At 43.1% G+C, this 72,089-nt stretch overlaps 1 non-coding gene across 1 annotated transcript; it reads right to left on the bottom strand.

Annotated features, from left to right (window-relative positions):
• Positions 1-50,721: 50,721 nt before the first annotated feature.
• On the bottom strand, positions 50,722-50,795 carry Trnas-cga. The gene has a single exon. It is a non-coding gene; the product is annotated as a tRNA-Ser (tRNA).
• Positions 50,796-72,089: the final 21,294 nt, after the last annotated feature.

Here is a 72,089-nt window from a genome sequence, read left to right as displayed (position 1 = left end):
GAGCACTTTGGAGACCGCATTCTGGCTCTGGGGTGCCCAGAGGCCACTGGCAAGGTCCTCGATTGGCCCCCATATTGTTCGGATCTGAACATACGCGACTCCTTTTAGTGAGGCTCTATTAAAGACAAGGTGTACAATAATCACCCTAAAATCAGAGCTGATCTGAAAACAGCCATTCAGGAGGTCATCAACAGCGTCGAAGTTCCGACACTCCAGCGGATCACGCAGAATTTCGCTATTCGTCTGCGCCACAACATCGCCCATAATGGCAGGCGTATCGAATAAATCATAACCTAAATCCGAATATCTGTAGTAACGTTTAAATGTTGAATAAAGTGTGTGCACGCCGTAGTTTCTCATATAATTAAAAATTTTCACCCTGTATATTTCCCATCCCCCTCATGAACCATGGACCTCGCCGGTGGTGGGGAGGCTTGCGTGCCTCAACGATACAGATAGCCGTACCGTAGGTGCAACCACTACGGAGGGGTGTCTGTTGAGAGGCCAGACAAACGTGTGGTTCCTGAAGAGGGGCAGCAGCCTTTTCAGTAGTTGGAAGGGCAACAGTCTGGATGATTGACTGATCTGGCCCTGTAACACTAACCAAAACGGCCTTGCTGTTGTGGTACTGCAAACGGCTGAAAGCAAGGGGAAACTACAGCCGTAATTTTTCCCGAGGGCATGCAGCTTTACTGTATGGTTAAATGATGATGGCGTCGTCTTAGGTAAAATATTCCGGAGGTAAAATAGTCCCCCATTCGGATCTCCGGGCGGGGACTACTCAGGAGGACGTCGTTATCAGGAGAAAGAAAACTGGCATTCTACGGATCGGAGCGTGGAAAGTCAGATCCCTTAATCGGGCAGGTGGGTTAGAAAATCTAAAAGGGAAATGGATAGGTTAAAGTTAGATATAGTGGGAATTAGTGAAGTTCGGTGGCAGGAGGAACAAGGCTTCTGGTCAGGTGAATACAGGGTTATAAATACAAAATCAAATAGGGGTAATGCAGGAGTAGGTTTAATAATGAATAAAAAGATAGGAGTACGGGTAAGTTACTACAAACAGCATAGTGAACGTATTATAGTGGCCTAGATAGACACGAAGCCCATGCCTACTACAGTAGTACAAGTTTATATGCCAACTAGCTCTGCAGATGACGAAGAAATTGAAGAAATGTATGATGAGATAAAAGAAATTATTCAGGTAGTGAAGGGAGACGAAAATTTAATAGTCATGTGTGACTGGAATTCGACAGTAGGAAAAGGGAGAGAAGGAAACATAGTAGGTGAATATGGATTGGGGCTAAGAAATGAAAGAGGAAGCCGTCTGGTAGAATTTTGCACAGAGCATAACTTAATCATAGCTAACACTTGGTTCAAGAATGATAAAAGAAGTTGTATACAGGGAAGAATCCTGGAGATACTAAAAGGTATCAGATAGATTATATAATGGTAAGACAGAGATTTAGGAACCAGGTTTTAAATTGTAGGACATTTCCAGGGGCAGATGTGGACTGTGACCATAATCTATTGGTTATGAACTGTAGATTAAAACTGAAGAAATTGCAAAAAGGTGGGAATTTATGGAGATGGGACCTGGATAAACTGACTAAACCAGAGGTTGTGCAAAGTTTCAGAAAGAGCGTAAGGGAACAATTGACAGGAATGGGAGAAAGAAATGCAGTAGAAGACGAATGGGTAGCTCTAAGGGATGAAGTAGTGAAGGCAGCAGAGGATCAAGTAGGTAAATAGACGAGGGCTAGTAGAAATCCTTGGGTAACAGAAGAAATATTGAATTTAACTGATGAAAGGAGAAAATATAAAAATGCAGTAAATGAAGCAGGCAAAAAGGAATACAAACATCTCAAAAATGACATCGACAGGAAGTGCAAAATGGCTAAGCAGGCATGGCTAGAGCACAAATGTAAGGATGTAGACGCTTATCTCACTATGGGTAAGATAGATACAGCCTACAGGAAAATTAAGGAGACCTTTGGAGAAAAGAGAGCCACTTGTATGAATATCAGATGGCAACCCAGTTCTAAGCAAAGAGGGGAAGGAGTATATAGAGGGTCTATACAAGGGCGATGTACTTGAGGACAATATTATGGAAATGGAAGAGGATGTAGATGAAGATGAAATGGGAGATAAGATACTGCGTGAAGAGTTTGACAGAGCACTGAAAGACCTAAGTCGAATCAAGGCCCCGGGAGTAGAAAACATTCCATTAGAAATACTGACGGCCTTGGGAGAGCCAGTCCTGACAAAACTCTACCATCTGGTGAGCAAGATGTATGAGACAGGCGAAATACCCTCAGATTTCAAGAAGAATATAATAATTCCAATCCCAAAGAAAGCAGGTGTTGACTGATGTGAAAATTACCGAACTATCAGTTTAATAAGTCACAGCTGCAAAATACTAACGCGAATTCTTTACAGACGAATGGAAAAACTGGTAGAAGCCGACCTCGGGGAAGATCGGTTTGGATTCCGTAGAAATGTTGGAACACGTGAGGCAATACTGACCTTACGACTTATCTTAGAAGGAAGAGTAAGGAAAGGCGAACCTACATTTCTAGCATTTGTAGACTTAGAGAAAGCTTTTGACAATGTTGACTGGAATACTCTCTTTCAGATTATGAAGGTGGCAGGGGTAAAATACAGAGAGCGAAAGGCTATTTACAATTTGTACAGAAACCAGATGGCAGTTATAAGAGTCGAGGAGCATGAAAGGGAAGCAGTGATTGAGAAGGGAGTGAGACAGGGTTGTAGCCTCTCCCCGATGTTATTCAATCTGTATATTGAGCAAGCAGCAAAGGAAACAAAAGAAAAATTTGGAGTAGGTATTAAAATCCAGGGTGAAGAAATAAAAACCTTGAGGTTCGCCGATGAAATTGTAATTCTGTCAGAGACAGCAAAGGACTTGGAAGAGCAGTTGAACGGAATGGATAGTGTCTTGAAAGGAGGATATAAGATGAACACCAACAAAAGCAAAACGAGGATAATGGAATGTAGTCGAATTAAGTCGGGTGATGCTGAGGGAATTAGACTAGGAAATGAGACACTTAAAGTAGTAAAGGAGTTTTGCTATTTGGGGAGCAAAATAACTGATGATGGTCGAAGTAGAGAGGATATAAAATGTAGACTGACAATGTGTAAGGAAAGTGTTTCTGAAGAAGAGAAATTTCTTAACATCGAGTATAGATTTAAGTGTCAGGAAGTCGTTTCTGAAAGTATTTGTATGGAGTGTATCCATGTATGGAAGTGAAACATGGACAATAAATAGTTTGGACAAGAAGAGAATGGAAGCTTTGGAAATGTGGTGCTACAGAAGAATGCTGAAGATTAGATGGGTAGATCACATAACTAATGAGGAAGTGTTGAATAGGATTGGGGAGAAGAGAAGTTTGTGGCACAACTTGACCAGAAGAAGGGATCGGTTGGTAGGACATGTTCTGAGGCATCAAGGGATCACCAATTTAGTATTGGAGGGCAGCGTGGAGGGTAAAAATCGTAGAGGGAGACCAAGAGATGAATACACTAAGCAGATTCAGAGGGATGTAGGTTGCAGTAGGTACTGGGAGATGAAGAAGCTTGCAGAGGATAGAGTAGCATGGAGAGCTGCATCAAACCAGTCTCAGGACTGAAGACCACAACAACAACAACAATGTTCCCCATAGACTTCCCTGCAAAAAGAGTGCCAGTCAAGAACGGTACACTCAGTCACACGAGATTCGTGAACACACAACCATACAGGATACCTCTCAATCACCTACCGTATGTGATCCTTACGATATCTCTCAAGGCCAGCTTCGACTTCTCAAACCAGGTTCCTCTTCGAATTGAACGCCATAATCTATCTTTGCTGCACCTCCAGACATACAAAGCATGACAACGTCGAGCTGAAACACTTATCAGGTTCATATGTTCACCGCACTCTCGATAGCGGACATAATCAGCCGTAATCCCACACAATCGCAAAAAACCAATCGTAGACAACATATCTACACCTAATGCCTTCCTCAAATCGTCCATGTTTATCGGAATAGATAAATCCATACCTACAAAGGCACGAAAAAAGTAAAAATTGCCCAGAATGAAAAACAATTCTTCCAAACTATCTCAAACTCAATAAGAATGAAAATAAGTACCTAATGAATTGGAACGAACAAGTGGTTTAAATTATGACAAGCGACAGAAAATGGCCGGCGATAAGACTTAGCTAACTACTGCATTATTGCCTCATTTCCTTAGCAAGCTTTCACTAATCTATGAAACTGAACGCCATGCGGTGCAAGTGTCTTATATTACAGTATCTAAGGCGCGTTCATAGTAAAGCGTCAATAAACCTCGTAGTTCACAGGAGAGATCGTTCAAACAACATGATGAGAAGGAAAATAATAGTGTTATTACAGGAGTTGGACAAAAAATTGGAAACGCCGAGAGAAACGCGTGCTTGAACATAATCTCAGATGTTAGCAAAACTTGCAAGTTGCGCTGTTGTATTTGACCGCGAACGGTACCTGCGCAATGTCGGCAGTGTGTCACTAGCGGTCTGAACAGTGTTCTGAGTAATTGTAAGTGCTTTATGTCGGAGCTACATGAATTCGCCTCCGCTAAGTCACAACACGGACGAAAGTGTGATTTGAGTGACCGTGGCTGATGGTTATTGAAGAGTATTGTGACGAAAAATAAGGGGATGACATCTGCAAAAGTCACTGCAGAACTGAATGTCACTCTCGCGCAGCCTGTCAGTACCAAAACAACGCGAAGGGAGCTCCATAAGCAGGGAATTGCAGGACCAGCTGGAATTTCAGAACCACATATAGTGATGCAAATGCCCGTAACAGGAAAACGTGGAGCCGAAGCCATAAAATCTGGACTTTGGAGCAGTGGAAGAATGTCATTTAGTCGGATGAGTCTTGTTTTACACTGTTTCCAACTTATGGTCTAGTTTACATGACAAGAGTGAAACATGGCGGGAGCTGTGTGACGACATATCGTGGTATTTTATGAGCCCCATTTTTGTTATGCAAGGTCTCTTACTGCCAAGTATTACGTGACCATTTTGGCTGATCAGGTCCATTCCTCTGTACAATATTTGTTCCCAGCGGTGACGTGTGTTCCAAGACGACAAGGACCCTGTTCAATAGCTCGCATCGTCCAGGGCCTCTTTGGCGATCATGAGGATGAATTGTCACATCCCCCATGGTTACCTCAGTCACGAGAACTCAATAGTAGGGAGACTTTGTTGTCTACTTTGGAGAGAACAGTGTGTGTCGCTATCCGTTTCCATCATCGTTAGGTGAACGTGCCACTATTTTGCAGGAATAATGTAATAACATTCCCTTGAAAACCATACAAGAGTTGTATTTATCCACTCGGAGGCGACTGCAAGCTACACTGGTGTCCACAGTTAAAGCAACAAACCACTACTTCCCCATCCTTTGTCTAATTCACGATATAATCCTACCAACTGTCAACAGATGTCCGTACTACCGTGTCCTGCACGGAAGATGACATTCTGGTCAATGGATAAGCACGCGAACGATGACGTCAGAGCACCTAACAAACGGGATAGTGTTTGCCGGGTAGTTCCACATACACAATCGCTTTGTACACAGTCATAGAAGGCGCAGTATCGCCCAGAGAAGACGCCTACCAGACTCTTTACGGTGGAGGGCCATGGGAATAATACAAGCAGGACAAACCGATGTTGCCCGATGGCTTAGTATGAATCGTTCTGTTGTACTCGGAGGTGGCGACAGTTTATAGAGATCGAAACTGTATTGCGAAGACCAGGGCAGGGCCGACCATGTGTAACATAGGGCAGGCCCGACCATGTGTGACATCAGAAAGAGAGGACCATTATTTAGCTGTAAGGGCACCGCCTTAGTACTGCACCGCAACTGTCAACTGACCTCGCAGCATCTACCAGTTGTGTTGTATAGAGGTAAACAGTGCACAGAAGGCTTCGGAAGAGTGGCCTTTATTGTAGGAGACCTGCGGTATGTCTGCCTCTGACGTGTTTTCACAGAAGGGAAAGTCTAGAGTTGAGTCGTCAACATGCCACCTGGACGGTCGAAAAGTGGGCCAATGTTCTTTTCACAGATGAGTTCCGATTAGGTATGGACAGTGATTGTCGACGGATTCGCATCTGGAGGGCACGTGGAACACGATTTCGGGACCCAACCGCCGCGCGGGGTAGCAGCACAGTCTGTGGCACCTTGCCGCGGTTCGCGTGACTCCCGTCGTCGGAGTTTCGAGTCCTCACTCGGGCATGGGTATGTGTGTTGTCCTTAGCATAAGTTTAAGTTAGATTAAGTAGGGTGTAAGCCTAGGGATCGATCACCTCAGTAGTTTGGTCCCATAGGAACTTACCGCAAATTTCAAAAGTTTCGGGACCCAACCATTGTGGAAAGAGACTGATATCGAGGATGATCCGTAATGATGTGGGCAAGTACTATGTTGACCACTTGAACAACTCTTCGTGAAATTGTACGGATAAATCGGCAAGTTTTAACTGCTGTCAGGTATCGTGACGAGATCTTGGGACCTCATTTGCGGTTGTTGCAAGTTACTGTGGGCCCAGGTTTTGTAATGCTGGACGATAATGTTCGACCTCAGAGATCACGCGTGACTGATGCTTTCTTGTAAACGGAAGATATAACACGCATGGCTTGGCCTGCTCGCTCTTCCGATTTGAGTCCCATAAAGCACGTCTGGGATTCACTAGGAACACGGGTTGCATCACGTCAGCATCCACCAGCCACTCTCCAAGACTTGGGACTAGCGCTGCAGTAAGAATGGGCGTCATCGCCTCGACATGAAATTGATGGCATCATCCACAGCATGCCCCGTCTTTTGTGAGGCCTATATTGCTGCCAGAGGTAGTCACACCCAATACTAAGCGCATTTTTCAGTTGTCGGGATGTGTGTGTAAATACGTTAAGTCGAAAGAAACGAAGAACATTTTTATTTAGTTGCAGTTGTTTACGTTCTGTATACTATATATTGTTTCTGCTTTACTATCACCTGATTATACTGTTTTGTGGCAAAACAAACGCAACCTTCCAAAATTTCAGTTTATTGCTTTAATTTTGGATACCAGTGTATTTTAAATGTCAGTGGTTTTCCTGCACCATATTAGGCATGGTAATGTATTATGTTTGGGATATTTCCATATTTTTGTCGAACCCCTGTATCTCTCTAAATTCTCGTGGCTAAACGGTGAGAACTTTTCACAACTAGAAGGTACGCTACTAGTAATAATGTTAACAGAATCTATAAGACGTGACTCCCGTATTTTCGGTCCTACCAGCATGGCTCATTTCGCTAAGTTGCGTCAGTTAAGTGATTCCTTGAAGGCTTCAGCTGGTTCCCCCCAAGTACCTGTGTATGTGAGGGAACGCTGCGTCTCTCAACGTGTATTGGACTTTAACCGCGAATCGGAAAGAAGGAGAAGGTTGTTACAGTTCGCATGTCCCATAAATATAGTACCTGACAAAATGCAATAATTTGTTTAAGATGACGAAAGTGGTGTTAGGTTACAATACTGGCACGGGACATTTGGCTCTTCTATTGGTCCGTTGGCTCTCAGCGTGTTCGGCCTTGCCCTGGAATAGCTTTCCGAGTCGCCGTAATGGGTACAGTGCCTTCGCCAAGGAGGTTAAATTCTCGCGAGGTACAAAAATACAATGGCTCGTAACAGGCAGTTACGCAGGTCGGATGGTGCGGCAGCCTCTTTATGTGTCAGCAAGTGAAGTTCGTAGAAGAGTGAATTCGACTACTACCACTACGGTGGAGCCCTGCACAGCAGGAGCGCAGGTAAGTATTAACAGTGTCATGTCTTCCATTATATTCTTGTCCAATGGTAGGGTGACGTATAAATGAGAACATAGCTCCTGAACAGAATGTCCGAAGTGTTAGAGAACCATGTAAAGCCTCACCACAAGACTTAACTAGCCATGTTTGGAAATAGAAGCTACACCTTTAGAAAAAATTGGCAACATAACCGCAAAATCATGGATCATGAGAAAGAGACGTGCGAGGTAATAAGACTCCTTGGAGGTGGCTGACATGCTGCAACTCGTCTGCCTCCCAGGAATGCTCTGTAAGAGGACTGACTGGCCGGTTCATCCTCTGGATGTCTCCAACCTGCGAGAAGATATATTTCAATACGTTCGCGAATTCCAAAAATGTAGAAGGGCTCTAAAAGCCTTCTTCTTGGGGGTACGTAGCCAATATCACCAAGAGATCACAACAAAAGAATAAACATCAATGTGATGTTGAAGCATAATTCTCTGTTCTTTATTACCTTTTATTAATACTCCTGTTCGAAGACAACTTGCGCGGAAATATTGATGCTTGCAGAGTTTGATCTCCTTTTTTTCTTCTGTTCGCCTCTACCAACGGTCATGATTAACCTTTAGACACTAATGCAGTTTTCCTGTCCGGCTGAAGTATGTTGTTGTTGTTGTCGTCTTCAGTCCTGAGACTGGTTTTATGCAGCTCTCCATGCTACTCTATCCTGTGCAAGCTTCTTCATCTCCCAGTACTTACAGCGACCTACACCATTCTGAATCTGCTTAGTGTATTCATCTCTTGGTCTCCCTCCACACGGCCCTCCAATACTAAATTGGTGATCCCTTGATGCCTTAGAACATGTCCTACCAACCGATGCCTTCTTCTAGTCAAGTTGTGCCACAAACTCCTATTTTCCGCAATTCTATTCAATACCTCCTCATTAGTTATGTGATCTACCCATCTAATCTTCAGCATTCTTCTGTAGCACCACATTTCGAAAGCCTCTATTCTCTTCTCGTCCAAACTATTTATCGTCCATGTTTCACTTCCATACTTGGCTACACTCCATACAAATACTTTCAGAAACGACTGTCTGGCGCTTAAATCTGTACTCGATGTTAACAAATTTCACTTCTTCAGAAACGCCTTCCTTCCCATTGCCATTCTACATTTTATATCCTCTCTATTTCAACCATCATCAGTTATTTTGCTCCCCAAATAGCAAAACTCCTTTACCACTTTAAGTGTCTCACTTCCTAATCTAATTCCCTCAGCATCACCCGACTTAATTCGACTACATTCCATTGTCCTCGTTTTGCTTTTGTTGATGTTCGTCTCATATCCTCCTTTCAAGACACTGTCCATTCCGTTCAACTGCTCTTCCAGGTCCTTTGCTGTCTCTGACAGAATTACAATGTCATCGGTGAACCTCAAAGTTCTTACTTCTTTTCCATGAATTGTAATACCTACTCCGAATTTTTCTTTTGTTTCCTTTACTACTGCTTGAAGAACCAAAACGAGGAGAAGGGGAAGGACGAGAAGGAGAAGAAGGAGAGAGAGAAGAGGATGATGAGGGGCAGAAGAAGAAAAGGGACTTCTTTCATTTATAAGGAAACCCACTAGTATGATGTAATTATTGTCCTATAATTTTATACGTAGCATCACTTAAACGACTACTTATCCTGACACTCACCTCTGTAGCCGAGGTCGTTAACGAATGTTTGTTCGCGGGCACTCTACCCAAGATGGCCAGTTCGAATCCTGGGGATGGAAAAAATTTTCACCATCAATATTTATCTGGCAACAGGAGGAGAGATAGTGGCGCAAAGCTGCTGTCACGGTCCACGACTAAATTCCGAACCTCTCCTCAGTGTCTCGTAAAGTGTGGGCATGAGTCACCATTGATCGTGATCCGTCTGTCGAATGGGGACAGTGAGCCCGGTGGTCCTGTGTGTGCTACTCGAGAGAAGCCCCGCGCCCCTCCCCTCTCCTCCCCCCCCCCCCATCACCCGCCAAATGTATCCGTCACTGCTTTGACGTGCAACAGCCAATCGAAAAAGCTTGTTGTACAGAATCAGGCCGCGAGGGCCATGTGATCGGAAGCCAGTTTTGTTTGGACACTTTCTTCTTCCACTTGTTGCGTGAGGATGCGCTGATCTGTGTAGTCACTTTGTCATCTGATAGTAAAATGGCCACACAGAATTGACCGTTCTAGATAATGGTAAGATGGTTGTTAGCTGCTTGCTTGCACTCTGTTTACGCGCTTGTACGTTCCGAGTCTTTTCAGTTTGTGGAACATTAGTTTTTTTCAGCGTGATACTTTGCAGTCGTGTTTGGCTTGGGAAACGTTAAGCGTTTGTTCGAGTTCGCGGCTTCGATGTAACATGTGACAGGCAACACATAAATCTTGCGTTCCAGCTCTCAGGACGTTTATCTCGTTGTTCTTCCACTCATCAAATACTATTTCAGGCTGGCTCAAATGGTTCAAATGGCTCTGAGCACTATGGGACTTAACATCTATGGTCATCAGTCCCCTAGAACTTAGAACTACTTAAACCTAACTAACCTAAGGACAACACACAACACCCAGTCATCACGAGGCAGAGAAAATCCCTGACCCCGCCGGGAATCCTATTTCAGGCGTTCACATGATGTGTGTGAGTGAAATGTGAAGACTTGAGCAGGATTTTTATATGAAGCAAGAGATTTCGTATTCCATTCCTGAATAATACATTAACTGAAGCCGGCCGTGGTGGCCGAGCGGTTCAATAGCCGGCACGGTAACTCAGCGTGTTCGGTCAGAGGGCTGCTCGCCCTCTGTAATAAAAAAAAAACTGAGTAAAGGAATCAATGATCAACTTGAACGGATGTCTTGTGACGTCCGCCCAGACCAAACGCAAAAAAAAAGAAAAAAACAAAAGCGGTTCTTGGTGCTACAGTCTGGAACCGCGCGACCGCTACGGTCGCAGGTTCGAATACTGCCTCGGGCATGGATGTGTGTGATGTCCTTAGGTTAGTTAGGTTTAAGTAGTTCTAAGTTCTACGGGGCCAATGACCTCAGAAGTTAAGTCCCATAGTGCTCAGAGCCATTTGAACCATTTTGAACCATTAACTGTAAACATAATATGAATTTCTTACGTACTTACTTTTCATTTCCCTGTCAGGTGTACCATTTTTCTACACGTGTTCACATAAAAAGTACGTTCCGGAACGTACTACGTTGGCTTTAACTACATTTAAAGCATGTTGTTGTTGTTGTGGTCTTCTGTCCTGAGACTGGTTTGATGCAGCTCTCCATGCTACTCTATCCTGTGCAAGCTTCTTCATCTCCCAGTACCTACTGCAACCTACATCCTCTGAATCTGCTTAGTGTATTCATCTCTTGGTCTCCCTCTACGATTTTTACCCTCCACTGTGCCCTCCAATGCTAAATTTGTGATCCCTTGATGCCTCAGAACATGTCCTACCAACCGATCCCTTCTTCTAGTCAAGTTGTGCCACAATCTCCTCTTCTCCCCAATCCTATTCAATACCTCCTCATTAGTTACGTGATCTACCCACCTTATCTTCAGCATTCTTCTGTACCACCACATTTCGAAAGCTTCTATTCTCTTCTTGTCCAAACTAGTTATCGTCCATGTTTCACTTCCACACATGGCTACACTCCATCCAAATACTTTCAGAAACGACTTCCTGACACTTAAATCTATACTCGACGTTAACAAATTTCTCTTCTTCAGAAACGCTTTCCTTGCCATTGCCAGTCTACATTTTATATCCTCTCTACTTCGACCATCATCAGATATTTTACTCCCTAAATAGCAACAATCCTTTACTACTTTAAGTGTCTCATTTCCTAATCTAATTCCCTCAGCATCACCCGACTTAATTTGACTACATTCCATTATCCTCGTTTTACTTTTGTTGAAGTTCATCTTATATCCTCCTTTCAAGACACTGTCCATTCCGTTCAACTGCTCTTCCAAGTCCTTTGCTGTCTCTGACAGAATTACAATTTCATCGGCGAACCTCAAAGTTTTTACTTCTTGTCCATGAATTTTAATACCTACTCCGAATTTTTCTTTTGTTTCCTTTACTGCTTGCTCAATATACAGATTGAATAACATCGGGGAGAGGCTACAACCCTGTCTCACTCCTTTCCCAACCACTGCTTCCCTTTCATGCCCCTCGACTCTTATAACTGCCATCTGGTTTCTGTACAAATTGTAAATAGCCTTTCGCTCCCTGTATTTTACCCCTGCCACCTTCCGAATTTGAAATAGAGTATTCCAGTTAACATTGTCAAAAGCTTTCTCTAAGTCTACAAATGCTAGAAACGTAGGTTTGCCTTTTCTTAATCTTTCTTCTAAGATAAGTCGTAAGGTCAGTATTGCCTCACGTGTTCCAACATTTCTACGGAATCCAAACTGATCTTCCCCGAGGTCGGCTTCTACCAGTTTTTCCATTCGTCTGTAAATAATTTGCGTTAGTATTTTGCAGCTGTGACTTATTAAACTGATAGTTCGGTAATTTTCACATCAGTCAACACCTGCTTTCTTTGGGATTGGAATTATTATATTCTTCTTGAAGTCTGAGGGTATTTCGCCTGTCTCATACATCTTGCTCACCAGATGGTAGAGTTTTGTCAGGACTGGCTCTCCCGAGGCCATCAGTTGTTCTAATGGAATGTTGTGTACTCCCTGGGCCTTGTTTCGACTCAGGTCTTTCAGTGCTCTGTCAAACTCTTCACGCACAGTCTTATCTCCCATTTCATCTTCTTCTACATCCTCTTCCATTTCCATAATATTGTCCTCAAGTACATCGCCCTTGTATAAACCCTCTATATACTCCTTCCACCTTTCTGCCTTCCCTTCTTTGCTTAGAACTGGGTTGCCATCTGAGCTCTTGATATTCATACAAGTGGTTCCCTTCTCTCCAAAGGTCTCTTTAATTTCCCTGTAGGCAGTATCTATCTTACCCCTAGTAAGACAAGCCCCTACATCCTTACATTTGTCCTCTAGCCATCCCTGCTTAGCCATTTTGCACTTTCTGTCGATGTCATTTTTGAGACGTTTGTGTTCCTTTTTGCCTGCTTCATTTACTGCATTTTTATATTTTCTCCTTTCATCAGTTAAATTCAATATTTCTTCTGTTGCCCAAGGATTTCTACTAGCCCTCGTATTTTTACCTACTTGATCGTCTGCTGCCTTCACTACTTCATCCTTCAGAGCTACCCATTCTTCTTCTGCTGTATTTCTTTCCCCCATTCCTGTCAATTGTTCCCTTATGCTCTCCCAGAAACTCTGTACAACCTCTGGTTTAGTCAGTTTATCCAGGTCCCATCTCCTTAAATTCCCACCTTTTTGCAATGTCTTCAGTTTCAATCTGCAGTTCATAACCAATAGATTGTGGTCAGAATCCACATCTGCCCCAGGAAAGGTCTTACAATTTAAAAACTGGTTGCTAAATCTCTGTCTTACCATTATATAACCTATCTGATACCTTTTAGTGTCTCCAGAATTCTTCCAGGTATACAACCTTCTTTTATGATTCTTGAACCAAGTGTTAGCTATGATTAAGTTATGCTCTGTGCAAAATTCTACAAGGCGGCTTCCTCTTTCATTCCTTCCCCCCAATCCATATTCACCTACTATGTTTCCTTCTCTCCCTTTTCCTACTGACGAATTCCAGTCACCCATGACTATTAAATTTTCGTCTCCCTTCACTACCTGAATAATTTCTTTTATCTCGTCATATATTTCATCTATTTCTTCATCATCTGCAGAGCTAGTTGGCATATAAACTTGTACTACTGTAGTAGGCATGAGCTTTGTGTCTATCTTGGCCACAATAATGCGTTCACTATGCTGTTTGTAGTAGCTAACCCGCACTCCTATTTTTTTATTCATTATTAAACCTACTCCTGCATTACCCCTATTTGATTTTGTATTTATAACCCTTGTTCCTCCTGCCACCGAACTTCACTAATTCCCACTATATCTAACTTTAACCTATCCATTTCCCTTTTAGATTTTCTAACCTACCTGCCCGATTAAGGGATCTGACATTCCACGCTCCGATCCGTAGAACGCCAATTTCCTTTCTCCTGATAACGACGTCCTCCTGAGTAGTCCCCGCCCTGAGATCCGAATGGGGTCTATTTTGTGCAGTACCAGCACAGCAAGGCCGTTTTGGTTAATGTTACAAGGCCAGATCAGTCAGTCATCCAGACTGTTGCCCCTGCAACTACTGAAAAGGCTGCTGCCCCTCTTCAGGAACCACATGTTTGTCTGGCCTCTAAACAGATACCCCTCCGTTGTGGTTGCACCTACGGTACGGCCATCTGTACCGCTGAGGCACGCAAGCCTCCCCACCAACGGCAAGGTCCATGGTTCATGGGGGGGATTTAAAGCATAGAGCGAGTAAATTACCTTCAGCAGTGATCCTATTTTTATTTTAAATTAAATTTTCAGCTATCCAGGTAAAATCATACAGCTGTGGAATTTCAAGACACGTGCATTTGCTATCACACTAGCTCAGATCTTTTTCACTTACTACGTATTGTGGGATACAGAGGGCAAAACACATACATGAACGCGTACAAGCAGTCCCAAGAAGAATGGTTAACATTCAGGGATATGACAGGAACGCTCATTTGAAGCAAAAAGCTTAATATGGATATACGCCCTATTTCGAACAGTTTCCAAGATAGTGCACAATTACTGTACAATTATTTTTTGGCTGGTGCAGCAGACTTATGTGTCCTACCGACCGAACTTCTTTGACGTTTTCTTATAGTCCAACTATCGTATTGCTTTCACCCTCATTGCTCGGGATATCTTTCCGCCATTAAACTAGCCCATTGAATGCGCAGTTGTCTATCATGTGTTGCTGATGAAGTAATTCGAGGGACTGAAACGCTGCTGCCCTCTTTATGGATCATGCAGAGGCACTCAGACAAGCAACACATGTTCTCCAAGAGTCCACAAATGCAGTGAAGTGGACGATGGGATATTCGAACATTTATTTTGAACTGTACAATGGTTATAATGTTGTGCGTACGACAATACTTAGAGGTGAATGTGTTACAAATACGTATTTTTCAATTGATGCTTTGTAAAATGCATGTTGTAATGTTTACTAACTGTTGTACCTGTGTCAAGCCGACAGTGTATTGAACGATACAGAAAATAAATAATAATGTACACTAAACACGTTCTATCTCGGAAAACATTCGGAATAGGGCGTATGTCCATATTAAGTTTTCTGTTTCAAATGGTTCCTGTCATAATTGTGAACATTTACGTTTCATCCTGGGGCGCCTTGTACAGTGCATAGCTGCCCTGGCTCTGTTGTAAAAATTACCTGTTTCAGTTTTGTCTTGGCTTAACTCCTCTGTACATACTCCCCCCTTCTCCCCCCCCCCCCCCCCGCCCGTTTATTATGTTGCCATATGAGAATTTCTGAGTGGTAAGTAATATAGGTCCTCTGTCGAATGCACTAGAAGGGAACGGAATCGACAATAAAAGTTCCACACACATAAATTTCCGGATGACATCGGAAACTCGCTTTTCTATTATATGTCGTAAGGCACATATTGGCTTGTCGCTTTCTCAGTAGATATTTGTTCACACTCCATAAAACTCTGGAAGCGAACGTTATGGCAGCAAATGTTCTCGAAACAACCGAGCCACGTACATAAGGGAAGCAGAATCGCTGCAGGTAGTCAGTTTGAAAGCTACAATCGTCGCAGTAACTTGGAAATGATAAAAAGTGAACAACTGCGGTTATTGGTTATTACCACGGATTTCAGTCAGTGCTGTGCTTAGTGATATTAGAAATACGCGGAGTATGACCGTGTCTATTTTAGTACTAAGTGTACTAGTGTTGCATTTTTCAGTGCGAATAACGTGTTTCAAAATGGTTCAAATGGCTCTGAGCACTATGGAACTTAACATCTGAGGTCATCAGTCCCCTAGAACTTAGAACTACGTAAACCTAACTAACCTAAGGCCACCACACACATCCATGCCCGAGCAGGATTCGAACCTGCGACCGTAGCGGTCGCGCGATTCCAGACTGTAGCGCCTAGAACCGCTCGACCACCTCGGGCGGCATTAAAGTATTTCTTCGAGAATAATTTACCTACGTCGTAACAGGATAATAAAATGGATCTTTACATAATAAGAAAAAGAAAAGTAGAAAATCTGATGATTACGGTCACCATACAGCTGCAAAAACACCGCAGGCCGAGCCCAGCACTTCGTCGAAAATTTCACAACAAAGTTCATCGACTGATTCCTTTAATCGCACGGATATTGGCAATAATTCAGATATATTACAGTCAGGAAATATTAGTGATGATATAAAGCACAAGTGTCTCACAGCCCCAAGGAAACCTGAAAAAGATTACATCTTTCCTACTTCCGAGCACAGGGGACAGGTTGAATGCAGACAAGTGCACGACAATCACTTTGAACAGCATCTATGGCTGGTGTTCTCACAAGTTAAAAAGGGACTACTTTGCATTAACTGTTTAATTTTTGAGAATAATAAAATGGTTAGAGGAAAGAAATCCATTATCGCCAAGAAACTTGTGACTGAACTGTTAGCAAAGTTTGCCAGACTTACTGGTTCATATGGTGGCCTTGAGACCCACTCTCAGCTCAAGTACCACGTTAAAGCGTCAACAGATGCAAAATTATTTTTGGCGACACGAGACAACCGCGAACTTGAGGTCATAAATCATTTGTCAAGACGGAGAATGGAAAGCATTAGGGAAAACAGAGACCCTGTTGTACCTATAATAAAAACAATCATATTTCATGGAAAGCAAAATATTCCTGTGCGGGGGCATAGAGATGATGGGAGCCTATTAGAAATCGAGAATGATCATTAAAGTATAGTGAGTAACGAGGGAATCTTTAGAGCTCTTCTAAGATTTAGAATTGACGCTGGAGAGACCACTGAAGCGAACGCCACTTACATAAGTAAAACAACATGTAACGAACTTATTTCATACTGTGAAACAGTTATGTTATCGAGAATACCGGAGGAAATCAAAGATTCTCGTTATTACAGCATGATCTTCGATAAGACTACGGACATAGCGCACATCGCCCAACTAAGTTTAGCTGAAAGATATGTTGCTAGTGACGGCAAATTACTCGAAAGATATTTTCGTTTCATTGACATCTTTAAAGACAATGTTTGTAGTAGAAACATTGACGATGAACTTCAAGAGAGTCAAGATCAAGAGCGTAGTGTTACTGGTGAAGTATTAGGTACTACGATTCTAAGGAGAATGGAAAGCCTTTTTTCTGTCACAGGAGAACTGTGTGGATACAGGCTGTGGTGGTTGCTCCGTTAATATGCCAGAATTGATAGGAGCTGTGGCTACAATAAAAGGAAAGCTATCAACGCGTAAGTAACACCGCGTCGAAGTCGTCAGCTCAACCTCGCAGTCTCTTGCACTTGCAAAGTTACAAGTGTGAGAAACTCACTTGGTACTATTGAAGAAGTAGAATCGTTCTTTACAGCGTCTAGCGAGCGGTTCGCAACGTTGAAGAGTCACCTAAAACACTCGCTGCAGTCACATTGTCAAACGAGATGCCTAGAGCGACATGATGCAACTATTCAATTCCAGCTGGTCTCGGAACAGTTTGCAAAGTTCTTAAAGATGTACAGTGTTGGAGGGATAGAAGAAAGGCTGCCAAAGCCAATGTTCTCCTTCGAGCTGTCTCTAATTGCGAGTTTATTATCACTCTGTTTGCACTGAGTGACACTATGAGCATAACATATCCACTCAACAAAATCTTACAAGACCCTAGCTTGGACGTCGCGATGGCAGAAGCAAAATTAGATTCGACGCTCAAGGTGTACGACGGCATGAGAGCTAATGCTGATAACCACTTTGCTCATATTGTTGAAGAGGCGAAGGCAGTTATGGAGGAGTTAGACGTAGAGATGAGTGTTCCTCGTCTTGCAGGCAGACAAAGACACAGGGAAAACTGCATCACAATGACGATGCTATGACACATTGGAAAAGAACTGTTTTTACCCCAACACTGGACCATGTTATGACTGACATGAGAGAACGTTTTGCTGAAGAAAATATTTACCATTAAAAATTCAACATACTTTCGCCCTCACAACTACTGAAACATGACGGTAATGATCTGGCACATTAACTGAATCAGTGCTTAAGGGAACTATGGTTCTTCGAAGAAGAATCTTCTTTGTGGTTAAAAAGAGACTAATGGGAGAGATTCTTCAATACAAGCAAACGAGCATAAACGCCCTTAATTCTCGTGATTCCGCTATGCAAGCGTTGTCTGTTTGTCCTAGATCTGACTATCCTACTTTGCACGCGCTGTTCAAAATAGTCGCTTGTCTACCTGCATCTACCGAGCGAGGTGGCGCAGTGGTAGCACACTGGACTCGCATTCGGGAGGACGACGGTTCAATCCCGCGTCCGGCCATCCTGATTTAGGTTTTCCGTGATTTCCCTAAATCGCTCCAGGCAAATTCTGGCTGGGATGGTTCCTTTGAAAGGGCACGGCCAACTTCCTTCCCCATCCTTCCCTAATCCGATGAGACCGATGAACTCGCTGTTTGGTCTCTTCCCCCAAACAACCCAACCCCCTCTACCTGCATCTATTGAGCCGTGCGGCGGCTCGCGTTGGTACTGTTTGTAGGTTTCTGCCCTCTGATTGAGGCCAGGCCGTATCCTTTAGTTGGCATGGTTGCGGTTGTTTGTCTTCTTCTCTTCTTGACTGGCGCCTCTCGTTTCGCAAGCTTTACCTGTCCGCTAGTGGCAGCAGCGGCGGTTATCGATATGTAGTAACTGTGGCCCTATCTTTGGGGCGACGTCGATGTTTTTACGTGTAGTGTGAGTGTGGCAGTTCGGTTGGGGACTCAGGAGGAGTCTGGTCCGCGCAGTGCGAAAACGTGCTGGGGCTGCTGGTGGCGCACATGGGTTGCCGCATGTAAGGGTTGTGGTCACGAGGGTGCACGACCTCGTGGTAAACCTGATCCTGCAGGTTTTAAGATGAGTGCATTTCAATTCAAGTAGAGAAACCTCCACCATTGTGACATCTCGAGATTCTCCAGTAACTTGGGTTCGTGTTGCTGCTCATAGTGTCGCCGAGGTGAAGAGCAGCGAGTGGAGTGCTTAGAGAAAGCGGATCTGATTAGCTTTCCTCGACTTCTTATTAATATTTACTGCGTTCAGCTTGTTACTATTTGCTAAGTTCAACCAGCGGTATTTTTCCTGCCTGGTAGCTGCTAACGCCCCAGTTACCTGCCCCGGGGGTTCATGTATGTAACGGTAGTGTACGTTTCCTCGCCTTGCCTCTGCTGTACGGTAAGGCTTGTAGTTATGACAACTTTCTTGATTGTAGGCCGTTTGTGATTCCTTTCTCGTTCCGGGCGCTCTAAGCACAGTATTCTGGGGGCGTAGTGCACTCCGCCGGTTCCGGCTTTGGCGTGTTGTTCCATTCTTGCATTTGGTATATTGGACTTCAGGTAGCTTCAGTAATATTATCATTAGTCATTCGTTAGACTGCCACTAATTAGAATTACCATCTTGCGAAGTGAATGCAACTCTTGGCTGCCTATCTCATCGCTCGCGAAAGTGTTTGTTGCTGGACCTTCTCAGAAGTCGATTCCTGGAGCACCGTCTGTGACTGGTCTTGTGTTTTATTATTTATTTCCACACCTTGTAATGCCTACATTAAAGGTTATGTACGTCTAGTTAATAGTTCTGGTCGCCTTCTGGACTAAATCTAGCAGTGTAAGGGGTGTGTTACAAGGTTTACCATCATCTTATTTCACCCGTTTGGTGGTCAGTTGCTTGTTTCTTTTAATTAACCTTTGTTTGTATTTGCTGTTTTACAACAGGTTTCTAAATTTTTTATATAATTGACGTTCCTGGCGTGTAAGGCCTTCAGCCGTGATTGTGGTCATTTGGTTTGAAAAAATAATTCGATATTTATATTTTAGCAGTAAGCCTTAAAACCTTATTGACTGCCATTCCTGGCGTCTGATACCTTCTGCTGTGTTTGCGGCCACTTACCTTTTAACATTTCAATACCTGTAAGTTGTAATTGCAGAGAGTTCTTAAAATTCTTAATTTATTGCCATTCTTGGCGTGTAAGGCCTTCAGCCGTGATCACAGTGGCTTATTTTTTTTAAACATCATCTACATCAGTATTTTATGGTGATTGCTAAACTGTAACGCACTGAAAACACTATTATTTACACAGTTGTTTATTCCTTCATTAATAACGTATGGTATTTTTTATTTATTGTTGAGTCTAGAATTACTGTTTTAAAAATAAATGTGTGTAACTGTAAAGGGCAACCAATAGTGACTGATTGCTGCCCCGTTACAATCATAACCGAATCCTGCCTTTCCTTGACAACCAGGTTTCATCTATTGCTACAGTAGAAAGAAGTTTTTCAGCATTGCGGTGTACAAAGACATGGATGAGGTCGACAACGGCCGGCCGCGGTGGTCTAGCGGTTCAGGCGCTCAGTCCGGAACCGCGCGACTGCTACGGTCGCAGGTTCGAATCCTGCCTCGGGCATGGATGTGTATGATGTCCTTAGGTTAGTTGGGTTTAAGTAGTTCTAAGTTCTGGGGGACTGATGACCACAGATGTTAAGTCCCATAGTGCTCAGAGCCATTTGAGCCATTTTTTTGTAGGTCGACAACGAAGGAGGATCGACTTAAAGGGTTAGCTCTGTTAACACTGACTCTTAGATTGATTGTCAAATTGACGATGTAATTAACCAATTTACCAGGAAGAATAGGCGCATAGAATTCATCATTTAAGGAAGAGAACCACAGTCGTCGCTTTTTATGTCATACGATGGCATTGTCTTGTAAATGTGTATAATCAGTTTAAATAAAACTTTCTTAATCTTTTCATGTGTCTTGATTATTTTTTGTTACGGTAAATGTAAAGGTAACCCAGATATCTTTACCGCCCCGTCCTCGAGGTTTTTCTGTATCCGCCACTGCAAAGTTTAGACAGCGTACTAAGACATGGTTTGCAGCTTCCACAATGCGATTCACTATCCCAGAAGATGGCTAGGTGACTAAGGTTCTTCGTACCGTGACATGGCTCACTCATTCGCGTTACCGTAGACATGAACCGGGAGTGCGGTAGCGTTCTCGCTTCCCACGCCCGGGTTCCCGGGTTCGATTCCCGGCGGGGTCAGGGATTTTCTCTGCCTCGGGCATGGATGTGTGTGATGTCCTTAGGTTAGTTAGGTTTAAGTAGTTCTAAGTTCTAGGGGACTGATGACCATAGATGTTAAGTCCCATAGTGCTCAGAGCCGTTTGAACCATTTTTGCCATGAACCGGGATGTTTATTTCAACAGTCTCGATGACCAAATGTTGCCCTTTCTTCACTGTGAGTACGCTGCAAAAACTGCCATCTTCCAAAATACGACAGTTCTGTTCAATGTTCTGCACGCACAAGTTCCTAGTTCGACCAACATTCAGGACTCCAGTCGCACCTCGACTAACCCCACAGCCGCCGAGGCGAGAGGACGTGCAGTAGAGCAGCAGAATCACTTGTGTGATAAACTGTAAATTAATTTAGTCTTTGTTTTTCTGTTCACGTGCTTCTGCAAAGAAGTGAACTGTACGTGTGTACTTTACTGGGTAGACTAGTGGTTTGAAAATTAATCGTAGTTTTTGTTTTTGCGTAAGTCTTGTGAATATCCTTGTGTAGGGCGGGTTACTAGTGTAAATTTTCCCGTCGCCAGAAACTCCGTCACGCCACTAAGTCTTAATTTTGTGCTAGTTGACAGCACACAGTTAAGATCAGTGCATCCTAGTTTGAATATTTATCTCGTGCAGTAGCTTTTCGCCAAACAGGATTTCTAATAACAGGTATCTGTAAATACATCAACTTTAGTAGAGTAATTTATTTCTGTTTAATAGCTTGTCTCAGAGTATAGTGAGAAATCTGCACAGCAAGTTTTAGTGTTATTTTATTCTCTTTATTCTCCTCTGGTATACTTTCAAATACAGAAGCGCCATTTGAGAACTTATATCTATTTTATACACAGTCCGATATAGATATGGACTGTGCTTGTTGTGAGCGGATACAAGGAGAGTTGGCTGCTGTCCTTAAACAGCTGGGAGCTGCGTTGGCTACAGTCGACAAGCTTCTAGCTAATGCTAAAAGTTGCGGTGGCGTCGGGGCGCCAGTGACGAGACCTGCGACGCCTTTGGTGCCGCTGGAATCCTCTGGTGACTCGGACATAGCTGCGGCTTCCGATACGCAACATCAGACAGGTCCGTTCTCACTCCAGAGTGGGTGGCAGACAGTGGTGGGTTCGTGTGTCACTGGGCGGAAGGCGAAACAGGGATCAGGCCGTGCGGCTGGCTCCCTACGTCTTAGCAACAGGTACGAGGTGCTACCCGATGTTGATGATAACTCTGAGCCAGCACGGGATGCCTCTCCCGTTGGGCCAGCGGTCGATTTTCCTGCCCAGTCCGGACAAGTACAGAGGGGGGGGGGGGGGGGGGGGGGACGACGCTAGTCATTGGGAGCTCCAATGTTAGGCGGGCGATGGAGCGGCTCAGGGAGATAGCAGGCAAAGCGGAAAAGAATTCCAGTGTGCAATCGTTATGTTTGCCGGAACGTCTCATCCGTGATGTGGAGGAGGCCCTGCTGGCGGCTATCGAGAGCACTGGGTGCAACCGGCTGCGTCCAGCGGCACATGTCGGCACGAATGACGCCTACCGCTTGGGTTCTGAGGCCATCCTCAGCTCCTTTCGGCAGCTAGCTGATTTGGTGAAGGCAACTAGCAATGCACGCGGGGTGCAGGCTAAGCTGTCTATTTGTAGCATCGCACCCTGGGTTGATCGCGGTCCTCTGGTTAGGAGCAGCGTGGGAGGTCTAAATCAGAGGCTCAGACGACTCTGCGACGGTATCGGATGCGAATTTCTTGACCTTCGCTATCGGGTGCAGAATTGTAGGGTACCCCTTAATAGGTCGGGCGTGCACTACACGCAGGAAGCGGCTACTAGGGTAGCGAAGTACGTGTGGCGCGCACACGGGGCTTTTTTAGGTTAGAGAACCCCTCCTTTGGGATGAAAGACGACTTACCTTATAAAGCGGAGAATCTTGGTCCTCGGAGATCAGAGATAGAAAAGATTAATATGATTTTAGTAAACTGCAGGAGCATACAAGGAAAGGTCCCATAATTAGTATCGCTTACTGAAGTCTATAATGCACACATAGTATTGGAAACAGAGAGTTGGTTGAAACCAGATATCAATTATCAATGATAACCAAATCCTAAGTTCAGATTAGAATGTTTATCGTAAGGATAGGTTAGTCGCCAATGGTGGCGACGTGTTTATTGCAGTAAAAAATTCGATAAAATCTAGCGAGGTTATCACGGATTCCGATTGTGAATTAATCTGGGTGAAATTGAGTATCAAAGAACAGTCAAAAATGGTGATCGAGTGCTTTTATAGACCACATGGGTCAGGATCTGTTGTTGTTGAGCGCTTCAGACAGAACATGCAGAATATCATTAGTAATTTTCCTGATCATACCGTTGTAATAGGGTGTGACTTCAACTTACCAGGTATAGATTGTGGGTGTTATGCCACCAAAACTGGTGCCAGAGACAGGGAATCGTGTGGCATTGTTCTGGATGTCTTGTCCGGAAATAACATTGAGCAGATAGTTAGAGAACCAACTCGTGATAGTAACGTCTTAGACCTCCGGGCAACAGACCTGAACTTAACGAATCAGTTAGCATAGAGGAAGGTATCAGTGATCATAAGCCTGTGGCAGCATCTATGACGACGGGTCCTGCAAGGAATGTTAAGAAACGTAGGAAGACATATTTGTTCAGCAAGGGTGACAGGATACAAATTTCAGAATATCTCAGCAGTTTGCATAAAATATTCGGTGATGACGACGAAGATGTGGAGAACAAATGGAAAAAATTCAAAGGCATCGTTCAATACTCCCTAGACAAGTATGTTCCAAGTAATGTTTTAAGGGATGGGAAAGATCCACCATGGTTTAATAGCCGTGTTAGAAAAGCGGAACGTAAACAAAGACCACTTCATCTCAGATTCAAGAGAAGTAAAAACCTAGCTGACAAACAAAACCTGAATGAAGCGAAACTGAGCGTGAGGAGATCAATGAGAGAAGCGTTCAACGATTTTGAAAGTAAGACACTGTCAATCGACCTGAGTAAAAACCCTAAGAGATTTTGGTCGTATGTAAAATCAGTAAGTGGGTCAAAATCATCTGTTCATTCTCTCAGCGACCACACCGGCACCGAAACGGAAGATAACAGAAAGGAGGCCGGAATACTGAATTCGGTCTTCCGAAGTTGTTTCACCGCTGAAGATCGTAACACTGTCCCTCCTTTCAATCATCGTACGACCATCGAAATGGCAGATATTGAGAGAACCGACCGCGGAACTGAAAAGCAGGTACAATCGCTTAGTAGCAGAAAGGCTTCAGGACCAGTTAAGATACCTATAAGATTCCATAAAGATTACGCGAAAGAACTTGCTCCCTTTCTAGCAGTAATTTATCGTAGATAGCTTGAGCAATGAAAGGTATCTAACGACCGAAAAAAAACACAGGTCATTCCCGTTTTTAAGAAAGGCCTAAGACAGATACACACAATTGTAGATCTATATCGTTGACGTCAATCTGTTGTAGAATTATGAAACATGTTTTATGCTCAAGAATTATGACGTTTTTGGAAAATGTACATCTCTTCTACAAAAATCAACATAGGTTCCGCAAACAGAAATCCTGCGAAACTCAGCTCGCTCTGTTCCTCCATGAGATCCACAGCGCAGTGGACAACGGCGCTCAGGGTGTGCCGTGTTCCTTAATTTCAGTAAGGCATTTGACACCGCCGTCCCGCATTGCCGTTTAATGAAAGAAAAAAAAAACAAAAAAAAACGAGCTTATGCAGTATCGGAGCAGACCTGCGATTGGATCGAGACTTTCTTGCAGGTAGAACTCAACACGTCGCTCTTAACGGAACTAAATCGACAGATGTAAAGGTAATATCCGGAGTGCCACAAGGAAGTGTGATAGGACCATTGCTGTTGACAATACGTAAATAAATGCAACATATTGCTCATACATAGGAAAAGAAATACACTACTGCACAGCTACACTATTGATGACAAACAGCTAGAGACAGCGTCTGCCGAAAAGTATACAGGCGTAACTATCCAGAGCGACCTTAAGTGGAATGACCACATAAAACAGATGGTGGGAAAAGCAGACACCAGACTCAGATTCATCGGAAGAATCTTAAGGAAATGTAACTCATCCACGTAAGAAGTGGTTTCTAAGTCTCTTGTTCGCCCGATTCTTGAGTACTGTTCATCTGTCTGGGATCTCTATGACATAGGACTGATAGAGGAGATATAGAAGATCCAACGAAGAACCGCACGTTTCGTCACGGGATCGTTTCGCTGACGAGAGAGCGTTACGGAGATGAAACTTCCTGGCAGATTAAAACTGTGTGCCCGACCGAGACTCGAACTCGGGACCTTTGCCTTTCGCGGGCAAGTGCTCTACCAACTGAGCTACCGAAGCACGACTCACGCCCGGTACTCACAGCTTTACTTCTGCCAGTACCTCGTCTCCTGCCTTCCAAACTTTACAGAAGCTCTCCTGCGAACCTTGCAGAACTAGCACTCCTGAAAGAAAGGATATTGTGGAGACATGGCTGAGCCACAGCCTGGGGGATGTTTCCAGAATGAGATTTTCACTCTGCGGCGGAGTGTGCACTGATATGAAACTTCCTGGTAGCTCAGTTGGTAGAGCACTTGCCCGCGAAAGGCAAAGGTCACGAGTTCGAGTCTCGGTCGGGCACACAGTTTTAAAGGGGAGCTCGGCGGCGTCTGCTATTATCAGAGGATAACCTGTTCTAAATGAGCTCACACCTGTTATTAAAATGGATTTTGTGCTATCGTGTCTTCTTAATCTTTTTTGTGTTGGTTGCTTTGTTTCCTTGACGCAGTGGAAAAGCTGCACGAGGCCCTGATATTTGTCATTTTAGCGTTCTCCTGCAAGATAGACGAATTATCTGAAAGCAAAAAGTATTTGCGTTTTAGAGAAAAAAGCCTGCACTATGCGTAAATGAGAACGTAGGTGGATAAAATCTTTTGATGAAAATTGTTTCAACAGTGAAAAACCGAAAATTATTTTACGAGAAAAATAATTGTTGATGTTATTTCGCACTTATGAGGGAAATAAGGCAGAAACGATAACGTGAAAAGACACTGTTTACTGCGTTCTATACGTTCTTGGATGTATTCGGAAGCATATATATTTCCTCGAGTAAATAAATATGCATGTTTAGACGATACTTTTCTTATTCTTTCAGCTTTCAGCACTCAGAAATTTACCACCCGACATTCGACAAGACCATTTACTATGAATTTTTCTGCGTCATTAATAAGGGCTGTTACTTGTTCCTACAATTTGTTACTCTTTGTCGATTTTTACATAAAGACAGTCGCTCATAACCACACTATTGCCATTTAGGTGCAAACTGCGCACCAGACAGTTCTCACAACAGCTGCAGTTTTGGCGCTGACGTGTAAATGAAAATGACCTCTCGAGACAGACGAGATTCGGTACAGAATAAAACGCCAGGAGCGCTGCGATAGACTCACTTGTCTCGAATAGTCAATTGAGACAAGAAAGTCGACCGTATAAAAGGTGCTTTGGACGCTGAGGTGTCTGCATCTCACAAGGGAAATTCCCCATCGCATCTCCCTCAGAGTTAGTGGTAAAATGATGCAGTTGATAGCCCGTCAGAAACTTAACACAGATCAAGCATGACAACATGAAGAAGGTGTACTGAACTGTGAAAGAAGAAGCAAAATCGAAAGAGTGAACGGTACAAGCTGAAGATGTACAACATCGAACGAATTGCAAGGACCACGGCGTCGTGGTTTTGTGATCACGGTGTTGGACTACTACAAAGCGGGAGAACTGTATTTCATCTCCCTTGTGATCCTGTCTTCAACAAAATTATGAACTTTCCGTCCGGTCATTGACATGTCTGTTCTCCTTGCGTAGTCACAGCAATTGTCTTGCTATACACTGGTTATACACTAAAGCGCCAAAGAAACTGACATAGGCATACATAGTCAAATCAGAGGTAAGTAAACAGGCAAAATACGGCGCTGCGGTCGGCAACGCCTATATAAGACAACAAGTATCTAGCGCAGTTTTTAGACCGGTTACTGCTGCTACAACGGCAGGTTATCAAAATTTAAGTGAGTTTGAACGTGGTGTTATAATCGGCGCACGAGCGATGGGACACAGCATCTCCGAGATAGCGATGAAGTGGGGATTTACCTGTACGACCATTTCACGAGTGTATGGTGAGTAACAGGAATCCGCTAAACCATCAAATCTCCGACGTCGCTACGGCTGGGAAAAGATCCTGTAAGAACGGGACCAACGACGACTGAAGAGAATCGTGCAACGTGACAGAAGTGCAACCCTTCTGCAAATTGCTGCAGGTTTAAATGCTGGGTCATCAACTAGTGTCAGCGTGGGAATTCAACGGAACATCATCGACATGGTTTTTTTGGAGCCGAAGGCCCACTCGTGTACCCTCGATGACTGCACGACACAGAGCTTTACCCCTCGCCTGGGCCCTCAATACCGACATTGGACTGCTGATGACTGGAAACATGTTGCCTGGTCGGACGAATCTCGTTTCAAATTGAACCGAGCGGATCGACGTGTACGTACGGGTTTGGAGGTAACCTCATGAATCCGTGGACCCTGCAATTCTGCAGGGGACTGTTCAAGCTGGTGGAGGCTCTGTAGTGGTGTAGGGCGAGTGCAGTTGGAGTGATGTGGGACTCCTGATACGTATAGATACGACTCGGACGCCTGTGTAAACATCCTGTTTGATCACCTGCATTCATTCATGTGCATTGTGCGTTCCGACGGACTGGGGCACTTCCAGCAGGACAATGCGACATCCAACACGTCCAGAATTGCTACAGAGTGGATCCAGGAACACTTATCTGAGTTTAAACACTTCCGCTGGCCAACAAACTCTCCAGATATAAACACTGTTGAGAGTATCTGGGATGTCTTGCAAGGTGCTGTTCATAAGAGATCTCCACCCCCTCGTACTCTTACGGATTTATGGACAGCCCTCAGGATTCATGGTTTCAATTTCCCCCAGCGCTACTTCAGACATTAGTCGAGTCCATGCTACGTCGTGTTGCGGCACTTCTGCGTGCTCGCATGGTCCTACACGATATTAGGCACGTGTAGCAGTTTCTTTGGCTCTTCAGTGTAGAATATGAGTCATGTGGTAGAATGTATCACCGTCGCCAGTAAATATGATGAATAGTGAGAGCAGACGATATGCAGCATGGACCGCTCACAGAAATGAAAACAACAAATAAACGGGTGTGAACTATGTTACAGCAAAGGAATTCAAGTTTCAAAACTTACGAATCTGAACACAATAATCATAAAATGAGGTACTTGCATAGAAGAAATAGGAGAAACGTACGTCTGTAGGTCCCTTCCTTACACCTCGCAGTTGCAAAGGACGTTTCACTGCGACTCAGAGACAAATTTAAATACAGCGAATAGCCACGTCAACGACCGGATGGACAGTTCATAATTTTGTAAAAAAAAAAAAGAAAAAAGTATACGAAGGAGATTTGAACACAGATATCCCCGTTCCCAGTCCAATACCGTGACCACATAACCACGACGCCGTGGCTGTTCAAACCCGCCCGCTGTAGCACATCTTGAGTTTGGACCGTTCACTGTTTCGATTTTACTTCTTTTTTCACAATTCGGTACACCTTCTTCCTGTTTTCATATTTGATTTGTGTTCAGTTTTTGACGAGTTATCCACTGGGCAATCTTATCAGTAAATCTGAGAGGGGTGGTCACCTCTTTTCCATGATAAAGAAATATGGATGATCATCCTCAGGAAAGAAACTGAAGCATGTTGAGTCAGATAGAGACAGAGGCCTGATGGTGCTTAAGCACTTGTGAAACCTGACTCTGTCGCTAATCTCGATTAACGAGAGGGCGTGAAGTATGAGACTGCCACGAAGCGTCAACACAAACTCCCGCGGGCAGCTTGTAGCGGTGACGTAGTGCCGTATCTCGCGCCAGCCGCTGCCTACCGCCCCGGCGCGGCGGTTGCGCAAGCGCAGTGCCTCGGCGGCTGCCTGAGACGGTCAGTCGCGGCCCCCGGGGCCGGCATCCGACTGCGGGGGGTCACTGACCTTGGCGAACGAGCCGGCGGGCTGCGCCGCTATTTCTGGGAGAGTGCGCGCGGCGGTGCGATACTGCTCGCCGGACCGGCAACTCGATAAACAAGTTCCACTTTGCACCGCTCTGTTGTCTGACAACGTCAGCGTAGCGCTAAGGGCTGCGTCCTGTTCACTCCTCGCGGGAGTGGTACAGCACGCTGTCTCAGCGAGCTTCGTCTCGCACAAATAATCACAGAATTTGTTCGGATCGCAAAGTAGAGGGTTAACAAAATATGTGCATTTTACACTGAAGAGCTAAAGAAACTGGTACACCTGCCTAATATCGTGTAGGAGCCCCGTGAGTACGCAGAAGTGCCGAATCACGACGGTGCATGGGCTCGACTAATGTCTGAAGTAGTGCTGGAAGGAACTGACACCATGAATCCTACAGGTCTGTCCATAAATCCGAAAGAGTACGAGGGGGTGGAGTTCTCTTCTGAACAGCACATTGCAAGGCATCTCAGATATGCTCGGTATTGTTCATGTCTGGGGAGTTTGGTGGCTAGTGGAAGTGTTTAAACTCGGAAAAGTGTTCCTGCAGCCACTCTGTAGCACTTCTGGACGTGTGGGGTGACGCATTGTCCTGCTGGAGTTGCCCAAGTCCGTCGGAATGCACAATGGACATTAATGGATGAAGGTGATCACACAGGATGCTTACTTATGCGTCACCTGTCAAATTCGTATCTAGACGTATCAGTGGTTCCATATCACTCCAACCGCACGCGCCCCATACCATTACAGAGCGTCCACCAGCTTGAACAGTCCCCTGCTGACATGCAGGGTCCATGCATTTATGAGGCTGTCGCCATATCCGTACACGTCCATCCACTCTATACAATTTGAAACGATACTCGTCCATAGCAAAATTGGTTCAAATGGCTCTGAGCACTATGGGACTTAACATCTGAGGTCATCAGTCCCCTAGAACTTAGAACTACTTAAACCTAACTAGCGTAAGGACAACATACACATCCATGCCCGAGTAGGGATTCGAGACTGTGGCCGTATCAGTCGCGGGGTTCCGGACTGAAGCGCCTAGAACCGCTCGGCCACCGCGGCCGGCTGTACCGTAGCACCCAGCCTGACTGCACCCTGCCCTCACCGCCATGCCACGCTGTCTGAGCAGGAGAGAGGTGAAGGTGGGGAAGCTGCGAACGTGCCGTGTTTATACGGCTATGCAGTCGCGCTGCATACGACTTGATTTCATATTTCTCGGCAACACAGATCATAAACGAAACAAATTTTTAGTATTATTTTATTATTTTTGGCATACAGAAGACGTAATATAATTTTCATCTGACATAAATTGTCGGCATGCGACAGACACATGCAATTTCAAAGAATTTTGCCCTCACGTTGCCGCGTAATCGGTCGTGTCCTATTTAGGTCCGTAATCGAAAAAAATGCCCAAGTGTAAGTAGGACCCGCACACTGAGGGTTCCGGACAAACTTAATTATGTATATAGAGAGGTTATCCATTCCGGTAATCGAAAATATTGACGGCTTTTACCTGTTGCTGACACTGATACTGGCAGGTGATTGCTCCCAGGGTTACCAAGACTTTCGGAAATCTTTTAATTTCAAGTCTGAAGTCAGATAACAAGCAGCTAAATAAAGATTTTTCTCGTGTGATATAATTACAAACTATCAATTTCGGATTTTTCTCTTTACTCGTACTGTGGAACCTTTCTTCTTGCCAAATTTCATGATTCTGGGTCAATGGGAAGCAAACTATACATTTTTGATGAGTGAGTTTTCGAGCATCAAAATACGGGACATAAACAACTGTATGTTGCGTTGACTTAGAAAGTTAAAATCTTCATACCGCCAAGGGATAACAGACAAAAATTTGAACTTGATACGCCAAATTGTTCCAGAGGAAAGGGGTCTTAACAGGCGGACAGACAAACAGAACGACGGATAAAAAAAGACAACAAATACTTTTTCGTGCTATATAACTACCAATCAACAATTAGTGGATTTTTTCCCTTATGTGTACTGTAAAATCTCGCATCTTACCACATTTTATGATTCTTGTTCAACGGGAAGTACCCCTTAGGTTTTGATGAGTGAGTTTCCGAGTATGAAAATATGTGACATAAATGGCCGTATCCTTTGATTGCATTGCCCCAGATGCTTAAAAGTTTTACACCGACAAGGGACAATAGACACTAGTACGTGACGTAAATTTGAAGTTGATACGTCTACTCGTTCCTAAGAAACAGGGTTCTTAACAACCCGAGAAGACAGACGGACAACAAAGAAATCCTATCCTGTGATGAGGGTTTCGTCCTCAGTATGTTTTTACAGACTGCGGATCGGAAACCTAGAATGGTCCTTCACATACATATGTTAATCGAAATATTGCAGCCCTGTTGCAACATCATTATGGAGATGTGGAAACTCTACCATGGGAAACAACGGAGACGTGCTGGAAAGCTTTAGCCTAAAAAGATTTGACCTTAAAAACTGAATTACACTGCAGATCAATCTTCTTGCATCTGCAAATACACAGGAACACTTTCAACTGAAACGGCAAATGGTCTCGAAAACGGCTCGAAAACAAAGAATGGCAGAGTCCTCGGAATGTTTAGAAAACTATCCTTGTAATTCTTTCAAAGCCATAATGAATTCTTCAAATCTCGCGTTTTCTTTGACGCAGTACTCTTGGGGAACTAGACTGTCTTTGTCAGAATTAGTCCCTTCTACAACACAGTTTTCTTTTTAAATGCATCCGCATAAAATCAAAAATAAGTTTTGTCTCATCTTGCAGTGTCTTACCGTGGACAATGTGCAGTCAAGTCCACTTAAAGTACGAGGTCTGCAATCAAGTCTGGATGTCCTAATTTTCGTTCCTGCACTCCTTTTTCTTTCATAAATTCAACAATAGTGGGTTTTAAATTGAAAGATGACTTAACCAACGTACTTTGCTGTAATATATTAAGTCTCCATACTCACCGTTCAGTTGCTTCGAAAACTGTCGCAACTGACAGTGGAATAACGCGTGCGAATTCTGAAAATTTACTATTCCCACCACAAATTTCTTCACGTGCACGATGCCTGCAAATTTAGGATAGAGTGCTTCTTGATGTACAGAACAATGAATCCCATCTGTCGATCGTTGTAAATTTTATCTTTGATTGTCAACTAAATCTTCAAGTTCTTCCTGCAGTAGTTGTAATGTTGTTTCATTGCAAATTTACAATTCCCGTTGATTAAGCGACTGCATAATAGATATTCAGAATTATCATCCCTTTCCTACAACCACTGGACCTGTGAACATCGTTCACACCACGAATAAATAGCAAACGGTAAACAGTGCTGATACCACGATTCTGCACAACTGGAGAGAGTAGTGCCACACCTCAATAAGAAATGAAAAGTCGCACAGTACCAGGTACTCGTACTTCCGAGAAGGACCGAACAAAGCTGAGACAGGCCGTGCCTCGGCCAGCACGTGCACCACATCCGTCTCGCATGCGGTTTGGCACGCTCTGGTCGTCCCTATCGTAGAACTTGTACCAAGTGGTCACCTGACGCTCCACGCTGACCTGTATCTACATAAATTCGCATCCAAGCGCTTAACAGAACGATCACAGAACAACATTCACCCTGTTTCTCTACGGTTCCGCTCTCGAATACCGCGTGGGAAAAATAAACACCTAAATCTTTCTTGCGAGCTCTGATTTCTCTTGCTTTATTAAAATGGTAATCCCTTCCCGTGTGCGTGAGACTTAACAAAATATTTTCGCATTTGGAGGAAAAGATATTGACTGAAATTTTCTGGGAAGATCTTGCAGCAGCAAGAAACACCTTTGTTTCAATGATTGCCACACTGGAGCGTGTATCATAACCGTGACACTCTCTCCCCTGTTTCGCGATAATACGAGGGATATTCAGCAAGTAATGCAGCACATTTTCTCCTCTGCCAGTTTTGGCTGAAAAAAACGTAGAATCTGTTGTGGGACGTCGTGGAATATTCCCGCTTCAGCCCCTACAGGAGGCGACGTTACACGTAGCCTCAAAATAGCAGCTGTAACGGAGATGCGTTGCAGTCAGAGAGCTGTCATTGAGTTTCTTTCGGCCTGAAACCAGAACATCACAGACATTTATAGGCGCTTGCAGAATATCTAAATATCTACGGAGACCTGGCAGTGATTCAAAGCACGGTGGGTGAGGCATCTGTCATCATCGTAACCAAGGTCGCGCAAACCTATCCGATTTCCTGTGTACCGGCCAGCCGTAGATACCCTCAGGAAACCGAAGAAACGACTTCAACATATTTGTCACCTCAAAAATGCAAACTAACTTCTCCTTCTACATCACAAAGCGGGGCCTCATACAAGTCTGCACACCCGAGAGGAGTTTACTTCACTGGTCTGTTCTTTCTCATCCACACTAGAGCCAGGATCTCGTACCTTGCGACTTCCGTCTGTTTGGCCCAATGAAGGAAGCAGTAAGTGGGTGATTGGGATGTTACTGATGCAGCAAGACGTTGGCTCCGACATCGACCAGTAGAGTTCTACCATCCAGGTATACAGGCCCTCCCAGTAAGGTGGCGTAAGGCCGTCGCATTGAACGGAGAGTATGTTGAAAACCAGGGTTTTATAGCCAGAAGAGCGAGGAATAGTGTAGTGTTTTGGAATCCTGAATAAAGCTAACATGCTTTCACAAAAACGTGCTGCATTACTTATTGAGTACCCCATATACAAAACGAGTTGCCCTTCTTGAACTTTTTCTATGTCCTCTATCAGTACTGTCTGGTAATGATACCATACAGTACAACAGTATTATAGCAGACGACAGCCAAGTATAGTGCAGTAAGCCTCCACAGTAAATTTCTTGCATCTTCTAAGTGTTCTGCCAATAGAATGCGGTCTTTGCTTCAGATGCTCCACAACATTTTCTATGTGATGGTTCCAGTTTAAGTTGTGCAAAATTACAATCCTTAGGTTTTTAGTTGAATTGACGACCTTTAAATTTGTGTTATTTATCGCATTTCTTTCTTTCGCTTACGCCATAGTCCCGCACGGATCGAAGCGTCCGCGGGATTACAACGGATTTGGCAGTTTTAGTGTTAGGGATGACCGGATGCACTTCCTGCCGCCACCGTACTCCCCAGGACGGAATCAGTGTACCCCAACTGTCTGCATCTAGTGTAAATCGTGAAATAGTGCGGACGTGTTTCAAATGTCTACGACGCGTGTAACTGAGGCGGAACGTAGGGACCAGCCCGGTATTCACCTAGCGGGATGTGGAAAACCGCCTAAAAACCACATCCAGGCTGGCCAAGCACACCGGCCCTCGTCGTTAATCCGCCGGGCGGATTCGATCCGGGGCCGGCGCACCTACCCGAGTCCAGGAAGCAGCGCGTTAGCGCGCTCGGCTACCCTGGCGGGTTGTTATTTATCGCGTAACCTAAATTTAACAGATTCTTTTCAGTACGCATGTGGAGGACCAGACATTTTAATTGTTCAGGGTCTATTGCCACTTTTCGCTAGAGATATCTTGTCTAAATCATTGTACAGCTCGTATTGATTTTATGATATTTCTGCTAGATGGTAAACGACAAATTCAACGGCAAACTGTGTAAGAGATTGGCAATACGTAGTTGTAAACTTCATAGTGAACGAGCCAGGTTGTGCCCCATAATCTCACAAGATGACGTAACAAAGAAGGAAAATGGCCAGTCCCTTCATTATATACTGAAAATTGTGGTCTAGGCATTAAAAGCTGTTTACATAAAAAAATTTAGCATTTAATAAATTACGTTAATATCACCGTGTCCTTCCTGACAATGTTAGACTTCACTAAGTATTTCGTAATGTTCTAACATAGTATATGTTGCATCTGCAAGTCGATGTCAATGATATCGGCCTATAATTCTACGAATTTCTTATGTATTCGTTTGATCTGTAAAACCTTGCAGTTATTAGGCGGGGATTTTTCGTCTAGGGATCGGTTGTATATGATTGCTAAATATGGAGCTTTCATCAGCATACTCCAAAAGGAACTCAGTTCGTACACTATATCTGGATCGGAAAATATGCCTTTATTAAGTAACTTTAGTTACTTCGCTACACCAGGGTATCTACTAAGTTATTCGTGTTGGCAGCTGTTATTACTTGAATCCTGGAATATTTACTGCATCCTCTTTGACGAAGGAATTTCGGAACGTCGTATTTAGTAACTCCGCATTAGTGGTGCTGTAATCGACAACTTTGTCATTCAGAGTGAAGGTTTTGATTATGTGTTGCCGCTGGTGTATGACCACAGTATCTTTGCATTTTCTGCCATATTTTTAGAGAGAGTTTCATTGTGAAAAGTATCAAAAGCATTTCGGATCCAAGTTTTTGCTGAATTTCGAGCTTCTGTAAAGCATCAACAATCTTGCCAATGAACTGATGTGTTTAGAGTCAGTGCAGTAAGACTGTCGGACGTGGAGAAGTCGCAGAAAGGCAGCAAGGAACTGTCGTAACTGTTTGTGCATATGATACGATTTGTTGGTGTATCATCGTGTTTCCAAGGAATGGTGCTCTGCTCACAGTCATGCAACACGCCATAAAAACAGTAATTATAGAATGATCCTTGGGTCCCACATACAGGTTGTTGCGAACATGGACGAGTGTATTTATTTCAATATTCCTGTGGCCAAGTGATGTCCGTCATTCTGATTCTTATGATGAGTACGTTGTGGACACCTCCGACATACAAGATGACAGAGCTGCACGCATACATTCCTGGTGTGGGGAATACTCAGGCACCCTATCACAAGTCAACTTGCCTGATATTAACCCCACAGTAAATTATCGGAGAATATTTGGTTCAGCGGGTGTATACACTGCCGGAAAATTAATACCCCTGGAAAGACGACGTCGATTTTGATATGATGACGGCACTCGCCACGGGGGGAATTTTTTTTCTTTTTTTAGTGTGCACTGAAGAGATCATTCTTGATTACTTATTCTTCTACGATAGGATGTAAGGATAAAAGGAAAACACAAAAAATGGTTCAAATGGCTCTGAGCACTATGGGACTCACCATCTTAGGTCATAAGTCCCCTAGAACTTAGAACTACTTAAACCTAACTAACCTAAGGACATCACACACACCCATGCCCGAGGCAGGATTCGAACCTGCGACCGTAGCAGTCCTGAAAAGGAAAACACTTTATTTATTACACTTTCATTTAGGCTTGGGCACTCAGTGTATCCTTTAGTGCGGTGCGGATGTCGACATTTCTTGTCCACCCTGGAGCTCCTGTGATCCATCGGTATCAAATGTTTTGCAGCGCTTTCAGTTTGTTGTAATTGGAGACGCACGTAGTTCCCCAAGAGGTGGAGACACGTAACATTGTGTTTTTTTTTTTTTCCTTTATTGATTTTCAATTCCCCCCAAAGGGGGCGGGCTGGCAGCAGCTTAGTACGCTGCTCTACAGCCTACAGACTTTTATTTTAAAAAACGGAAGAAGAAAAGAAACAAGAAAAACAGGCGATAAAATGGTGACGTCAAGTGTAAAATGGCGAGAAAATGCGGAAAGTTAAAACAGAAAGCAAAAGGGGTTGGCAACGTTAATAAAAGACACAGGAATCAGACAAGTAACATAGTACACACACAATTTTTTAAAAAAACACGGCGACAGTATGGTTTCTGTTCGCAGGAGATAAAAGGCACACCCAGCGACAGTATGATGGCCATTGGCAACACTTCCCAAAAAACACAACACGGAACACTCACTGTGGAACACTCACTGTAGAACACTCAATGTGGAACACTGCACGAAAGTGGCGGCACAAAGATGACACTCCCGAGCCAAAGGCGGATTGGGGGGGGGGGGGGAGACCTGGAGGAGGGGGAAGAACAAGGAGGAAAAAAAATCGAAAAAGGGGGGGGGGGAACCAAGGAGGGAGAGGACTTATAAAGGGGAAGAAGGGCAGACGCGAGAGGGAATGAGAGGAGGCAGAGGAGGGAAATGTAAAAGGACTCGGGGGAGAGAAGCGGGCAAAGAGAGGGGAGGTGGGGAAGAAAGAGGATGGAAGGGGAGGGAGAGGGAGCCTGGGAAAAGGACAGAGGAAAGGAGGGGGAGTGAGGATCAGAGTTGATAGGAGGGATAAATGGAGGGAGAGAGGGCATCATCCGGGAGGGGGAGTTGATGGAAGCCACCTTGGGAAGGGAGATGTAGGGTGTAGAGATGGAGGGTAGGGGGGACACAACAGTGAAGACATGGCAGGGGCCGGCCGCTGTGGTCTAGCGGTTCTAGGCACTCAGTCCGGAACCGCGCGACTGCTACGGTCGCAGGTTCGAATCCTGCCTCAGGCATGGATGTGTGTGATGTCCTTAGGTTAGTTAGGTTTAAGTAGTTCTAAGTTCTAGGGGACTGATGACCACAGATGTTAAGTCCCATAGTGCTCAGAGCCATTTTTTTTTAACGAGGCAGGGGGCTGGGATGGGAGAGAAGAGGAGCAACCAGGGGGTGAGGGGGTTCAAGGCGGCGGGAGGTGTAGAGGATGCGGATATGTTCGAGGAGTAGGAGCAGATGGGGGATAACATTGTGGGTTCCACCGTTGCCTTATACAATTGGAGTTTAGTCTTAGGATTGAGATCATTACTCTTTAGGAACGGAATCAATGACCTGGCCATCTACTTGGCTGTCGTCTTTTTGTCGTCAATATGCTGCGTAAAGAGCAATTTTTTGTCAAGGTAGACACCGAGGTACTTTCGGGGGGGGGGGGGGGGGGGGGTAGAAGTATTGAAAATGGTTTCAGTGTCGTCTGCCAACGACCAGTGTCGTCTGTTTCTACCCTTTAACAGGGAATGCTCACAGCCAGAAGGCTCAGTGTGGTTCAAAGCTGTAAAGCAAGCAGGCAACCATGCTGCAGAGACGCACTCGTGCTTCCTACAGCCAAATGAGCGGGTTTAAAAGAGGTCAAATTGCGGCCTTCGGCGGAATGGTACTTTCCGACGGTTGCTGCATCAGTTGTGGAACGATGCTAGTATCTGTGGTCACGTGAACATTCTCACACCCACAGAGGACGTCCGAGAGGTCGACGCAGCACAGGCGTCCGCCGGGATCGTCGTATTGTAAGGGCAGCAGTGGCAGATCGTACAGCCACCACAACACGGATAAGAGGGCTTGTGGGCCCAGGCGTGTCAGTAAGAACTGTTGCCGACAAATTATTAGCAGTGGGAATACGGGCACGCACACGTCCAGCCTGTCTTCCACTCACGCAAAAGCATCGACGTGCACGGCTCGACTGGTGCTGTCAGAGGACCATTTGGAAGATGGAATGGCGCGCCGAGGTCTTCGGCGACGAAAGCAGGTTGTACCTGCACGCAAGTCATGGTCGTTTGCAAGTACGACGTAGAACTAGTGAGCGATGTCTCGTAGAGTGGTGTGGGGTACGATAAGCTGTAACTCTCGTTCACCTTTGCTGTTTCTGGAGGGGACGCTAATCAGCTCTCGGTACGTGCAGAATGTTGTTAGACCTGTTCTTTTGCTTTTCTTGTAATAGGAAGGTGATGTGTTGTTCCAACGGATAGTGCTCGCCCATACACTGCCCATGAAACACAGAATGCTCCGCAAGATGCACAACAATTTCCCTGGCTAGGACGATCTTCAGACTTTTATCCAACCGAGCACGTTTGGAACGTGATGGGACGAGAAGTGACTCGTGCGACTTTGCAACCAACAACTATTACAGAACTACGTTAACAGGTCGATCAGGCGTGGCATAACGTATCCCAGGACAGTACTGGCCATTTGTACGATCGACTGCTTGCCAGAGTCGGCGCCTGCATTGCTGCCCTTGGAGGCTACACACGTACTAACATGAGTGTTTCAGCGAGGGTCGATAGCTGGTACTTCAGAACCGCTTGTGATATTGATATGTAAATGTAATCATTTCTTGTACTCCTTATGCACTGTTGCAACAATGAATCTTATGTGAATTAGAAACCTCTGTGCTAATATTTTTTCCGGCAATGTACTAGTAATCGATATCCTGCAATTTGGCAGCTCTACGGGATCTAACAGTGAGTGGCGTCAGCTGGATGTGCCATACTTAAAGAAACTTAAGGACTCACGCCATGTACGAGTTGCGACCATAATCAAGATTAGTGGCTGTGTTATGCGGCGTGAGCGTGATGTCTCCTCAGGATAAGCAACTTATCTATTGCCCTTACATTTCTTCTAGAACTGCCGGCATCAGTATCGATTGCGTAATAAAAGAAATTTTGCGGTTTATCGTCCCGTTGATGACTAAGTCTTTAGACACTGAGCACAAGCTGGTATCGGAAAAATATTTGACAGGAAAAGCAGCGATGCCTTTCCAATCTATTCTCAAAAATGGTTCAACTGGCTCTGAGCATTGTGGGACTTAACATATGAGATCTAACTAACCTAAGGACATCACACACAGCCACGCCCGAGGCAGGATTCGAACCTGCGACCGTAGCAGTCCTGAAAAGGAAAACACTTTATTTATTACACTTTCATTTAGGCTTGGGCACTCAGTGTATCCTTTAGTGCGGTGCGGATGTCGACATTTCTTGTCCACCCTGGAGCTCCTGTGATCCATCGATATCAAATGTTTTGCAGCGCTTTCAGTTTGTTGTAATTGGAGACGCACGTAGTTCCCCAAGTGGTGGAGACACGTAACATTGTGTTTTTTTTTTTTTTTCCTTTATTGATTTTCAATTCCCCCCAAAGGGGGCGGGCTGGCAGCAGCTTAGTACGCTGCTCTACAGCCTACAGACTTTTATTTTAAAAAACGGAAGAAGAAAAGAAACAAGAAAAACAGGCGATAAAATGGTGACGTCAAGTGTAAAATGGCGAGAAAATGCGGAAAGTTAAAACAGAAAGCAAAAGGGGTTGGCAACGTTAATAAAAGACACAGGAATCAGACAAGTAACATAGTACACACACAATTTTTTAAAAAAACACGGCGACAGTATGGTTTCTGTTCGCAGGAGATAAAAGGCACACCCAGCGACAGTATGATGGCCATTGGCAACACTTCCCAAAAAACACAACACGGAACACTCACTGTGGAACACTCACTGTAGAACACTCAATGTGGAACACTGCACGAAAGTGGCGGCACAAAGATGACACTCCCGAGCCAAAGGCGGATTGGGGGGGGGGGGGGAGACCTGGAGGAGGGGGAAGAACAAGGAGGAAAAAAAATCGAAAAAGGGGGGGGGGAACCAAGGAGGGAGAGGACTTATAAAGGGGAAGAAGGGCAGACGCGAGAGGGAATGAGAGGAGGCAGAGGAGGGAAATGTAAAAGGACTCGGGGGAGAGAAGCGGGCAAAGAGAGGGGAGGTGGGGAAGAAAGAGGATGGAAGGGGAGGGAGAGGGAGCCTGGGAAAAGGACAGAGGAAAGGAGGGGGAGTGAGGATCAGAGTTGATAGGAGGGATAAATGGAGGGAGAGAGGGCATCATCCGGGAGGGGGAGTTGATGGAAGCCACCTTGGGAAGGGAGATGTAGGGTGTAGAGATGGAGGGTAGGGGGGACACAACAGTGAAGACATGGCAGGGGCCGGCCGCTGTGGTCTAGCGGTTCTAGGCGCTCAGTCCGGAACCGCGCGACTGCTATGGTCGCAGGTTCGAATCCTGCCTCAGGCATGGATGTGTGTGATGTCCTTAGGTTAGTTAGGTTTAAGTAGTTCTATGTTCTAGGGGACTGATGACCACAGATGTTAAGTCCCATAGTGCTCAGAGCCATTTTTTTTTAACGTGGCAGGGGGCTGGGATGGGAGAGAAGAGGAGCAACCAGGGGGTGAGGGGGTTCAAGGCGGCGGGAGGTGTAGAGGATGCGGATATGTTCGAGGAGTAGGAGCAGATGGGGGATAACATTGTGGGTTCCACCGTTGCCTTATACAATTGGAGTTTAGTCTTAGGACTGAGATCATTACTCTTTAGGAACGGAATCAATGACCTGGCCATCTACTTGGCTGTCGTCTTTTTGTCGTCAATATGCTGCGTAAAGAGCAATTTTTTGTCAAGGTAGACACCGAGGTACTTTCGGGGGGGGGGGGGGGGGGGGTAGAAGTATTGAAAATGGTTTCAGTGTCGTCTGCCAACGACCAGTGTCGTCTGTTTCTACCCTTTAACAGGGAATGCTCACAGCCAGAAGGCTCAGTGTGGTTCAAAGCTGTAAAGCAAGCAGGCAACCATGCTGCAGAGACGCACTCGTGCTTCCTACAGCCAAATGAGCGGGTTTAAAAGAGGTCAAATTGCGGCCTTCGGCGGAATGGTACTTTCCGACGGTTGCTGCATCAGTTGTGGAACGATGCTAGTATCTGTGGTCACGTGAACATTCTCACACCCACAGAGGACGTCCGAGAGGTCGACGCAGCACAGGCGTCCGCCGGGATCGTCGTATTGTAAGGGCAGCAGTGGCAGATCGTACAGCCACCACAACACGGATAAGAGGGCTTGTGGGCCCAGGCGTGTCAGTAAGAACTGTTGCCGACAAATTATTAGCAGTGGGAATACGGGCACGCACACGTCCAGTCTGTCTTCCACTCACGCAAAAGCATCGACGTGCACGGCTCGACTGGTGCTGTCAGAGGACCATTTGGAAGATGGAATGGCGCGCCGAGGTCTTCGGCGACGAAAGCAGGTTGTACCTGCACGCAAGTCATGGTCGTTTGCAAGTACGACGTAGAACTAGTGAGCGCTGTCTCGTAGAGTGGTGTGGGGTACGATAAGCTGTAACTCTCGTTCACCTTTGCTGTTTCTGGAGGGGACGCTAATCAGCTCTCGGTACGTGCAGAATGTTGTTAGACCTGTTCTTTTGCTTTTCTTGTAATAGGAAGGTGATGTGTTGTTCCAACGGATAGTGCTCGCCCATACACTGCCCATGAAACACAGAATGCTCCGCAAGATGCACAACAATTTCCCTGGCTAGAACGATCTTCAGACTTTTATCCAACCGAGCACGTTTGGAACGTGATGGGACGAGAAGTGACTCGTGCGACTTTGCAACCAACAACTATTACAGAACTACGTTAACAGGTCGATCAGGCGTGGCATAACGTATCCCAGGACAGTACTGACCATTTGTACGATCGACTGCTTGCCAGAGTCGGCGCCTGCATTGCTGCCCTTGGAGGCTACACACGTACTAACATGAGTGTTTCAGCGAGGGTCGATAGCTGGTACTTCAGAACCGCTTGTGATATTGATATGTAAATGTAATCATTTCTTGTACTCCTTATGCACTGTTGCAACAATGAATCTTATGTGAATTAGAAACCTCTGTGCTAATATTTTTTCCGGCAATGTACTAATAATCGATATCCTGCAATTTGGCAGCTCTACGGGATCTAACAGTGAGTGGCGTCAGCTGGATGTGCCATACTTAAAGAAACTTAAGGACTCACGCCATGTACGAGTTGCGACCATAATCAAGATTAGTGGCTGTGTTATGCGGCGTGAGCGTGATGTCTCCTCAGGATAAGCAACTTATCTATTGCCCTTACATTTCTTCTAGAACTGCCGGTATCAGTATCGATTGCGTAATAAAAGAAATTTTGCGGTTTATCGTCCCGTTGATGACTAAGTCTTTTGACACTGAGCACAAGCTGGTATCGGAAAAATATTTGACAGGAAAAGCAGCGATGCCTTTCCAATCTATTCTCAAAAATGGTTCAACTGGCTCTGAGCATTGTGGGACTTAACATATGAGATATAACTAACCTAAGGACATCACACACAGCCACGCCCGAGGCAGGATTCGAACCTGCGACCGTAGCAGTCCCGCGGTTCCGGACTGAAGCGCCTAGAACCGCTCGGCCACCTTGGCCGGCTATTCTCCTGAAATGGTTTCTATTCTCCTGAAATGGTTTATAGAAAGCGCAGATAACTTATGTGTTGACGGTCATATGGATATTTGAACCTGCTCATCCAGCATAAAAGTACACTATCCAGGTCGACCAGTGAAGATGAGATGTCGATGAAGTATCTACCGCCAGCGTTCCTTTGAGGGAAAGGAGCGTTTCGTGTGCTCATTCGAATTCGTAGGCGACTAGCTGAATTTAGAAATTCGTGTTCGACATTACTGCCGAAATCATTTCTAATATTCTCAGGATGAGGCACCGACAAACCGTACATCGAATTGTAGGGCTGAATGAACTGTCGATCGGAGCGTCTTTTCTTAATGTAATCTGTTTGTCGCTCAGTGTCTGAAATCTTTTAGTTTGTTGATGTGGGTATAATATGGTGACCATCAACCACGGCATAAAGAAGACCGTGCCGATCAGCATCTGTATAAACAGAGATCTTCGCATGCCCGGTTTACCAAGTCAGTTTCTGATCTAAAACAACTGTTGACTTCCCTGTCAAACTGTTGCTCGCTTCTTGATTTCAAGTCACTATGATGTCCAAGCAGCTAAACGTATCCGTCGTTTTGAGCTTGTGACATTCAATCTGAATATGTACTCGGTCATGACCCTCAGGAAAGACATCAATTTACTTCGGCAATTGTTACGGACAAATGCGCAGAATTTAAAATGACGATTGAGTGTTCTACAGAATTTTCTACTTGTCTTTTTTTGAATATGTTTAGAAACTATCATCTAAATACACGAGAAGATAGTCTCCGACAAAGCCAGCATTCGTAAATGTAACTTAAAATTTCTTTATGCGCAAATAGTACATCATTAGTTACAAAAATACTGTAGTAAATATTTTGCTAATTGTTTTTATTTCAAGATGTTGACATATTTGGCGGTAGGATTAAGTGTAACTGGAATAGTAACAACGAAGGGGGAGATGCAAATCTGTTGTGCTTTTCATTCTCACTCCAATTATTTATGCTTGATGAGTTTGCGATATTTAATATGCCTTACCGTTAAGATTTCTCCACGTTAGCGTGTTTATTGTTGCCAATGCTATCTTTCATTAGAAGGAAAAGTGTTGGCGGTATAAGGGAAGGAGAACGCGGGAAGATGTATGAATCATTTGTCTGGCTAATGTGTAATATTTTTCTGTGTAGCGTGAATTTGAATTGCTTGCATATTGGATTGACAAACGGTAGTAATTACAAAATGTTCTAAGACAGATGTGTAAGGCAGACAAAAAATTATATTCTCATCGATCAGTGTCCTGTGACGTCACAAGTTAATATAGCATGCAATTTTCAACTGTATGTTGTAACAAACAAGTCAGTAAGTGCTATGTGCTGACCGTAATCGGAGGAGGAATCAAAGACGAATACGTATCTTTAATAAGCGATTGTAATTCTTGTGTATTTTCTGAACAGTCTTGAAAAGATGAAAGAATAAGCAAACCAGTTGCATAACGCAGGTTTCTTAGAATCCTTGACCTAGGTTTCGATAATTATAAAATTATCTTTCCAAGATTATCGCTTTACAGTAGCTGTTTACAGCCATATTCTAGACTTTATTTTCTGAATAATAAAGCACGAAATCACTCCAGCCTGTATCTCTGCAGATGCGATCATCTTTATTGTTTCTGAGAGAGGTGACATGAACTTACCTCGATGTTCTATGAGACTTGTAAGCCATGATCTTCTAGTTACATTCGCTTTATTCTTAATTTAATTCCACATTCAACGTTCGCAAAGCATTTTCTATGTCAGTCATTTACGATTGACATATATGGGCCTGTTGCATATAAGCTTTGCTTCATGTGATTAACTTTGACGTAACAGTTTGTATCAACAGGATTTTGTGCCTTTGAAAACGGCTTAATGCTGAAAAGCGGAAGTATTAAAGAACTACAATAAATACTGACGCGACAGTTTGTATCAACAGGATTTTGTGCCTTAGAAAACGGCTTAACGCTGAAAAGCGTAAGTATTAAAGAACTACAATAAATACTGCACACTGAAATACAACATACAGAGTTGGTAGGACAGAAACCTCACCTCTCTGAGACAGTTTGTCATACAGTGATATAGTCGTATTTTAATCTCCACTGATGTCTAAGAATATATCTCTCTCCCCTATCTGAGGAACACTTCATTGATGCTAACGATGCTTAAAGTAATCTATGTTGCTGAGTCAGACTTCTAAATTAACTTTTTTTCATATTTAGCTGGATCTATTGCACAACAAAGCGGGGAATCCTGCTCGCCATCACTGTCGTAGAGTGACAAGAAAGATTCTTATCTGAATTTTTTGATATGAGCTCTAAGTCACAGCTACTTTGTTCAGATACAGGAACTTCAATGGGCACAGAAATTCTGTGTTAGGCAATCAGGGAAAAGTGTTAAATTTTCGATTTTCTGCCTGCACCGATTCACGGTTTAAATCAAATTTATTAATCGGTCGAGGTGGCGTAATGCTTAAAGAACAGCACTCGCATTTGGGAGAGGCGGGGTTAAAACCCTCGCCTGGCAGGTTTAAACTGTGTGCCGGACTGAGGGTCGAAGTCGGGACCTTTACCTTTGGCAGGCAAGTGCTCTACCATCTGAGCTACCCAAGAAAGACTCACAACCCCTCCTCACAGCTTTAATTCCGTCAGCACCTCGTCTCCTACCTTCCAAACTTCACAGCAGCTCTCCTGCGAACCTTGCATAACTAACACTGCTGGAAGAAAGGATATTGCGGAGACATGGCTAAGCCACAGCCTGGGGGATGTTTCAGAATTCCAGGAGTGCTATTTCTGAAAGGTTCGCAGGAGAGCTTCTGTGAAGTCTGGAAGGTAGGAGACAAGGTACTGGCGGAATTAAATCTGTGAGGAGGGGTCGTGGGTCGTGCTGGGAAAGCTTGCACGCGAAGGGTCTGGCACACAGTTTTAATCTGCCAGGACGTATCATAACAGCGCACACTCCGCTGCAGAGTGAGGATTTCATTCTTGATTTAAAATATAAGTTACAACATTGTTTTCTGTGACTAATATACATAATCTGTGGAACGGAATGTGTCAAGTATCTCAGTTATCGTGTCATACTTATCTTGTAAATATTTGGTGTGCTTCACGTGTGTATTATTGAATTAAATGGTACCTGAATTTGAGAAACCATTTTAGAAAATTTTGTGCATTAATTTTCAGTAATTGTCTTTATAAAAATCAGTAAGTTCTACACATTTCAAAATACTTGCAAATTGTGTAGAAAGCATGTTGTATTAACTGCGATAAACTACACAACTCTAAAGGATATACAAAGTAAATAGTGCTGGAAGAACCAGATTCTGATTTTCAAATAATATGGAGCCAAAAAGGTACACTGTGCCCTTAATGTTTTTTACCACAGGTTTTCATGAGGAAAATGAAAATGTGATTAGCTAAGAGAGAGAGACGTATAGACTCCTCCTTGATAAAAAAAAAATAAAAAAAATAAAAAAGAGAGAGAGAGAGAGAGAGAGAAAGAAAGACTCGACAAAGACTGTTGTTAAAATTGAAGTCGCTCCAAAAGCGTACCTGCCAATTATCCTCACAAACAACAGCGAAGAAAGGTCCTTTTCAAAACTGAAGTTGATAAAAAAAGAAGCTTCGAACCTCAATGTTAGAAGAAAGGCTCAATGTTTTGGCTTCATTCAGTACTGACGTACTGAAAGTAATGTTTTGAGACAACTACGTTGTGAAAGTACTTTAAGTATCTTCAAAAGTATGAAGTCTAGGTGCAAACCAGTTAACGAATGAGATTATCTGAAACTTTTATTTTACGACTATTTTTTGGGAATGTATTGTATTTGAATTAAAAGTAATTAAAATTTCCTGGTTGTCGCATTCCTATTGTTATCCTGAGTTTGGCTAACAAACTTGTTTACTTTTAGTTACAATAAGTTATTTTTAAAACTGAATTTCTATTATATGATTTCATCTTTTTGTTGTTTTCTTAAGTCAAATATAGTTCTTGATATTGAGGTTAAAAAATCAAATTGAACACTTAATGATTTCAGCTCTCTTCATTTTTTAATCTCATCTATTTATTAATTCATAAAATGTACAGTGAACTTTTATACGATCAAATAATGAACCGTAAATGCTGTATTATAGGCATCCATTTTGAAAATTTCTCTAAAATGCTGTTTTGGAGGTTAATTATCATGGAACTTCTCCTGCACCACAAGTTCAGACTAGGCGTCTGAAGACCCTAAATAGGGCTCTAGACAGAGATCTTGCTTGCATAGCACACACATCGCAAAGGAATATGGTTGGAACCTGCGGTAACGAAGCGACCCATCATTCACCTAAAGAGACACATAAATAACAACGAGTGGACCGAGTTTGCTGCTGTTTGGTCGATTAAAAGAGCACTGTTGCCAACCACTGTCCTGCTTATGTCAACGGACTGTGAAAGGAAACATGAGGAACTTTACAACAGACTATCCTCAGCAGAAAACGGGCGAAGAAATTTACTTTGCTCCGCAAATACTGTTCGTGGTAGATGATTAGATATCTGCCTGTTTTTCAGTTTATTTCTGTTGACCTCACCAAGCTAAATTACTGCACTTGATGCTAGACACTACTTGTCGTGTTTCCTTAATGTGACATTTTAGATGTCAGAAGTTGCCAGCGCAATTCAGACTGTCCCGTCAGTGTTACGTTAACGTCGACAGGCAAGGCGCTAATTATTTCTGACGCAAAGTGAAGTTTCGTTCCTAATGTCGTTGACAGCCTTCCTGAGCGGTATCTATGTGAGTCGTCATGTGCTGATTTGGTGATGTAAAGCAAGTGTATGTCCGTGGCTGAGCCCACCGAGGTAAACAAGAGCACAGAAATGAGAATGAAAAGAGTAATTACAAATTATCTATTCTGGAACCAATGGGGAAAATGCAGTGCCCAGTCGAAACGTTTACGTTGTTCTTTTGTTAGTACCTATAATGTAAAAATCTTGATAGTTTCATGGGAAACAAGTATGAATTTCTCGAGTTTTCTCGTTGTGGTCATTTCGAGAGATGTAGGGGAGTAAATAATACGTTGTCCGAATCTTCCCGGAACGTATTCTCTCGGAATTTCAATACCAAACCTCTCCGTGATGTACAAAGCTTCCCTTGTAACCTCTCCCACTGCGATTTGTCGAGCATTTCTACAATGCTCTTGAACCGATTAAATGATTCCGTGAACTAAATGCACTGCTTTTCGTTGGATCTTGTGCATCTCTTCTATTAATCCAACCTGAAGAGTAATACTCCGAACGAAGTGGGGCAGCGGTTAACATATTGGACTCGCATTTGGAAGAACGACCGGTCAAATCCCCATCCAGCCACCCAGATTTCGGTTTTCCGTGAAAAGAGTATATTGCTACATCACCCCAGGCGAATGCCGGGATTGTTCCGTTGAAACGAGCACGGCCGATTTCCTTCGCCATCATCTCGTTGGTTCAGCATGTGTACCGTTTCTAATGATCACGTTGTAGATGGGAGGCTAAACTCTAATCTTCCTTCCTTCAGTCGAATAAGTGTTTTGTAAACCATTTCTATTCTGGAGGATTACATTTCCTTAAGATTCTTTGTATGAATCTGCTTTTCCTATTATTTGTTTTATGTCGTCATTCCACTTAACGTCGCTCTGGATAGTTACTCCCAGATATTTTACGGTAGGCACTATTTCCAGTATTTTGTCACCAATAATGTGTTTTCTATGTATGTGCAACATATTACATTTACAGTATTTATATCAGGATCAACTGCTAGAGCGTGCATCGTTTCATCAGTCATCTTGCGATCTTTCAGATAGTAAAATGTGGCCCTCAACTATGTACCCTCAGACTCAGAGTTGAAATATTAAAAGTTTTGGCTGGTTTCGTTGTCTAGGGGCTGGGATACGTGGTTGCCGCATTACAAGCCAAATACTGCTGAGTCTACAGTATACAATATGAATAAACACATGCACGGAATGGTCGAAGGTCCGTATCACTTGGCAATTACGAATTTTAAAAATAACATAGAATTTTATAAATTTAGGATTGCAATTAAATAAAATCTGCAGGTACTATTTTAACGACTTTAAATGATGAGTACGATAGCAGAAGTACCTTTAAGAATACCATTTATTACTGAAAAACACATTTGGTGTCGTTGGTCCACCAATTAAATAAAATATAAGTTGAATAACAGGGAAACAATAGATTCCTACCGCCGGCCGGAGTGGCCGAGCGGTTCTAGGCGCTACAGTCTGGAACCGCGCGACCGCTACGGTCGCAGGTTCGAATCCTGCCTCGGGCATGGATGTGTGTGATGTCCTTAGGTTAGTTAGGTTTAAGTAGTTCTAAGTTCTAGGGGACTGATGACCTCAGAAGTTAAGTCCCATAGTGCTCAGAGCCATTTTTTAGATTCCTACTTCACGTAATTAGTTATGAGCAACAACATAGATCGCGAGATATTCACTTCTAAACGCATACTACGTCTTCACTGCAGAAGCCACGGAAATCTCACAAGTGCACAAGTCAGCACTACGAAATATTTCTATCTCCCACGACCACGCGCAAACTGCTCGACACTCTCCAAGTCGCAGGAAACTGCGACCATCCGATGCACCTTCCCGTCAGCACCCCCCCCCCCCCCCCTGTCCTGTGCGACCCAATGCTCCTCCCCCACTTCCATACAGTCTCTCCATTGACTTCGGTAGTCGCCTACCATAGTAACGAGCACTGTGATTGGCTAGAGCGCTCCCGTCATGTCTCCAAGCCAATACACACTCACAAACATATTGAAACACATATTAAATATTGGATTTATATTTAAATAACTTGAATTAAATAAATATTCCTATGACTGGATCATAAACACGCTCTAATACACATTACTAAATACATAAACAAATTAAATAAACATATATCAAAGGGATAGAAGCAAAAGTAGGCCAGTAGCCTAATGTCTCTCTGCTTTCTAAAACACAGTAAATATTTGACCAATTTCTTCATGGGTTGTATATATCAGGTATAAACAAAGATATAGACGAATAACTATATTTACAAGCATGCTGCTACCGTTTTCTCATGTAACTGTGGAGTACTTATGGCCTGACGCAATCAATAGTAGGCCGGCCGCGGTGGTCTCGCGGTTCTAGGCGCGCAGTCCGGAACAGCGCGATTCCTACGGTCGCAGGTTCGAATCCTGCCTCGGGCATGGATGTGTGTGATGTCCTTAGTTTAGTTAGGTTTAAGTAGTTCTAAGTTCTAGGGGACTGATGACCACAGCTGTTAAGTCCCATAGTGCTCAGAGCCATTTTGAATCAATAGTAATCGGCCACTTTGACCTCCAATAACTCATGTACTATTCAAGTTACATGCCTGTAATTCATACTAAATTAGGTTTACACTAATAGCTTTTTAAAGACATGTCGATTGACAAAATCGGATGAATCGTTTAGATTTTGGAAATTCGTTGCTGGTTGTTACGTGTGTAATTTACAGCGTTGGTTAAAACAGTCTTGGTTGTAATTTTAGTTTTATATTTTGAAACGACGCGTTTCGCTTTATTTAGGCATCTTCAGGTTATCTTAATTTGGTATTTCTTAGAAGAATCCTTTAGTCAGAGTAGCCAAAGGGCATCATCAAATATATGGATTGGAAGAATTTCTGTGTAATTTACAGTCAGACACTAAACTTTAAACTAATAAAGATATTGAAAATCTGAAACTTCCTGGCAGATTAAAACTGTATGCCGGACCGAGACTCGAACTCGGGACCTTTGCCTTTCGCGGGCAAGTGCTCTACCAACTGAGCTACCAAGCAAGACCCACGCCCCGTCCTCACAGCTTTAAATCCGCCAGTACCTCGTCTCCTACCTTCCAAACTTCACAGAAGCTCTCCTGCGAACCATGCAGAATTAGCACTCCTGGAAGAAAGGATATTGCGGAGACATGACTTAGCCACAGCCTGGAGGTTGTTTCTAGAATGAAATTTTCACTCTACAGCAGAGTGTACGCTGATATGAAACTTCCTGGCAGATTAAAACTGTGTGCCGGACCAAAGACTCAAACTCGGGACCTTTGCCTTTCGCGGGCAAGTGCTCTACCAACTGAGCTACCCAAGCTGTGAGGACGGGGCGTGAGTCGTGCTTGGGTAGCTCAGTTGGTAGAGCACCTGCCCGCGAAAGGCAAAGGTCCCGAGTTTGAGTCTCGGTCCGGCACACAGTTTTAACCTGCCAGGAAGTTTCATATGAGCGTACACTCCGCTGTAGAGTGGAAATTTCATTCTGTATTGAAAATCTAATTACACCATCAGAATCGTCATGCAAATAATGGTAATGTACATGTTTCTTTTTAAGGTATCATGATTTCTCTGGCTATTATTAATTTCTACATGAACTGTGAAATGCCTGCCATTATGGTTTCACAAAGTCCGCCATCTTTGGAACTCTTGGCATACAAATCTCGTTCATGGACACAAAGCACAGTCCTCGACACAGCGTCAACATGGAATTCCCAGCCACGAAGTCGGCCTGGACCACGCGCTGGGGCTGCCCCTCCTGCTCCGGCTAAGGTTCGGCACCACGCGGTTGCTGATGAGCCCCGGCTTGCCGAGCGGCCCATACTGCCGCGCCAACTCCGACCTTGGAATATTTTCAGGGTGCCATAACTCGCCCGTTACCTCATAACCTGCAGGTCATTCTGCAAATAAATAATGTCTTCTGGCGTTGATACTTTCTTATAGACAACAGCGTTATCTGCATACAGTCTTGCAGCACTTCCGACGCCTTCTGCTAGATCATTTGTATACACTGTAAATAGTAACGCTCCTACCACACTTCGTTGGTGTAATCCGGAAATTACCTTTACGTCCGTCGATTTTGTTCCGGTAAGCAAATATGTTGAGTTCCGTCTGCAAGGAAGTCATGAATCCAGTCGCAAATCTGGTCCGATTCATGATAAGCTCGTATTTCTTTCACTAACCGGCAATGCGGGACAGTGTCAAATGTCATCCTGAAGTCAAGGAACACGGGCCCAACCTGAGCGCCGTTGTCTACAGCACTATGTGTATCATGGGAGCAACAGGGGAGCTGAGTTTCGGCATACCTCTGTTTGCCAAATCCATGTTGATTTTCATAGAGGAGATTTTCGTTCTGCAAAAACGTCAAAACGTCATAATTCTTGATGAACGCATGTTCCAAAATTTCTACAACAGACTAATATACGTCTGTAATCATGTGCATTGTCCTATGGCCGTTCTTCAAACCTGGAATGACCAGCGTTTATTTTATTTATTTTTTTTTTCCGTGTCGCTAGGTACCCTTCGTTGCTCCAGCGATGTACTATAAACTCCTGCTGGAAGGAGAGCAAGATCTTTCGCATAATCTTTGCAGAATCTTGTAGGTATCTCGTCTAGATCTGATGACTTTCCACTACAAAGCGTTGTAGTTGCTTCTCTATTCCGCTATCGGTTATTTCAATATCTGCTATTTCGACGTTCGTACTGTGATTGAAAGAAGGGACCGTGTTACAACCTTCCACGGTGAAACAATTTAGTAACACCAAATTCAGTATTTCGCCCTTCTCTCTGTTTTCTTCCGTTTCGGTACCAGTATGCTCCAGATTAGTAAGACCTGTTCTAAAAATACATAAAACATATTCCACGGAAATCATTCAAATCTATGCACCTGCGTCCTCACGTTCTGACGAAGTAGAATACGAAATATTACAAAAAAATGGTTCAAATGGCTCTGAGCACTATGGGACTTAACATCTGAGGTCATCAGTCCCCTAGAACTTAGAACTACTTACACCTAACTAACCTAAGGACATCACACACATCCATGCCCGAGGCAGGATTCGAACCTGCGACCGTAGCGGTCGCGCGGTTCCAGACTGAAGCGCCTAGAACCGCTCGGCCACATCAGCCGACGAAGTATTACAGATGCTGAAAAATAACAACACATCGCACTGCAAGACGTTAATGGAGGATTCTAAAACCAAAGTAGATCAAAAACTTACGAACGATTTTCAGTGGGAAACTTTAGGATACAGTACCATAAATTATAGAGGTCATGCTTTAGTAGAATTTGTCGAGTGGAGCAACACTTTTAACCCTGACATACAATAGTGGAAATCATTAAACAGGCATGGATATTTGTAGGCAAATTAACACTGTAGACTGGAAAAGTTGTGCACAGTGTATATGCAATAGTATGAGATACAGTATACTGACAAATGCAGTCAAATAGTTTCGCATTTATCATGAGATGACAAAGCAAGTATCGGGGCTCGCGAGGAAATGGGACCCTCTAATTGTCAAATGCGAAGAAGTTTAACCGTTTCATTACAGCAACTAACACTTTTATTAAAATGGGCACACGATGTGGACGGGACAGAAAATACGGGCTAAGTACAAAGTTATTTGAGGCATCGAAACTCTTCTTTTTGCGCAAAGCAAGGGCCACTAACCGTTATTCTTCTCAACTTGTTGCTGATTTACAGTTGTTAGCAGTTGTCAGACACGTACAACAAATTTTGTCAAATGAGGAAGAAACGACTGCAGAAACCTGCTCTGACATCTAAAAATAAACAGGTTAGATCGGAGTCTGCTGATAAACATAAGTCATGGACTTCGTAATGAGATAAAGTGATCTTCAGTGACGAGAAGAAGTTAAATTTATATGGACCAGATGGATTTCAATAGTATCTGCATGATATAAGAACAGAGCAGCAGGCAAGAATGGGCAGAAAGTTTGGTGGGGAAGGTATTATGGTTTGGCAGCCTTCTGCGCTAAAGGTAAATCACGTATTACTTGGCTGAACATTAGAATGAACTCTAACATATACACCGAGATGCTAGAGACAGAATTGATTTTAATGTATGTGGACGTATGGAACGAAAGTCTAATGTTATATTTTGACTAAAGTTCAGTCTTGATCACACCATTTATGTTTCAATGACATAGGTAACCGTTTTCGGTTATTTTTACACAACCATCATCAGATCCATGGCTCCCTTGGGATGGTATGCGGAGCTCTTCTCAGGTGCTACGAAGTCAACTGATCAGTTGACTTCGTAGCAGCTGAAGAGAGCTCCGCATACCATCCTAAGGGAGCCATGGGTCTGATGATGGTTGTGTAAAAATAACCGAAACTGGTTACCTTTGTCATTGAAACATAAATGGTGTGATCAAGACTGAACTTTAGTCAAAATATAATAATATATCGATCACTGTATTCCAAAAATGTTTACCAAAATTGTAGAGAGTCTAATGTTTCGACAAAATAATTAATCTGTGAGTGTTTCTGCTACAACCAAAAAGTGGTTTCAGGATAAAAATATCGATGTCTTGCCCTGACCTACACGTCGGCCAGAGATGAACCCCAGAGACCTTTGGGGAGTACTTACAAGGCATGTTTATCGCAATGGAAGGCATTTTAGGCCATATGTGAACTGCAAAGTGCGATACGAGAAGAGTGAGCGACAATTTCACTGAAAGAACTACAAACCCTAACAAAATCAATGCCGAAGAGAACTTCTGAGGTAAACAGGAAGAAGGTAGGATGGACAAACTACCAACAATGCAACAACACAGTAAGACAGTGAGTGCCTTTACACCAGTTTTCAGCCAGGAAATGCAAACGCCTTATTTTGTTACACCTGTTATGAAAGAAACTATGTAATTTCGTCATAATTGTTTAAGTCTTATATGTATCTATTAATTTCATCATTAGTTAGATACAGTATGCTACAGACACTGTAGTATTATTTTCGTAGAAATCATGCCCTTATATCGAATAAACCCAGCCTTTATACTGATTCCTACTATTGTATTCGACTAGAGAAAAGCTAATGAACGACGCACTTCACAAGAACAAAAATGTTCTAATAGTGAAACTGATTACATTTTATCAAATAAAAGACCTCACAAATGTGATGGTCTTTCGAACTGCAAGTGACCGCTAAGACGTAGAGCCAAAGTAGATACAAAGCTAGAAAGAAACAGATCCGTCGGAAGCAAACTCAACAATATAGATTATGAATAATTGCCTAAAAAGGGGGAGCTATATAAAACTGAATTAAACAGGTTTAGTATCTTAAAAAATGAGAGCTACACAGAAACAGACGAAGGTACAACTATTTATCAAAGGTATTATGTAAAAAGCAGAAGATCTTGTAGGTGCGAAAAAGTAAAAGAAAAGTAGAGTGAATTTTTCACTCTGCGGGACACTAATGCCTGAAGGGGTGTATAGAGTCTTTCATGGAACGAAGAAGCCATAGATGCTTGGAGCTGATGGTGTTCCAAAACAAATGATAATGCTAAAGGAAAAGTTATACACAAGGAACTTGGAATGCTATTTACAGTGTGTTTATAGAAGAAGCCAATTTCCGGGAACAATGCTATAACCAATGCTGTTTACAGTGTGTTTATAGAAGAAGACAACTTCCGAGAACAATGTTGTAATCATTTTCCTTCACAAGAAAGTGAGCAAATGAGACATAAGAAACATCAGACCTTCTAGCCTTCGATCGATAAAGTACCAGGTATAAAAATTTATATTTTAATGAGACAAAGGCACATACTGTTTGTACAAGTGTACGATGCACAATGGGATATTCGTAAGTTACGAATTACATTATGCAGTAGAGAAAAGACTATGGATTAACATTTTGCTTGAAATTTATATATTTTTGAGAAAGCTTTTGTGTCACTTCTAATAAAATCTGTGTTGGCGGCTCCTGAGTAACAAATAATTGTCTGAATCTATGTCAGTATACTGAAAGATATATACATCATAGCTACACCATCTATCATACTTCATCAGGACAGTGAGAAATTCAAAATTGAAACAGGGGACAAACAAGGAGTTTTCATACCATCAAAACTATTCTCAGGTGTTATAGGGTAACTTTTCATGTCCTTAAACTAGGAAAAAAAGAAAGAATGCATTGTAATGAAATGTGTGTGAAGCATTCTCGTTTTGCTGATTGCACTATACTGATTACCTCTAGTGCAGATGAACTTCGACACCGAATGGGAGAAACAAATGAAAGTTGTTACGTAAGACTGAAAATCGATTGCATTAAGGCTCAAACAACGTATAATCAACACATCGGAATAAGTAAAAAGTAACGATGGAATCACAGAATTAGCTGATTAAGTCTTTTTTAATTACTGTTTGAAACACTTGAAAAGAACGATTGTAAGTCTATAAATTAAATAAAGTTATAACATGGCTGGTTTTTTAGTAACTGTTTGTACTGTTTCTTTCTGTTAATCGTGGCACGGGTAGCCAAGTATAATATGACTGCCATTGTGTTTTTACTGTTTCCGAAATTAGGCTTAATTTTAAAATGTTTGTATGTGCAACGGATTGTTGTATCTGTTCATATGATGTAATCTGACTGCAATGAAATGCTAGTGAGATTATCTATGACACGCAAATTTTAATCTTGAAAACTGAAATTCCCGAGTCTTTATCTTGAAACAGTTTCCTGATATATCTTCTGCGTTGAAGAAGTATTTTCCTAACATGCGTAAAATCTGCTGTGTGTTTTCAAGATAATACCGAGCTGCTCTCTCGTGCATACATCTTTTCTTGATGTTGATTCATAGGTAAATGATCAAACGAAATAGTTGAGCTACTGTTATACCTTTGAAATTACTGCTTATTACTTCCTGTTTGTTTTTCGGCTTCACTCACTATCATACAACATTATCATTGATTGCACCACATTATTTCACTAGGTTCATCACTACGCTACAATAAAATTTCTTCTACAATTTCCTTATTCATTAGTTCAAATGGCTCTAAGCACTATGGGACTTAACATCTGAGGTCATCAGTCCTCTAAACTTTGAACTACTTAAACCTAACTAACCTAAGGACATCACACACATCCATGCCCGAGGCAGGATTCGAACCTGCGACCGTAACAGCAGCGCTGTTTCGGACTGAAGCGCCTAGAGCCGCTCGGTCACAGCTTATTCAGTAGTCACGCCGATTTTATGCACCCAATTTTCCATCCAAAATCGTTAGTTACATCAATATCTCTGTAGCACTCCATCGTCTTTCTCCGTTGTTAACTCTTTTAAGTCCATCAGTCGCGACATCCAGTGCCGTAGTCCTCCTGTACTGATGTGCTGGATGTGTCGCATCGGTGTAGCGTGCCTGCGTTGCGCACTATGCTTTTCACTGATTCCACCAGGTGGCTTCACCATATTTGCAGATGAGTACAGTACTCTTCCAAACAATTTCCTTTTCTTACTGCTATTTTCCTCTCAAACTTACGCATAAAATTACGGTTGATTTCACATGAGGCTATTATTCATTCACTTAAATAAAAGTTTTAATTATTTTCAGTTAATAAAAAATGAGGTCGTTTCGAAGGTTTCCGAAGATATGCCCTTCCTCCTAAAAATAAAAAAAGTTCCTATTCTTTGAACATCGCATAACATAATAAATGAATTTCTGTACACACATATCTATAATCCACACTTCCTTGCGCATTGTAACTAGTAACAATAAGGAGGGCCCTACCTGACCTATCTAAATAACTGGTGGCTTACACAGTAATGACTTTAAAACTATAAAAATACGAAGTATAACATCTGAAGTTGGCTGGTCTAACAAAAACAATATCAATTAAATTTGTCTTTTTCATAAACTCATTCATATTTATACACTCACTACCTTTTTACCTGCAGCTTCGCTCGCGCTCGTGTATGTCATATATATTGCATACATCTGTGTCTGATTCTCTGCTGTTTTCACCATACTACTCCAGAGAGGATATTATGAGGATGTGCTGAAATGTGATGCCTCTGTATCTTTTTTGTGAAATCCTTAAAGTATTTTTTAATGAAAGAAACATTATTAACATTCAATATCTTTATTCTTCATGTCTACATATTTGGAGCCCTCTGCCACTGAAGAGCTCCGAATTGTAGCATGTAACATGGCGGTGTGTAAAGTAACAATTTCGTAGCGTGAGAAACAGGGAGCTGTAATCGAGTTTAGAATTCGAAGAGTTCATCCACACATGGTGCACACTCTCCTTCAGCATGACAATACCAGAACACACATGAGCGCCGGACATCTGCAACAATCCGACGCCTTGGGTTCACTGTCATCGATCATCCTCCATATAGTTCGGACTTGGACTCATACAGTTTCATCCGTTTCCAAAACTTAAAGAACACTTCCGACAACATCACTTTGATAGTGATGAAGCGGTGCAAGCAGAGATGACATTGTGGCTCCGCCAATAGCCAAACATTCTACAGTGACGGTACCAACAAACTGGTCCCTAGTTGGGAGAAATCTATTCGTTACCAGAGTGATTATGTTGAGAAACAAATATGTAGACATGAAGAATAAAGATGTAAAATGTTAATAACATTTGTTGTATTTAAAAAAGCCTTAAGAGCTTTCACATAAGAAATTCGGTGACACTACTTTTCAGAGCGCTCTCGTACATTTATCTGTCGTATTCAGCAGCTTGGGATGATCTTAGATCCCGAAACAAGTTGATCAGACTAAGGACCCTCTGCATTGCTTATTCTCGGGACATGGTTGACACACTGAACAGCAGAAATAAGGGAAAAATCACGCTTCATAAATTTAGAGTATTCCATGCCAACTAAACACAAGAAAGAAATACCAACATGTCGATTTAGAATATTTTTACATATCACTCCATTCTCATCTCCCTCCTCAGCCCTAGCGGTATCTTACTCCCATAGTGCTTTTATATAAAAAATGGGTCATGCACACAGCAAATTTGGATGAAAATGATTCAGCCGTCTCTGAGTCATCCTTTAATATCAGCATTTTTTACCCCTATCCTCAGCTGTATGGGTGTGCTACAGGGGTCGTGCAGTCACAGTATCTTTTTTTCCAATTTGCAAACTATACATATGCACAGAGTGGTAGAAATTGTTTCAGGCTTTACAGAGATGGACTGATATGTCACTGCCTTTTCAGCCCCCCCCCCCCCCCTCACCTCTCTCTCTCTCTCTCTCTCTCTCTCACACACACACACACACACACACACACACACATACACACAGAGAGAGAGAGAGAGAGAGAGAAACGCCATCAGTACTGTCATCAAAGAACCTGATGACGGCAAAAATTATGGCTTCTATGCTAAGGTTGGTCGATATCGAATATTTTTACGTGTCACCGCTTCTCACCCACACACCCACCCCTATCACTAAGCGAAGTCGTCGGAGATATTCTTTAAATTTTGGAAAAAGGTGAAAATCGGATGGGGCCAAGTCGGAACTGTATGGAGGATGATAGATGACGGCGAACCCAAGGCGTCGGAGTGTTGCAGATGTCGCAGCGCTCGTGTGTACTGTGGCGTAGTCATACTGAAGGAAAGTGTGTTCCATGCGTGGATGAACTCATCGAATTCTAAACCCGATTACAGAACTCTGTTTCTGGTGCACCGACATAGTTATGTTCCACACTGTCATGTCACATGCTACAATTCGGAGCCCTGTAGTAGGTTCACAGTATTTTTATACAAACAATACAAATAATGAGTCAGGATATACAAAATTTGCTGAAATTTCTTCAGTCATTCCTGAGTTATGCTTCTATGCCATTGCTTTTTACTCATACCCCAACTCCTTTGGAAAGTAGCTGGTTACATTTCTCCTTTCCAGATAGTAAATGATATGTGTACCAACGTTGGTTGAAATCAATCCAGAGGTTTAAGAGGAGGTGTGGTATATAATACATACATACATACGTTTTTAAAACTACATGTAGACTGACGAACCGGCAATGCTTCGCTATTGATAAAAATGTGTGGGAATTGGATATACGCTGTAATCAGTGGTATTCCTGGAAACCGTGTCAGAAACAAATCTCTGATCCCCATTGCGACTTCGTCCGCTATGAAGGTAGGCACATGGAACCTGACATTATAGTAAATCATATAGAATATGAATAAAAAAAGACTTCTTTATATTAGATTTTTGTTTTTATTGTTTTTAAGGTTGTTGTTGTTGTTTTTGTTGTCGTCGTCGTCTTCAGTCCAGAGACTGGTTTGATGCAGCTCTCCATACTGCCCTATCCTGTGCAAGCCTCTTCATCTCCGAATAACTACCGCAACCTACCTCTTTCTGAATTTGCTTAGTGTATTCATCTCTTGGCCTCCCTCTACGATTTTCACCCTCCAATACAAGATTGATGATCCTTTGATGCCTCAGAATGTGTTCTACCAACCCATCCCTTCTTCTAGTCAATTTGTGCCACAAATTTCTCTTCCCCTCAATTCTATTCAGTACGTCATCATTAGTTACGTGATCTACCCATCTGATCTTCAGCATTCTTCTGTAGCAGCACATTTCGAAAGTTTATACTTTTTTCTCCTCTAAACTAGTTATCGTTCATGTTTCACTTCCATACATGGTTACACTTCACTTCCTGACAGTCAAAACTACACTCGATGTTAGCAAATTTCTCTTCTTCAGAAACGCTTCCCTTGCCATAGCCAGTCTACATTTTATATCTTCCCTACTTCGATTGTCATTAGTTTGCTCCAAATAGCCAACGTCATTTACTACTTTAAGTTCGACGCGCAAGTCGCCGAAGTGGCGTCAAATCGAAAGACTTGCACCAGGCGAGCGGTCTACCCGACGGGAGGCCCTCGTCACATGACATTTCATTTTTCACTACTTTAAGTGTCTCATTTTCTAATCTAATTCTCTCAGCATCATCTGATTTAATTCGACTACATTCCATTATCCTCGTTTTGCTTTTGTTTATGTTCATCTTATATTCTCCTTTCAAGACAATGTCCACTCCGCTCAGTTGCTCTTCCAGAGCATTTGTTGTCTTTGACAGAATTACAATGTCGTCGCCAAACCTCAAAGTTTTTATTTCTTCACCATGTATTTTAATTCCTGCTCCAAATTTCTGTTTTGTTTCCTTTACTGCTGGCTCAACATACAGACTGAACAACATCGGAGATAAGCTATACCCCCTTCTCAATCACTGCTTCCCTTTCGTGCCCCTCGACGACTATCTAGTTTCTGTAGAAATTGTAAATAGCCTTTCACTCCCTGTATTTTACCCCTGGCACATTCAGAATTTGAAAAAGAATATTCCAGTCAACATTGTCAGAAGCTTTCTCTAAGTCTACAAATGCTAGATACGTAGGTTTGCCTTTCCTTAACGTATCTGTGTAGGGTCAGTATTGCCTCGCGTGTTCCAAACTGATCATTCCCAAGGCCGGCTTCTACCAGTTTTTTCATTCGTCTGTAAAGAATTCGTGTCAGTATTTTGCAACAGTGACTTACTAACTGATAGTTCTGTAATTTTAACACCTGTTAGCACCTGATTTCTTTGGGATTGGAATTATTATATTCTTCTTGAAGTCTGTGGGTATTTCGCCTGTCTCATACAGATGGAAGAGTTTTGTCATGGATGGCTCTCCCAAGGCTGTCAGTAGTTCTAATAGAATGTTGTCTACTTCTGGGGCCTTGTTTCGCCTTAGGTTTTTCGGCGCTCTGTCAAATTCTTCACGCAGTTATCATATCTCCCATTTTATCTTCATCGACGTCCTGATCCATTTCCATAATACTGCCCTCAAGAACATCGCCCTTGTATAGACCCTATATATACTTTTCGACCTTTCTGCTTTCCCATCTTCGCTTGAGACTGGTTTTCCATCTGAGCTCTTGACATTCATAGAAGTGGTTCTCGTTTCTCCAAAGGTCTCTTTAATTTTCCTGTAGGCAGTATCTATCTTACTGCTAGTGATACATGCTTCTACATCTTGCATTTGTCCTCTAGCCATCTCTGCTTAGCCATTTTGCACGTGCTGCTTAGACAGTTCGCACATCCTGTCGATCTCATTTTTGAGACGTTTGTTTTCCTTTTCGCCTGCTTCATTCACTGCATTTCTATATTTTCTTCTTCTATCAGTTAGATTCAATATCTCTTCTGTTACCCATGGATTTCTTCTAGACCTCGTCTTTTTACCTACTTGATCCTCTGATTACAAAACTTCCGAATATACAACATTTTTGGTTTCTGCATACTGTGTGGTAAGAGTATGAACTGGCTTTTTGAACTAACAATTCGTGAAAGGACAACATATAATTTTGACCTCGCGAAAAACACTGTGATCGTACATCCATTGTAGCGTATTTGAAAGTCTGACCTTGAGTCTTCCCTGATTGTAAACTGAAGTCGCTTAAACGAATGGGTAGACCGGTTGGGATCACTGGTTTTGAGGTATGAAGGTGGTCTGTCCAGCTGCTGAATCTGTGAGGTTAATGGTTTTAACGACGCTGTTTCGGATAGATTTCATCTTCGAACGGGTTGCATTACAAATTTTCGGGCGGTTCGAATTGCGTAGTAGTGCTCTAATGTCAAGTCGATAAGCCATAAATACAACTTTCTTAAATCTCAGGTTTCCTGTAAAAACGAATTATGAATTATGAAAAATGAATTAAAACGAAACCGCACATTTTCACAGCACAGCAATTTCTTTCGCGCAGTCGAATTTAACTGAAGTCTTGTACGTTGCAGTCTCTAAAAATATATAGCCTAGGTCCGCTCGAATGTTTTCTGAAATATCCTGTAAAAATGTGAAGCAAATCTGTCAAGAACTTTTCCACATTTTTGCTAGCAACCTTTCCCCTTCATATGGGATTATAGATTATAAAACTGATGTTGGCTGTTGAGGCGTAGTTAGTTATTGGATCATCCAACCTGGTGGTGTACATTTTCCAGACATGCCTTGTTCGTCCCTCTTAACGTCCAATACAGGTCTAAGCCTCCATTAATATGCGTCATTACGGAGTTTACTGGGGCATTCGTTGCATGCAAAAATAGAAAAAAATCGTATTAGTAATAGTTTAAAATTACAAATGTTTGTGCTGGAATCATAATGTTCAATGTCTACACAGTCGGATTTCTTATACATAAAAACACATTCAGGAGAGATTGTTAGCAGGAGTATTCTTCTCATAAAGATATTACTACTTCTCAGAATCATAATAAATATCACTCATTCCTGCTACAGGGCCAAAATACAAAATTTTTTCTATCCAAAAAGGATCGCAGCTCTCAGTTCCGGGATAACTACTCATGCACATCTCGTGGTCGTCGTCTTCTTGTTTTTCGTTCCATAGTTCTTGCACTGACTACCCGTTTCTACTGTCTGTAAAGTCACGTTGTTACCTTGTTCAACCCGTTTTTGGCTTCCGCTCTTATCGATATCTTAGTTGCTTAGCGCGATGCAGTTTGAGCAACCTGAATGTGAGTGATTTCTTTTGTCGTCTCAGCTGCTTTTCTCGTTAGTGCTTCGGTTTGCTGAATTTCGTGCTCATGATTCACCGTTTAGACGGGATATTTTAAATATGTAGCCGGGATATTTTGTGTGTTTCAATTTCTGCTGACTTTTGACGAAAGTGAAACAATGAAGGTGGCGGAAAGCCAGTTAGATATTCGGGAATTGCTAATCCAAATTCAGCAATTCACGTGTGCAAATCATCAAATGCGGAGAGATGAACGCAAAAAAAAAGTTGGGGAGAAGAGACAAAATAGGGAAAGAAAAGAGAAAGAGAAGAGTGAGGGGGGGCAACAAGTGGGAAAAAGCAGAAAAAGAAAACAGGCAGGAAGAGTCGTGGTTAGAAGTCAATAAACTTGTCACATGTCTGCTTTTGTTGTGACTGTTTCTACCGTTTCTGTCTGTTAAAATCCTGACACTGGTAGCCAAGAGTATTATGACTGGATTTGTGTTTTTGCTGTTTCCGAACTTTTAAGTGTTAATTTTTAAATGTTTATTTGTGAAAGGAATTATTATACCTATTTGTTCATATGTTGCAATCTGCCTGCAATGAAACGTTAGTGAGGGAAACTACGACATTCTAATTTTCATCTTGATAATTGAAATTCCCTAGACTTTATCTTGAAATAGCGTTCTGACGTATCTTCTGCTTTGAGTAAGTATTCTTCTACAAGCGTATAATCTGCTGTATGTTATCTTAAAGATGATGAGCTCCATTTGAGTTTTCAGTCTTTTCTTGACGGACTTCAGAGGTAAATGATTAAATGCAATAACAGACCTACAGTTATTCCTTTTGAGTTACAACTTATTACTTCCTTTCTGTTTTACAGCAGCAAACATTATAATCAACATTACCATCGATTGCACCACATTATTTAGTTGCAGACATAATTACGACTATAATGAAAGATAATAGCCAGGTGACTAGCTCGTAAATGGACCAAGGAAGCCGTTTACTGGATTCCTAAGGACAAGGAAAGGCCGACATCCAAATGAAAGGTGGATAAGTGACGTTTGAAAATGATGCTTATAACTGACGATCCTAAAACAAGGAAAAATCCAGGAGGACTGGGTATCAAATGGCTGAAGTTGACAACAAAGGCGATAATTTTTATTATTCACAAATTGTAATAGAGATACGTTTGATTTACATGAGTGATATCTGTCTGAGTGTTGAATTTCCGTTTGGAGGCGGAAAGAAGAGGCTAAAGAGTTTTTAGCGGTCGCTGGAATTTCACAGATTTATATTGCATTTAGCCGGTGGAATGAAGAAATCTGAAGCTGTGTTCAGTTAAAAAAGAGATGACATCTTTCACTTTCTTCGAAATCAGAACTGACCTCCACTAATAGATATACGATTTTACTTGGAAACACTCATGCCACATTCATTGAACGGTGTCTTAACACTAATTTAAAGACACAGATAAACATGAATTATCAGTATGGTTAGGTTTCCCCATGATTGTTGTTGACATCGAATGAAACAATAAGTTTATTACCATATAAGTTTATTACCATCAATCGTTGTTTATTCATTTTTACAACGCGTTTCGAAGGCTTAAAGCTCCATCAATAGGTAGTTTTTTTTTATTATTAATGTGACATGTATGTCTTGTATTACTTTAGAGAAACCTTTGGCACTGTATATTAGAGAGAAGCAAAACACTATTTCAGTACGAGGCTTATGGTTTTGTGGAGGTCTTCGGCTGAAAATACCTCCAGTAGGCACAGGTTCCTTTCGCTGTCGTGTTAATAGCAATAATAAATAAACAGTGCCTGGTAACAGTAAACGTGTTGGAAGAAATTGTGAAGTAAATTGATTGAGTGACTGGTATGTTTACAGCCCCACGTTGGGCACCAAATCGTTGTGAACTCAAATTGATTGACGGACTGGTGTGCAAATGGACCCTCGCTGGGTGCCAGAATGTAATGAATTCAGACTGATCACACATGGGAACACTTACATTTACTATTATTACCGTTCATAGATCAAGAATACAACTCCAGTCTCATGGTCGATTTGGGCACAAACACGACTCAGTAATACGGCACGAGGGGGCGTTATTTGCTGGTGTGTGCAGCTGATGTGATGTCGATGCGACGAGTGGACTTCCCCTCTATTGGTGTGGCGTGTGTTGACCGCCGGCAGCCTTGATCTGCAGTGTCCTGCGACTCGGGTGCGGCAGTCGGGCGATCCGGGCCAGCTCAACTGCTTCCTTCTCCCGCTGGTCACTGCCGACCCAGTGCCTCGATGTAGAGCATGGCCCAGCGGCAGAGGCTCTGTTATTGTCCTTGCGCATAGTGTCTACTGTCTGTAGCGATTATCTTGCAGAGGCAGTGTCTGCACTCCAACCATCAACTGCGAACTCACAGATACAGTTTACAGACAGTCTGAGTAAACCAGTTATGTTGGCTACTGATGGTTCAAATGGCTCTGAGCACTATGGGACTTAACTTCTGAGGTCATCAGTCTGGCTACTGATGCGGTTATATGTGGATCGTGATAATCCCTTCAGAATCAACTACGACCTGAAGAAGAACGTCTAGACGTGTTTCATTTTCTTACAATAGTAATCGATCGTTGTCCGTAAGACATCCAGTCAAAGGAATGGACATACAAAAACTAGAAAATGAGTATGTCGGAAAATCTACATCTACATACGTACTCCGCAATCCACCATGCGGTGCGTGGCGGAGGGTACCTCTACCACAACTAGCATCTTCTCTCCCTGTTCCACTCCCAAGCAGAACGAGGGAAAAATGACTGCCTATATGCCTCTGTACGAGCCCTAATCTCTCTTATCTTATCTTTGTGGTCTTTCCGCGAAATATAAGTTGGCGGCAGTAAAATTGTACTGCAGTCAGCCTCAAATGCTGGTTCTCTAAATTTCCTCAGTAGCGATTCACGAAAAGAACGCCTCCTTTCCCCCAGAGACTGCCACCCGAGTTCCTGAAGCAATTCCGTAACACTCGCGTGATGATCAAACCTATCAGTAACAAATCTAGTAGCCCACCTCTGAATTACTTCTATGTCCTCCCTCAATCCGGCCTGATAGGGATCCCAAACGCTCGAGCAGTACTCAAGAATGGGTTGTATTAGTGTTTTATAAGCGGCTTCCTTTACAGATGAACCACATCTTTCCAAAATTCTACCAATGAACCGAAGACGACTATCCGCATTCCCCACAACTGCCATTATGTGCTTGTCCCACTTCATATCGCTCTGCAATGCTACGCCCAAATATTTAATCGACGTGACTGTGTCAAGCGCTACACTACTAATGGAGTATTCAAACATTACGGGATTCTGTTTCCTATTCATCTGCATTAATTTACATTTATCTATATTTAGAGTTAGCTGCCATTCTTACACCAATCACAAATCCTGTCCAAGTCATCTTCTATCCTCCTACAGTCACTCAACGACGATACCCTCCCGTACACCACAGCATCATCAGCAAAGAGCCGCACATTGCTATCCACCCCATCCAAAAGATCATTTATGTAGATAGAAAACAACAGCGGACCTACCACACTTCCCTGGGGCACTCCAGATGATACCCTCACCTCCGATGAACACTCAACATCGAGGACAACGTACTGGGTTCAATGCAGCGGAATGAATGGAGGAATCTGGGTCGAGAGTGTGAAAATTGATACTATAGTAGATTGACGTACCTACAAAAGGGAAGGTTAGAACGCTTTGTGTGAAACAGTACGAAAAACACTACTTCTCAGGCATCTGTGAGTCCTTGTATCATTTATCGATCCAGCATTAACTTAACTCACAAACAGACTGACCTCTTCTCTCTCGACCATTTCTCTTCTCTCCCATGAGGCTCACCTCGCTCGCCAATTTTCTTCATTTTTCTCATATTCTGTCCTCCACGGCGCTGAAAGTTTATTGTCTTTGTCATTGGTGGGGACAATTTGCAATCTCACCCAACGAACAATCTACACTGCATAACCACACCGACCCAGTCTTCGCAGAATGACAAAATTTCCGATCTTGTGAACCGGAAAGTCCTTCGGCGACGGCTGGTGTGTAGCATGGGAACTCCTGCATCACTCTCAAGCTGTTTCGCAATGCAGCACTACACACCGTGAGCTGCGTGTTATCTAGTGTCTACCCCATCGGATTTTCTCGTGAGTAGGTTACCAAATGTCCGGCCGGTATTTCTGTTTTCTTAGAAAATGTCTGACCTATTGGTAAAGAGGGTGCACTTCGTCATCTAACGAATTTAAGTGTAGCGTAATTCGGCTAAAACGTCTCACTAAAAATTGACTTGAGAATAAGTTCACTCTCTCGAAGTCAGACAAGCTATGAATTCCTTTTCAGAAGTCAGAAGTACGTGGAAAATGTACCTTGTTTCCATGGAACTTGTACTAAATACCTTGGAAACGGATTCAGCCAGTGAAAGAACTGAAGTGCTTTAAATGACTTAAACTCAGTGACTCGAATGAGCTTTGCTTTATGGATATTCTATCATGTCTTCCATACTTACAAACCAAAGGTGTGAAATTAGGTGATTCAAAACTGTTCAGCTCTGAAATGTCAAGAATTGTGTCAGATATAAAATTCTGGACGAAAACTCTACACTAAGTCAACAGTGGTGTTCTTTGTTTAAAAAGCGACAAAATGTCGAAACGGTTTCAGAAACTTTGAAAATTTGCCAAGTTTTCCTTGCGATTCCTAGATGTCGTGCATTTATTGAACGAGTGATTTCGCTCATATCTAGTCAATGGATAAAAGAAAGAAATCGTTTGTTGATGGACACTGTCAAAGGAATGTTGCTGTTCATGTACAAATTCAAGTATACATCTTGTGAGGAATTTTATAACTATATCCTTCAAGATAACAATTCAGCTCTTCCCTCAGTAGCACATTCCACTGAAAAATACGCTTTGAAAACAAACACCATTGGGAAATACTGGAAATTGCGTCAAGGTAATTGCATTGTATCTGTAACACTTAAATGCCATTGTTTAATACTATAGCAGATTTTCGATGTATTACTTGGCTCACCTGGTAATATTGAGATTAGAGCACGTTTATTAATCCATTGTATAAAATATAAGCATTTTATTGATTCTTACATAAATTGTCGGGTTTTTAAAAGAAAATGTCCTGCCTTTTGTGAAACACTGTACAGCTTTTAATAATTTGGAATTGGTAAACCTACTTGTGAATCATGCTAGAAACCACTACAAGTGTTCATTTACATTCATAAGTTTTCAAAGAACTGTAGTCACGGCTGGAGCTAGTTGTGGTGTTGGATCAGACGGACGTGCCTTACCTTGGTTGCACTACGGACGTCATGTGGATGCCTGCGCTGATACAGGTGCCCCATGCAATGATGGGCCCGTACGCTAGCTGAGCACACACTACAGTTTGCATGAGGTCTAACAATGTTCGATGCTGATAGCCATGCACTATTTCAGCCGGACTGAGCCCGTTGACGGGGCTGGACCGGTACATTGCAAGGAAGCCATGCTTGACTTCTTCGATAGGGGAGGTCTTCAAGACCTTACAGTCTGTAATCTGAAAATATAAACCATCTGCTCAGCTTCCACATTTTTGGTGATCAGGTGTTTGATGATAGAAAGCGTGGCAACGCGTCAACGTAAATTCGCCCCGCTAACGGAAACCGCGGCAAGTATCATCGAGAAGGCACAGCTGGCAGCAGGGGTGCCAGTGGGTAACACCCTCGCTGCATAAAGGAAGTTAGAGTATCCACCACCAGAGTCTACAAAGCTCCCTGAAAGGGCCAAGCAAATCAATGTGGACCTTCCGCCATTGACGGTAAAAGTGGAGCCATGGCGAGAAATGCATATTCAGTGTTGGCATCAATGCCGAGCCAATAGACTTGTCCCCAGCCCAATGACTTCATGCATGTCACCCTCCCAATGTGAAGCATTAAGGGGCTGAAGATGCGGGGCCAGAGTGTGGAGCGAATGACGACTCAGCATTCAGGGCCCTTCGTGGCCAACGCTAGTATATCCTTTGTGACAAAAAAAAAAAAAAAGTGCTCAACGCATCAGATGCAGTTCTATCTTTTCCAGAAGCATACAACAATACTGAAGAATCAAACCAAGGGTCTTGGATCAGTCAAGAGGTGGAATTTCCAGCCATACAAATACACATGGAATTCCTTGACCCCCAAAAACACTAACTCCTTCTTCTCAGTTTGTGAATAGGTGAGCTGCGCCACAGAAAATATTTTGAAGTGAGGTCGATTGGCCATTTAGAACCATCCAACAACATATGAGGCAAAACCGTCGCAGTCAGAAGCATTAGATACTGTTTCACCTCAACGCGCTAAAAAGTCTGTTGATAAGCGGTTGACTACACAATTTGTCGTTTTTGTACATCTGATTTAGGGGGTGTGCGATTTGCGTGACTTGGAGAATAAATTTGGCACAGTACGTGAGTTTATCCAGGAATGATTACAACTGTTTAAGGCTAGTATGGGTCAACAGATCAGTGATCGCTTTGAGCTATTCGTGCTTGGGCATGGTACCCTCGCAATGGTACTATTCAAATAATTGACACAGTGCGGAATATCTTGGATCAATTGTTCTAAGTAGTTTGGAAAAAGGTTGGGTGCACAAAAAAAACCTAAACGGTAAGTAGATGTATCAGCATAAGCCAACGATGTAAGATGCGATGCATCATCGGGCGGCAGTTATAAGTATGCTTTCTTTGAAAAATAGTGGCCGCCTGTAAGTTTCGTTAATACTGTAAATCCTCCGGGCGAGGCTTAGGGCAACGATCGGTATTGGGCTGAACTCAAAATCACCAAAAATGCGTTTGGGGTTTTAAGGATAACCATACGTGTGACCCATTGACTGGTTGAAACATGGCAAACGACGCCTTGGTCCTAAAGCAGTTCGAGTTGCGCCTGAACATCCCCTTCAATCGCAACCGATACATACGAACTCTACAAAATTATGACATCGATGAAGGCTCCATAGTGATGTTAGTAGTAAGCTTATGTGTACACATGAGAGAAATATCTCCTTAAACGAGCTGCACGGAGCTTCAAGGACAGAAAAAAGCACCATTTTGGACAACAAATTTACGTGTTTCACTAATTTCAAACTAAAGCTGGTAAATCTCTGTTGATCCTTTGTGGACGCTGTACAGTGGCTGGTCAAATATTTAACAAGGGAAGTCGCAAACAGCCATACAATTTGAGAAGTTGTTTTATTTTATTTTCACAACTAGTTTCGCCAATTGAGTAAGCCATCTTCAGGCTCCATATGCACCTCATATATAGGTATTCAAACTGGGATATTGGGATACTGGAGCCATCAGATTCTATATGTTGTGAATACGCTTTTCAAGTGCTTCCTTCGAAGAACTGATAGCAACTAAAGTTGTCAGGTCTTCGAAGGAAGCACTTGAAATACGAATTCACAACATACAGAAACTGATGATTCCAGTATGCCAATATCGATATGTTTGAGTGTCCATATGAAGATGTCATACTGAATTGACGAAACTGGTTGTGAAAATAAAATAAATTCTCAAACTGCGCTCCTGTTTGGCGATCTTAAATAAAAACTAATAAAGGTCGAAACTGTTAGCAGTACCAGGAGAATGTTCAACTAAGAAGGTAAGTAGAGTCTCGCCGTTTTTTACGGAGCTTCCAATGGTAGTTGGAGGACAGGACTGGCCTTGCGGCAGAAAGACATGATCCAACACCGGGCACTTCACATTGATTAATGAGACGACAATAGCGGTATCCAGCTGGAGTTCTATGGCCGTTTGGAAAGCGTCAGATCCAACGTAAGCTTCCACTGCAGCGGGTAGCCGATTTGCTGTTCCTGTGCCGCAGCTAGGGTTGCATCCTCGGGCCGCTTCTTGACACACTGTTGTGAGATGGCCCGCTTAACTCAGGACCAACAGTTCGCTGCAGGCAGCTGCTTCTGGGATACGAGTTACTCAGTCGCGACAGGACGGGAGATCCTTCGACTTGAGTGAAGCACAGCGCAAGCAGGAGAGATGACGTTTCTGACGCGCCTGTTTAACACTACAAGAAGGGTCTCTCGACGCCGAGGGGACAGCAAATGGCTCGAAGTTTTTGCGTATCTCATGAGAAACCAGCGATCCAGATGACCGTGAACTCGTGTGAGATTTAAACGGGTATTCATTGGACAAATATATTATACTAGAACTGATATGTGATTACATTTTCAAGCAATTCGGGTGCATGGATCCTAAGAAATCAGTACCCAGAACAACCACCTCTGGCCGCAATAACGACCTTGATACTCCTGGGCATTGAGTCAAACAGAGCTTGGATGGCGTGTACAGGTACAGCTGCCCATGCAGCTTCAACACGATACCACAGTTCATCAAGAGTGGTCACTGGCATATTGTGACGAGCCAGTTGCTGGGCCACTATTGAACAGTCGTTTTCAATTGGTGAGAGATCTGGAGAACGTGCTGGCCAGGGCAGCAGTCGAACATTTTCTGTATCCAGAAAGACCCGTACAGGACCTGCAACATGCGGTCGTGCATTATCCTGCTGAAATGTAGGGTTTCGCAGGGATCGAATGAAGGGTAGAGCCACGGGTCGTAACACATCTGAAATGTAACTTCCAGCGTCAAGGGTAACCGCAGCCATGGTCTCCGAGATGATAGTCCATGCTGCTGAAAACGTCGTCGAACTGTTCGCGCAGGTGGTTGGTGTCTTGTAAACGTCCCCATCTGCTGACTCAGGGATCGAGACGTGGCTGCACGATCCGTTACAGCCATGCGGATAAGATGCCTGTCATCTGGACTGCTAG

Source organism: Schistocerca piceifrons, chromosome 1, assembly GCF_021461385.2.
Source record: "Schistocerca piceifrons isolate TAMUIC-IGC-003096 chromosome 1, iqSchPice1.1, whole genome shotgun sequence".
NCBI classification, from domain to species: domain Eukaryota; kingdom Metazoa; phylum Arthropoda; class Insecta; order Orthoptera; family Acrididae; genus Schistocerca; species Schistocerca piceifrons.
This window is presented reverse-complemented; position numbering and strand designations above follow the sequence as displayed.